Source organism: Hordeum vulgare, chromosome 4H (assembly GCF_904849725.1).
Source record: "Hordeum vulgare subsp. vulgare chromosome 4H, MorexV3_pseudomolecules_assembly, whole genome shotgun sequence".
In the NCBI taxonomy this organism is placed as follows: Eukaryota; Viridiplantae; Streptophyta; class Magnoliopsida; order Poales; family Poaceae; genus Hordeum; species Hordeum vulgare.
In genome coordinates, this window is record NC_058521.1 from 309348302 (window position 1) to 309420390 (window position 72089).

Below are 72089 nucleotides of genomic sequence, written 5' to 3' on the forward strand. Positions count from 1 at the left end.
TAGCACGGTGGCCAGCCCGTGAGCCAGAGCTTGCTCTCTTAGATTTCTCGATCCTACGAGGACAAGTCCTGACACAGACATCGTGTCTAACCCCCATCATGAAACCATCATAGGGTGGTTACGGGTGCACGCCAACCTCCGGCAGCGGTGAAATACCAGAGCTTAATATTTAGACAAACGACACCCTCCCAAGTGAAGCTTAATCAAGGTCATTACATATCCAGAAAATACATGCTCAGGGTGATGCAAAATAAAAGGAATAGCTTGATTCGAACAACCCAAAAAGTCACTTGACGGTCATGCTGCCGTGGGAGCGTCAGGCCACTTGAGGACACGTGCCGCTGAGGCCTACACTTCTAGGGGGCGGCACCTGAGGCTTCAAGGCCCTATGGGATCCCGTACCCTCGTGAGGCAGGCATGGCCTGCACTTCTTGCAACTTGCGGATCTCCCGAGCGGCGAACTCATGTGCCCGTCAGGTTTGGCGCCACACTCCCGGCCCGTGGGGGCACGCGTTGGGCATGCCTCCACATGTTCCTCGAGTGCCCCTCATCACACCGACCAAGCCAGGAGGCTTCCAGACTAGAGCCCCAAGCCCGGCCTAACGTGGGCACCAGGCGCGGCCTCCTATGTCTGAGGGAGGCGGGCGCCGGCTGTGGGCGCAAGGCTGGTGATACCGGTGTATACTGTGATACCCTTCACCCCGGGGGGCCGTGGTCATGGTGGCAGGGCAGCAACACCCTAGCGTGTGCTCCGCATGCCCACGCGTGTCATGCATCTTCTTGAGGCAGATCATTTCCACTGTCGCCGCAGGGTTGGTCGCACCGACCCTAGTGAGGGTTGTCAACGAGGTCGTCCCTTCCACCGTTGTTGTTGTAACCTTCACACCCGGCAGTGCGGACGGAGTCTTAGAGTCGGATGGCGCACTCATTGCAAGAATACCCGAGTGCCCGGCAATACTCCGTGTTGTTAATGCATGCGTTGTGGTGAGCGCAGAACATGTCGCCGACGCCTTCGGGCATGTCGGTGCAGGGGCCCGACGGCGGCCCAAAGCCGGTTACCGGGACCCGGTGGACCAGGAGTACGGTGCGAGGTGGACCCTTCTTGGACACCTCGGGCTGGGGGGGGGGTGAGCGAGGAACCACGCAGTGGTGGAGGTGGCTCGCTGGCCGAGCCACCTACTTCCAGCATCGAGGGACGAAGCGGGACGTAGGGCGCCAGGTTCTTCCTGGCGACAACGAACAGCTAGGCGATGTGGTCCGCCCAGGCGTCGTAACCTCCCTCCGTCAGGAGGTGGCGAAGCTGTTAGCTCACCATGAACAATGCATCGTGTGTGTTTAGGTCTCCCTTGTGAACACAAGCTGAGGAAAATGCCGCGGGAGACACAACGATGCGGCCGCCTTGCCACATTGGGGGCTATGGGGATCCCTGTTGCTCGTGGGCGGCACGAGCGACGTCGGTGGTGGCCGCGACACTGGTGGGTCGGTGACAGCCGTCCGGCACTGAGCGCTCGGGGAGCACGTGGCGAGCGTCTGCCCTGGGGTGTGTGAAGCTGGAGGCAAAACTGGAGTGGAGGACGGCTGTGCATCCCTACCTAGCACGCCAAATGTCGGAATCTATGATCAATAGACCCAGTAAGGTTCAAACACTAGGGTGCGCTTGATCTCCCACCTTGTTCTGCCTCTCAACCTCACTGCAACTCTGCGGTGGCTCAAGCTAAGGAATATGAACAAGAAGAGTCGCGTAGTTTACCCAGGTTTAGGCCACCTTGTGGTGTAAACCCTCCTCGTGTTTGTCTAGATTGCTTGTGAGAGACAAAGAGTGAGTACAAGGCGAGTTCTTGCCCTAAAGGAGTCGATGGCTCCCCTTACTACAGAGGCCGGACCTCCCTATTATATAGGTCTTGGTCCTCTTCCCCCCAAAAATATAGACTTGGCGGGAGGGTTGCCACAATAGCCATTTTGAAAAGGGGACAAGACTGCAAGATACCCTGACAAAGATGGTCTACGCCTGCTAAAGCTCTTTGTCATGACACACTGGTGGGCTCGGGGGTGACTTTTGTCTTGCCAAGCCCCCAGCCTTGGTCCTCATGCACCAAGTAGGAAACCTTGAAGGGTTGCTTTTGGAGCCCGCAAGATGTTTCTGCTCCCTTAGCATGAATGTCAAAAGCCTCTCTTCCCGTGCCCGCTAGTACCGCTCCTGTGTCGCCTGCGTCACCGACATGAAGATGCAGGTTCACGCGACCCTGCATGGTTTCCCTTGATAAGTTCTCCCCATGAGGCCCTCACGGGTGGCCTCGGAATGCGTCCTTGTAGAGAGAAGCCTGACGTGGTCCTTGACGATGATCCTCTAGCACTTGCCTCGCGAGGTGAGGTCCGTCATGAGTATTTTGCTTGGTGGGCCTACCGACGGGCTGAATCAGGCCTGCATAGCATGTTATGGCTGGGGCTATAGGCCGACGGACCTGTGCACCCCCGGTTCCAGGGGACTGACAGCAATGTAGTGTTGTTCAAATTTGATTCTCGACGCAGAGGGTTTTAGGAAAATTTGGTGGACCAAATCAACCTAGATTGAGATAAAACATGGCAAGATCATCACATATATCATGTGGGACTTTCTACAACTTTCGTGGAATTAATTGAGAATATTTCTTATGGAAATATTTCAAAAGCTTGAAATAGGTAGAAAGGGGTTTGAGGGGTTTTGTCCAATATTGTGAACATGACCAAAGTGTATGTCCACTGAGTTTTCCTAAATTGTCTCAAATATTTTTGAATGAAGAAAATAGTTTTCCTCTATCAAAGACCATTTCTGGCCTCAAAAAAATTTATTTCATTAAAACAGAAAAATAACTTTAAAATAATATATTTTTTTGTTTTCGGAAGTCCTTTTGATAATAGGATTCAATTTAAATCTTTGTTGCAATCCATCTTCCCTAATTCTAGGACTTGTAGTACAAACTTCAATTGAGGGGTTTTTCGAAACTTATTTGAAATAAAAGATTTTTGAACAAAATAATATTTAATAAAAATAGTTTTAGATCTTATACACATGGTATGGTCATTGTGCAAGGATTTTGAGTAAGAAGATAAGTTTTGAGAGAAGAGGAATTTTTGTGAATAAAAACCTAAACACGCAAACCAGCATATAGCAATCAATTCAATCATAACATGCACACAAAAAGTATTAAATGATTCCAAATTTTATGAGAACAGATTGTGTCAAAGTGGTACAAACAAAGGCTGTGACAGACCTACCCCCTTGGAAAAATCTATTCCCCGAGATTCCTAGGCTAAGCCCTAAAGAGATAAGGGAACTCAGATCTAAGGTAGTCTTCATGCCCCCAGGTTGCTTCTCCTTCCATGTGGTTGCTCCATTGGAACTTAAATTACTTGATCATGCGGCTTCGAGTGTAACGGTTGGCTTCATCCACGATGTGAATGGTTATCTCACGATAAGTGAGGTCTGGCTGAAGGTCGATGGCTTGATGCTTGATGTCCTTGTAGAGATAGAGCCAGTTGGGAGTTTGGAGGCACTTCTGGAGTTGTGACACCTGGAAAATGTGTGTACATCTGAAAGCTCGGAAGGTAGATCTAGCTGGCACTTGACTTCTCCTTGCCCATCGGTGATCTGGAAGGGGCCATTATATCTCGGCGCGACTTTCCCTTGATATAGAAGCGCTTGGTTCCTTTGCGAGGCGTGACTTGAAGATAGACGTAGTCTCCAACACGGAACCTCATGTCTCCGTGGTGTAACATGGGGTAGCTATGAAAAGTTTAACTTGCTCTTCTCCTTCACAGAGGATATCTGGCCCAAAGAGAAGTCATTCTCCTGTTCCTGACCACTTGAGCGGAGTGCGGCACTTGCTTCCATACATCACCTGAAATGGTGCCATCACAAGACTAGACTGGTAGTTGTTGTTATAGGAGAACTCAACAAAGCGTAAGCATTCTTCCCATTTGGTTCCATATGCCAAGACACAAGCACATAGCATATTTTTGAGTATCTGATTTACTCGCTCCATTTGTCCCCCTGTCTAACGGTGAAAAGCAGTGCTGAAGGACATCTTGGTTTCCAGGGCTTCGTGGAATCTGCTACAAAACCTCGAGGTAAACTGGCTACCTTGATCCGACATAATCTCCTTAGGAACTCCATGGAGGCTCATGATCTGGTTGATGTAAAGGTTGGCTAGTTGGTTCCCATTGTAGGTTGTCCTGACGGGGATGAAGTGGGCTACCTTGGTCATGTGATTGACGATGACGCAAATGGAATCATGTCCCTTGCTTGATCTAGGTAATCTGGTGATGAAGTCCCTCCCAACTTTGTCCCACTTCCATTCAGGCACTTTGAGAGGTTGTAGCAATCCAGCGGGCCAGTAATGCTCATCTGTGACTCACTAGCATATGTCGCACTTAGCAACATAAGTTGCTATTTCCCTCTTCCTGCCATGCCATCTAAGTCTTTACTTGAGGTCTTGGTACATCTTGGTTCCTCCATGATGGATGGAATATAAGGTGTCATGAGATTCTTGCAAGATCGAGTTCATGTTATCAATTTTGTTGGGTATGTAGATCCGATTCCTAAACCACATGACTCTTGTTCACCCACTGAGAATCATAGGGCATTGCCTTTCTTGATCTTCTTCTTGACGCCTTCGATGCTCTCGTGTCCCTTCTAAGCCTCCTTGATATCATCCATCAATGTAGGCCTTCCTTTGAGGTTGGCCAGGAATCCTGGTGCCACCAGTTCCAGTCTGAAGCTTTCAAGTTCTTCGTACAAGTCGGGTAGCCTTTCCTTAAGCATAGCTTTCAAGGAACAAGCCTTTCTGCTCAAGGCATCAGCTACCACATTGGCCTTTCCGGAGTGGTACTGAACACTGAGGTCGTAATCTTTGGTCAACTCAAATCATCTTCGCTACCTCATGTTCAATTCCTTTTGAGTAAAAATCTACTTCAAACTCTTGTGGTCTGTGTATATCTCACATCACTTTCCAAGAAGGTAATTTCTCCATGTCTTCAAGGCATGGACCACTTCTGCGAACTCTAGATCATGAGTGGCGTAGTTGTCTTTGTGGGGACATAGCTGTCTGGATAGATATGTTATGACCCTACCTTCTTGCATGAGAACATCACCAAGTCTGGTTCTTGACGCATCAAAATATATCACAAACTCGAAGTGAATATTGGGAGTGGTTAAAACTGGGCCATTGTCAATCTCTTTTTCAGCTCCTCGAAGCTTTCTTCGCACTTTGGTGTCCATTTGAACTTCTTGTCCTTCTTCAAGTGGCGAGTCATAGGTCGAGCAATGCTTGAGATTCCTTCAACGAACTTGCGGTAATACCCCGCGAGCCCGAGGAAGCTTCTAAGTTCCTTCATATTGGTTGGATATAGCCATTTAGTCACGGCTTCAATCTTGGGAGGATCCACTCACAATCGTTCTGTGGTCAACACATGACCCAAGAATCCAACTTCACGCAGCTAGAATTGACACTTCTCAATTTGGCATAAAGCTGGTCCTCTCTAAGCTTATCCAGGACCATCCTCAAGTGTTGCTCATGCTCTTATTTCCACTTTTAGAACACGAGTGTGTCGTTGATGAACACAATGAAAATTTGTCCATATATTCCATGAAGACTTTGTTCATGAGGTACATGAAGTAGGTCGGGGCATTGGTTAACAAAAATGACATGATCGTTTACTCATACAGGCCATACCTGGTCACAAGTTCCATTTTTGAAATATCTTGTGGTCTGATGTTCAACTGGTAGTATCCAGACCCAAGATCGATCTTGTAGAACACCTTTGCACCATTAGCTGATCGAACATGTCTTCAATCTTGGGGAGCGGGTACTTGTTCTTTATTGTGAACTCAATGAGAGAACGACGATCATCATAGAGCCCGATAGTTCCATCCCTCTTTGACACAAATAGAATGCGTGATCCCCAAGGAGAGGCACTAGGGGGAATAAACCATTTTCTGAACTGCTCAGCTAGTTCCTTCTTCAGTTCAGCCAACTCTCTAGATCACATTCTATAGGGGTTCTTATAGATGGGTCCTGCTCCGTGCATTAGCTCAATGATGAACTCAATGTCACGGTCAGGAGGCATTCCGTGCAGCTCATCAGGAAAGAGATTTGGGTATTCACATACCACTGGCACTTAATACAACTCAATTCCCAACACATAATTAACGTGAGGGGCTCGAGCGGAGGTAGGGTTGGGAACATACTTGACTTGAACTCCTTGGCTATTGATCATGGTAACATTCCTCTTGGCATAGTCTAGCAAGCCTTGATGCTTGGTCAACCAATCCATGCCAAGGATCACATCCAAGCCTTGTGACTTCAGGATGATAAGATCTCCTAGGAAGTCTACCCCGTTGATGTTAACCCCAACTCCTTTACATCGTATCTTGGTCCTTAATACTGCACCCCGGAGTTGTACCATCATATGACCACCCAAAGGTGTAGGCCTCATACCACTCTCTAGTGCAAACTTTTAGGTAACAAAGGAATGTGAATCGCCACAATCAAACAGAACTATTGCTCGGGTTGAGTTAACAAGGAACATACCTAGTATAACATCCGAGTCTTCCTAGGATTCATCAACGGTGACATGATTCACATGACCCTTGCCATTGTCCGGCTGGTTGTGCGGAGCTTGGTTCCTGGTGGCACTCCACGGCATTGTTCTTGGTTTGGTGCATTGGGGCACGGTGCATGTGGCTTCTTGTTGGGGCACTGCTTTGAGATGTGTCCAGGCTTAGCACACCAAACAAACATGACCTGCCCTAAATTGTTGGTCTTGACACCAGTGTTGTTATTGGGGTTGTTGTATGCTGGCTTGGGGTTGGCATACTGCTGAGGCTGGTAGCTCGGATAAAGGTGCAGGAGTCCTGGCCTGCTGAGGCTGATAGTTGGGCTTCGCTGGGGCTGGTTGCCACGAGCGAGCCTTCTAGTTGTTGGAACAACCCTGGCTAATCATCTTGCGCTTTCTAGTTTCTTCCATGGAATGATGCTTGTCTTCAAGCATGAGGGCCTTGTTTACCAGCTCGAAGAAAGTCCGACAGTCCCAGACAACAAGCTGATACTGCAGTGCTTGTTGGAGCCCTTGCATGAAGAGTTCTATCTTGGCTGCCTCAATGCTGGCGTCTTCACGTGCATACCTTGATAGGAGGTTGAACTTCTGCAGGTACTCCTTGACACAGCCACTTCCTTGCATTAGAGCTCGAAATTCCCACTTCTTGATAGCCATCATCCCAGAAGGAATCTGGGCAGTGCAAAATTCTTGTTTGAAATCAGCCCAGCTGGTGATGACATGGTCGCCTTGCACGACCTTGAATCCATCCCACCAAGTTCTAGAGGTACCTCCAAGGTAGTGAGAGGCACAAAGAACCTTCTCATGATCCTCATTGTAGTTGACCAATGCAAGGAGTTCCTCAATGGTGTCGATCCAGTCATCAGCATCCAGAATTTCAATATCCTTGGTGAAGGTTGGGGGAGAATTCATCATGAACTCCGACAGAGTGGAACGACCATTGCCGTTCTTGCCTTGCTGCTAATTATTCACAAGGACTTGAGCCATCTGCTGCATAGCAGCAGTTTTGTCTTGGCGTTCCTCCCAGAGAACTTGGAGAAACTGAGCTATGGTCATGTTCTCCAGTGGAGGTTGTGCTGGGGGAATGTTGCCTTGTGGCTTCTCCTGGTGATCTCCATCTTGAGAAGACCCAGAAGCCTCTCGGTGCTGGCTAGAGTTGCTGGTGCTGGGGTTGCCAAAAGTGTTGGTGTGGGTTGCAGTCAGCATCCTGTTCGGAGCAGCGAAGTCAACAACTAGAATAGGAAAGAGAGAAAAGCAACAAGAGGAAAACGCGCCTAAGGGGGGTGGTATAGTGCATGTGTGATACAAAAAAGGTCGAGAGACCCAACACATATCATTAAGAAAATATATGAGATATAGTCGCTTACATGTTGCCCAAAGGCAAAAGCACGACTTACATCAAAATACAAACAAAAATATAAACGACAAGCAGACATGGTTTAATATGAACCATTAAATGGATTGGACTTTGCATGAGGTATACATGACTTATCCTTTATTACGGGTTCTCAGACTCAAGTGCTGGAGTCCTCGGTCTCGTACTCATGCTCCTTAGGGTCTTTCTCCAGGTCATCATCCTTATGGGCATCATATCCAATTGAGGGGGTTGGAGGACGAGGAGATCTATCCCGACGATGCTTGGAAGGTGGGTCGGTGAAGAGCGCATGATACTCCTTCGCACTCATCCGGTGTTGGCGTGTGTGTGCATCTCTAGCTGGGGGTACTCCTCCTCTATAAGTGATAATTGGTCATCCTTCAGGGGCTACATCCTTCTTGATCTTGTCTAGCTTCGTCTTGGCTAGTCGAAGTAGCTCGCGGGTTTCGTGAAGTTCCTTGAGGAGCATCATGGACTCCTCAATCAGGTTGTGAGCTAGATTGTTGGCAGAGAGGCTCAAGTTTGTCGGGAACCTGAGTGGTGTTCCATCCTACTTGGATGGGAGCAACGCCCAACTCTCATCAATATTATCCTTCCTGAAAGGAAGGTGGCGAGTAGCTGTCTTGTCAGCCATCTCTAGGGTGATGTCTCGAACGTCGATGAGTGCCTTCCATGCAGCTGTCTTGATAGCTACCGCAGTGTCTCCATTTGTGGTCCTTTAAGGAATCAGCTTTTTGGGGAGTCATTTTCCTTCATGACCACGTCGATGTGGTACTCCTTCATGGTGGCATCGACCAAGTGCTCATGGTAGAGAAAAACGGGTGATTGGCGAAACTCACACTTGTCGAGGCTATCCTCAAGGAGTAGGGAGAAGCCAGGTGCTAGCAGGTCTTCGGGTACGACGAGCATCTACAAGATTTAAGGGGAGGGGTGTCAGTAATGTCTCAAAAATAGAGTGGAAGAGGTAAGAAGTGGAGAAACGCCTAAGCATAGATGGTAGGCATAGTATTTGAAAGGGGTTTTATCCTAACTAACGTCCATGCTAGCTAAGGCTTCCTACAGTCCAAATAACTCTGATACCAGCTCTGTGGGGACCCCAACTTATAAGTCGTGATCACTGAATGCACGTGTACAGTGATCCTAGAAACCAATGCTCACTAAACACATATAAGCTAAATAATAAGAGTCTTACATCCATACATACCCATGGTCATGCTCTTTGGCACGACCCCGCATTGAGAGTGACCACATCACTCCCGCTACTAGTAATGCAGGCTCTCAGGTCGTACCGACCATAGTAATCAACAAAGCCCTATCCCATAAGGGGTCGTGGTCGTAGATGTAAGGTTGGAGTAACGGTCACTACTCAAACCAATCCATTTTCGAAAACCACACACTCACTTGCTTCGGTACACCACTTCCTTCTCAAGTGGTTACCTAGCTCAACACCATCTCCCTCGAGCATTAGTGGCACCCGACGGTGTTTTCGAAATGTCACTGAAAACACCGTTGTTTCCAACACCATGCATAATCCCATCCCATTTGTGTAGCAACTACATAGCATCCTAACTACTTCCCACCTTCACAACCCTCATAGGGTGGTAGGGTCTTGCTGAGTGCATGTATCAATGAGGACATATCGGAGAAAACCCACCAAGGTGTTCACCGATTCAATCTGATTCAGACGCAACCAAATAAAGTGTTATATGGCATGAATAAAAATGGTTTCAAGTCATGGTCAAGGGGCTGTTTGCCTAGCTCAAACTCCCTCGTCAACAACGCAAACTATTGTCGCAATCATATGAGGCAAAATAAGACCATGGCAAAAAACAGGAAAAATATAACTCCCAAAAAAATGTCAACTCATTTTGTAAAATACTAGGGTGAATATTAGTATTAGTGAAAATTACTAGACTCTGGTTTTGAAGTGTTAAAAATAGCAAAAGGCTTTTAAACAAAACAATGCATTAAATTTTCTCCAAAAATTGCACAAGTGGCATCATTAAATAGGTTAGGTTTTTACAAGATTTTACAAATTGGAATTGTTAAATTTGGACAATTATGCATTTCTATAGATTTTTTTAGAAAACAGACAAAAAAGAAGAAGAAGAAATGGTCTTGTGCCGCTCGGCCCGAACAGCCAGCCCAAGCGAGCCAGCGCGTGTGCACCGTCAGGTTTCAAACCTGATGGGCGGGGCCCAACGATAGAGAGAAAGACGCGGGAGATAGGTGGGAGCCTGACAAGCCGGACCCACCTGGGTAGTCATCTACCTCTCGTCAAGGGAGGACATCGAGCTCACCGGCGAGGTTCTAGGGAACGAAGGGGGCAAGCAAGGAGAGGAACGACTTCACGAGGTCGTCGTAGTTCGAGGCGGAGTCGATGGAGGTGCTGAGGTGGGCCGAATCGCCGACGATGAAGGGGCCATGGCAGAGGGGTTTCGAGCGAGCTCCAAGCCCACGTTCCCTACAGTAATCCATGCAGGAGGGAGAGGGTAAAGTGTTAGGGAGACTAAAGGAGAGGAAATCGAAGTTGGACGAGCTCTCTACCTGGAGATCTCTGGTGAGCCGACGCGACGGACTCCAAGCTCGATCCCGAGCTCACGAGCTCCTAGAGAGGGGTCGCTATAGCAGGGGTCGATTGGGAGAGAGTAGTAGCCAGAGGAGGAGATAGAGGGCCTCAAGGTGGCTATTTATAGCCGGGGCACAAGATCACCATTGGCCCGTGAGCCGACGAGGTTGCAGTCAGGATTGGGGATCACAAGAGAGGGCCAGGCTGCTCATGGGGGTGGTCTATGACCAAAGGAAGGGAGAGGGGCGGCGGCGGCGCATGCTGTAGAGGGGTGAGAGAGAGAGGGATAAGTGGCTCCCGACACACTAGCATGTCGCGGATACCAAGGCGCCTCGACTCGCGCAAGGGAGGGGCTCAAGTCGGCCAGGCACATGGGTAAGGAGCAAAGTCAGTGCTCGGCCATCCTGTAGCGCGCTCCAGAGCGTGATTTTGGTCGGCATAATGATGCCTTTGACGTGCTCTGGCATGGCCACCAGTGCCCACTAGGCGCATGCGGATTAAAGAAAGGGGGAGGGAGCATGGTATGATCTGGAGTCTATTCAGAAGTGAGAGAGGGAGAAATGGGGTTGTATAGAGAGCTACAAGTGAGGTTTAACCCCCTCAAGCAAGGAGCTAGCCATTGGGGTGGCTACTGAATATGGCGTGGGTCTCAGAGAGGGTGTGGGAAAAGATTAGGGCAAGGGGAATAGCTTTGGAGGTCAAAGCAGTAGCTTTGAGATTTTGCTCGAAGGTGTTTGATGGAGTTTTGGGAAACATAACTTTCCCACTTACTGTGATATTTAACAGGATCAAATGTTGGGTAAAAATAAGGGGGATCACAGGGTTTTATCTCATTTGAGCAAAGTTTATAGAGTTAACTTTGAAAACCGTAGAAATCAACAGAATCAGGTTTTTGTATATCTAGCTAAGAAAATCTACTCTCACAAATCCACAACTTGGTGTAGCATCCTTATTTGGGGACTAGATCACTCCTGTAAAGTTTGAGATCAATTGGAGAAACTTGGCAATGTATAGTTGTGAAAATTTGTTTCTGGACAGAGAGGGTTTTAGAATATTTTGGTGGACCACATCAACTTGGATTGATATACAACTTGTCAAGTTCATCACATATATCATGTGAGACTTGCTAGTATTTTCATGGAATTAATTGAGAATTTTTCCTATGGAAATATTTCAAAAGCTTGTACTAGGCAGAAAGTGTTTTGAGGGGTTTTGTCCAATATTTTGAACAAGGCCATGTGTTTAAATTCTTATATATGGTAAATATATGTCCACTGAGTTTTCCTAAATTTTCTCAAATATTTTTGAATGAAGAAAACAATTTTCCTCTATAAAAGACCATTTCTGGCCTCATAAAAAGGTATTTCATTAAAATAGTAAAATAACTTCTAAAATAATAATTCTGTGGTTTTGGGAATTCTTTTTTATAATAGGATCCAAATAAAATCTTTGGGGAAATCCATCTCCCTAATTTGAGGACTTGTAGTACAAACCTCAATTCACGGGTTTTTGGAAACTTATTTGAAAGAAAAGCTTTTTGGTCAAAATAATATTTAATAAAATAAGTTTTAGGTCTTGTACACAAGTTATGGTCAGTGGGAAATGATTTGGAGTAAGAAGATGAGTTTTGAGAGAAGGGGAATTTTTGTGAATAAAAACCCAAATAGGCAAACACGCATATAGCAATAAATTCCATCATCACATGCACACAAAAAGTTTTAGATGATTCTACGTTTTATGAAAACATATTGTGGCAAAGTGGAACAAACACAGGGTGTGACAGGACACCTACGAATGTGTTCAAAGGCAGCCACCTTGTGGCAAGAAATACGATGGAGAAAAAGCTAACTCAAAGATTTTCCCGTTATGAGTTGGTTTCCTCTTGGAAACAATCCCACTTGTATGAGAAAAACCTGCACGCAAGGAACCCTTGTCAGATATATTTGCGCTCCTTGTTGTTTTGAGTCCGCTCAACAATCGAAGCAGCTCCAGCTAGAATGACAAGGCGGTCTGGTCGGTAACCGTGCCATCGACAAGCTGCTAAAGGACTCATTACTAAAAGCGCTCGCGGCAAGAATACGCGCGCCCACATGCACTTCCAGTAAGCGTAGGGATGAAAACATACAAGTGTGAATCCATACATAAGGGCGAATGGCCACCCAACAGATAAAATCTTTACCTAATAATAAAGAGGCTATCGCTTCCGTCGGAAAACCCACCGAGGTGATTTTACAAAAAATCCCTTACTGTTTATGACATTAAACTCGTAGTATATATTAAATGTTTTTTAAAATACTCATATCTTTTAAACCGTAACTCCAAATTTAACATATTATATATGGAATTTGATTAGAAAAATATGTAGAATATAAATATGATATTAGTTTATCTGTTAAACGTTTAATAAAAATATTATCTAGGGTGCAATCTTAATAAATAAGTCATTATTCGTCTTTCTTTCATACCGGTACTCATCCGGGTTGGGGATGAACACGTCAACAAAATCAGGATTAGAGATGAAACTGAAGGTCACTTGACTGATTCATTGTACGTATTAAATCTACATGCATGCCGTGTTAAAATAGAAGACCTGTGAAATTTTGAACTGCATTTTTGTAGGATAAGACGATCTTTATTTGTGTCGTAACTATAAATTCTCAGATTATAGACCATTTTTTGTAAATTAAGAGCGTGTGGTATTTCTTTCTCCCGTTGCAACGCATGGGCCCTTTTGCTAGTAATTCTTAAAAACTTAGCCGACGATACCTTACAATTTTCTTCGCATTTTTTGTAGGATTACATAGGGTATTTTTTAAATACAAAAGGAGATCTCTCACTATGGTGTGGCGATTGATGCAGCCACAAGGCCTTGCACATGGAACGCCAAGTCCAGACCTACCAAGCCAAGGCAGGACACCATCTTCCGAATCCCGCCATGATGCCATGGTGCATAGTCAGATTCGTCACCCTCCAACTTGGCATTGGGGGAATTGTCGCCGTTGTCGCTCTCGCTTGAGGTGTCCAGCTTGCTGCCGCTCAAGCTTTCCCCACACCACACCAGCTGGCTACCGAAACTCCCAAAGAACTTCACCGAGAGCGTGGCGTATCCATCAAACTTGAACATCAGAAGATGCCCCGGACCCAGACCACAGGAGCAGGCAAACGATTTCCACCCCCGCGTCAAAGACATGGCGCTTCCAAGGGAGTGGTCGAACGGCACTCACGCGGGTCCGTTGTAGAAACCATCCACCTAGAACAGTAGACCTGCTGGCTCGCTACCCTCCATGGCCCCTCGAAAGGGTCTGGGAGTCACAACCAACTACCAGGACGCCGGTGCAGTGCCACCACAAACTCGTGCACCGCGTCCCATACAAGGGGCTTTGCCCGGGCCGATGGGAAAGGAGCACCACCATGACCACCTCGACATGAAGCGCCTTGTCCTCCCTAGCCCACAGCCGTGTTGTTGCCATGGGAGTTAGCACCAGATCTTGCTGTTGTGACCACAGTGCACGTCTAAGGTGAGGTCCTCGAGCCGACCCCATATGCTCGGGCTCGACCACTACCTCTGCCTCTCGCCATTGCGATGGTGGCTCTCGATGGAAGGGAAGAATACGGAGAAGAAGGGCAATGGTGAATGATAAATGCTCCCTACATGCTCGCTTTTATAGGTAGGAGACGGGGAGGGGAAGGGGGGGTGGCTGCCTCTTCACTGCTCCGACGAGTAGTAACTGCTCATGGCCAAGCGCACAACCCCATCGGCCACCCAGCTCCGCCAATACCATGCCTCGGATGCAACGCGCGGAATAAAGGAAACAGTAAAGCACGAGAGGGCAAGAAAAGGAGGTTGGACTAGGATGAGCAACGCCCCTACGAAATCTCACCCTTATTTTTACAAGGGTGGAATACGCACAGGCAACTTCTGCTCGTTCACGTGCTCGCACTTCCGAACACGCACTCTACGGGTTCCATTTTGCTCCACCACTCGCATGACCCGCATTCAACGTGCGTCGTGTGAAAACAGTGAAAAACCATCATCACAACTGCAGTAAAAATCGGCCACGTATGTGTGAACTCCTTTTTTGTTCCTAGCCCAACAACGTCATAGATTTCATTCTGGCCCAGACCCGGACGCTACTGTCAGTGTACTAAAGAACACGTCCCTTAGTACCCTAACTTGTGCACAGACAACAACAGCCTCCCCACATGACAAAACCTGCCAGAATACAATACAGTCAACACTACCAATGCAACACCAAGCCTCAAGGCCAAGCCCCCGACAAGCTGCCCTATCGAGGAAGAAGACCCGATAGGCATTGCGCCCGCCAGGACTCCTCCACCTCTCCATCGCTCCACCTCATTAGGTTGATTGTCAACACCAGCAAGGTGTCGATCGGGCAGTAAATTAGGTGAGACTTGTTAGAGGCCTCTGGCAAGGTAAGGGACTTATAGAAGCTTTAGTGACACCCGTCCCACAACATGTCAAGAGAATAAGAGATTGCTGGGCAGGCGACATAGAAGGAGAGGAGATCCTTGCTAGAAGATGTCACTAGAGTGACACCTCATGGTGCATTTAATGTGCATGTCCTAATCCGTCAGGGTTAGGTCTTTACAACTGTAGCTCATGTCAATAGTTTTGGAACCCATAGAGTCCATTGTTCAACCCATGTAGAAGACCATTTTAGCAACTGTGGTAACCCCTTGTGCTATGAAACATTTCCACTTTTAGAAAGATCAACACTTCATCCATTTGCACGCGTAGCTGAATTCGTCGTGCATCCTTGCCGGGTTGTCATGCTCCTCTACTCGGACACAAAAAAAATCACAAACATAGGACGTAGGGTTTTACGCTTCCTAGCTGCGTGAACCTATCAAAACCCCCCTGAGACCGTATGTGGTTGATGATGCTCTTTGTACAGAGTGACCCCGCCTGAACCACAAGGGACATTGCTGGTCCCATGAATCATCGTAATATTCCCCGACAAAGACATGCTTGCAATAAGATCAAATCTCACATGAGCAATATTTCGATAACTCCTTGACTAGCACCTTGGTCAATCATGACCCACAAGTATAAGGGATCAATCATAGTTCTTTTTGATAAGCAAGATTGTCGAACCCAACGAGGACTAGAAGGAAATTACAAGTGGTTTTCAGCAAGGTAACTCGTACAAGTACTAAGAATAGTAGTAACAAATAGTTTTGTAGTGGTGTAATTCGTAACAAGTAAAAATTGTAACTAGGGTGCAACAAGGTGGCCCAATCCTTTTTATTGCAAAGGCTACACGATTACATAGATAGATATATTACAGAGCAAAACACACAAAACTAAAACTTTATTCTTCTAGATCATAGGATAACTGAGGATCAAACTGGAATAGGTAATGATGGTAAAATGATTCTGATACGATACTCGTGCACCTCCCCAATCTTGGAACAAACAAATGGTGGCACCCATACCCATGTACTCAAGTTTCCTTCTTGGATGATGGTGGTGATGAAGTGATTTTCTTGGCAATGATGCTAGTTAGGGTTCGTATCTCCGCCTTAAACTTATCGACCTCTTGCTTAAGGTCTATGTTCTCCTTGCGAAGCTTACTTGTAACAACCATTCCTCCATCCACCAAAGGGTGAATCTTACTGCTAGATGCAGTAGTAACATCCACCTGTGCACGGCGATAAGTGGCAAAACGAGTAATGTAAGGTGTAACCTTGTTTGGTAAGATCGACTTTTTGAACTCCACATCCATATCCCCAGGTTGGGGTAGATGTCCTTCTTCTTCTTCTTCTTCTTCTTCTTCACAAGGGGACTCCATCCTCTTGAGATCGGCCTCCTCCTCCTCATCCTTTGTCCACCCATTGGGGTCAATATCCCCATAGACTTTGGGATCTAGGGTGAGGTGCAAGAGATATCTCTCTCTGTCCGATTCTTGAGATGACATAGTGCTTCTACACCTGCCATAATATTAGCGCGAAACAATAACATAGGGAAAACTTACGATAGGGTGGTCAAACCAACAAGTAGTATATATGATGAATTATCCTAGGTAGGACAAGTCTATGAGAAGAAAATGGAGTCGAGAAAGTCCAAGAGGGGCCACAAGCTCGGTGGGCACCCCCTGTGGTGGGGGTAGGCGCGCACTAGGCTTGTGGCCTCCTCATGCACTTTCGTGGTTGTTTACTATTTTTGTAATTTTCAAATATTCCAAAATAGACAAAAAATGATTTATGGAATTTTTGGAGTCAGTTTTATTACTGTACCACATACCTACCCCTTTTAGGGTTTCGAACGTTCTAAAAGTTCTCTTTTATGTGATCTTTCGCTGTCATTGTTAGTATAATGTTGGTTTCCTTGTTAATTGGTGTACATGAAAAATATGTTTAATTCTTTGCCTAATAACCACCTGAGGATTGGTGCCTTCGGCGTTGTTGATCTTGATGGCTCCGGAGCGATAAACCTCCTCAAAAATATAAGATCCTTCGCATTTGGAGAGGAGTCTTCCGGAAAAAATCTGAAACAAAAATTGTTCAATAGAACTTGATCCCCGACATATAATTCTCGTTTTGTATTCTTTTAGCATGTCGTCTTGTAACTTTTTGGTTAAATAACTTATAATTTCGATCATCTTGCATTGTCCATTCATCTAGAGAACTCATGATAAATAACCACTTCTCACCAGCAAGTTTAAAATCATAATTAAATTATTTAATCGCCCAATAAGTTTTTTGCTCCAATTCTGGAGGTAAATGACAAGACTCTCCATAGACCATTTTATAGGGGGACATGCTCATAGGATTTTTATAATCAGTTCTCTAGGTCCACAATGCATGAAGTTTCTTAGACCATTTCTTCCTAGATCTATTAGCGGTCTTATGGAAAATTAATTATGTTTGCCTATTGCCAAGTTCAACTTGAACACTAGATTGGTGATGATATGGAGAGGCAATTATATGCTTAACATCATATTTAGCTAAGAGATTGTGAAATGCACCATGAATAAAAGGTGAATGACCATGTGTCTTTATATATCTAGGGACTCCAAACCTCAGAAAAATAACTTCCTTAAGTATTTTAACAGAAGTCTTATCATCCTCACTACTAGTTGGAATAACTTGTACCCACTTAGTATCATAATCAATAGCAACTAAAATAAGAGTGTAGCCATTAGAGCAAGGAAAATGTCTCATATAATCAAACAACAAATGGTTGAATAATAGTGAATAATTCCTAGGCATTTCCTAACGTCTACCAGTATTGCCAATTCTTTGACATTTATCACAAGATAGGAAAAACTTACGACATCCTTGAGGAGAGTAGGCCCCCTAAAAACCAGCATGTTTTCCTCCATAGGTATCAAAATTACACTTCCGAAGGATTTATTATTGTTCATGCTGAGGCACACATCATCTAATAATACCTTATACTCATTCTTTATATAAATGTGGGACATCCCAAAAGTAAATGTTTGAAGTCAAAGAAACACTTTTTCTTTTGTTGTTCTATGAAATTAGGTGGTATATATTTAGTAATAATATAATTAGAAAAATCTGCATACCAAGGACAATTGCAAGAAGTAGAAGGATTTATAACAACTAATTGCTCATCGGGAAAACTATCATCTATAGGAAGTGGGTCATCAAGAATATTTTCCATCCTAGAAACATTATCTGCTACAGGATGTTCAACTCCTTTTTATCCACATTAAGCAAATCAAACAATTGTAATAAAAGAACCCACGTTAGGAATCTAGGTATAGCATCTTTCTATTCCATAAGGTACTGATACGTCTTTGTCGTATCTATAAATTTTCAATGTTTCATGCTATTATTTTACAATTTCTATATAATTTTGGCAACAATTTATACAATTTTCTTGGACTAACATATTGATCGAGTGCCCTGTGACACTTCATGTTTGTTGCATGTATTTTTAGTAGAAAATTCATATCAAATGAAGTCCAAGTGCGATTAAAATTTATAGAGATTTTTTTTGGAATATATAGGATTCTTGAGAATAAAAATCAACGCAAAAATGTCCGAGGGGCCCGCAAGCTCGACGGGCGCCCCCTAGGGGTAGGGTGCGCCAACCAGGCTTGTGGCCACCATAGAGGTATATTGGGAGAATCCGTCAGCCGTAGGGAATCTAATATCTGGATGAAAATACCCTCAAAATTTCAGCCCAATCAGAGATATGGGGAATATAAGAAACGATGAACACGAGAAAACTCGAAAGCCAAAACGAAGAGACACATGGAGAGAGATCCAATAGAGATGGTGCTCCAGCCTCCGGGATCCATGCAAGCGATGGACTAGAGGGGAAACCCTCCTCCCGTATATGGGGTATCCCAAGCAAGAATAACAAGGAGGGGGGCTCACCCCCCCTCTCTCCTGGTGGCGCCGGAGCACCGCTTGTGGAATGATCATTGTGGCAATGTACACCAACAACTCCATTGTCTTCCTCAATACCACCATCACCTTCCCTCATCTATTTACATCGGCCCACTCTCCCGTAATCCGCTTCACCCCTACTTGAACATGGTGCTTTATTCTTCATATTATTATCCAATTATGTATAGCTATCCGACGATGTTTGAGTAGATTCCTTTCGTCCTATGGGGTTATGGATATTCTTGAATTGTTTGACTTGTGTGTTTTATTTCGGTTATGTCCTATGGTTCCTTCCATGCCGCACACACATGGATAATTCCCTCTGTAGGGTGTTGCAATACGTTCACGATTCGCTTATAGTAGGTAGCGAGAATGACAGAAGCTCATACCTGAGTAAGGGGTTATTGTATATGGGAGTAAAGCAGACTTGTTACTTAATGCTATGGTTGGGTTTTACCTTAATGATCTTTAGCAGTTGCACATGTTTGCTAGAGTTCCAATAATAAGTTTATATGATTCAAGCATGAAAAGTATGTTAGCTCATGCCTCTCTCTCATATAAAATTGCAATAATGATTACTGATGTTGTTATCATTTTCCTAGGACAATCTCACATATCCAACCATCACTTTCGCACACTCGCTAAAATTATTGTTTTATTAAAACAGAACTAACTTTCATTTTCCCATTCTTTATTATCTTACGAACCTATATTATTACGAATACAAAGTACTTCGAGTTTATTCTGCCAAAGAAGTTATTTCTTTTACTAGGTTAAGTGAACATTGTTGCGCGTAGAGTTGTATCGACGGGCCATATAACTTGAGAGAATATTAATTATATTTTTAGCCACTTGTTGGGTTCGACACTCTTAGTTATCAAAAAATACTAAAAATGATCCTCTATAATAGGGGGTTATCAAGACCTTTTTGTGATGCCGTTGTCGGGGAGCAATAGTGTGGGGTTGATATTGTCGTGTGTGCTTGTTTGCTTTATCTCTAAGTAATTTTATTTTCAGTTCTTGTATTTTATATATAATTATGGGTAGGAAACATAAAAAATTAAAATATAGTTGTACTTTCTAGCCCAAATGTTGAGGAACCACTAATGTTCCATACTATTGAAGCTATCTACTTGGATCATCTTCGATCCCTTTCTGGTCGTGCAGAAAACCCAATTATCTTAGTTGAGGAAAATCAATAGATGTACAAGGGAAATTCTTATGGAAACCTTATTTTGTGCGACACAACTTGCTGAAAAAGGGAAATTCTTATGGCATCAATTTAATCGTTTTAGTTGTTATGCTTGAAATTTATGTGAAATACATGATTTTACTATTTCTTCTAAAGACCCTAAAAACACCTTACCTACCAGTGCGAGTTTAATGATAATGAAATATTATCTTCTTATGCCAAATATATCTAAAATTATTACGATATTGAAAATAAAGAATTTATTGCTTTTAAGGGTGCATATGAATTTGCTTATGGTTCCCGAAGGGGCGAGAGCCCCTGCGAGATTGGATCGCTCTCTTTGTTTCTCTCCTGTTTTTGCTACTTTTTTCTCTCCAGATTCATTTTTCGTCGATATACAGAGCTGCGACAGAGGAACTTTTGATCTAGTGTTATTTCTGGTGGCTTCTATATTTATAGGATTTTTGGGCATTGGAATCACGCCAAGATGGGCCACAAAGTTCCCACTAGACATGAGCCGACTCCAGGGGGCTGGCATGGTATGGTGTCTAGTGAGCACTAGGGGGACCCCTCTGGTGGTTATTTGCTCCAGTATTTCTCTTTTCTTTCAAAAATATCCAATTCTGAGAAGTTTATTTCTGCACAAGAAAACACCACAGTAGTTCTGCTAAATACAGCGTCAGTCCGGGTTAGTTATAAATAAATCATATGAAGTGAAGCAAATCCATATAAAAGTATTGTAAACATAGGCAAAAATGGCATTAATACTTCATAATATATTGATACATTGGAGGCGTATCAGTTTCCTATACGATAAAAGTGCAAGAAACCGTTTATACTATGCATTGGCCTTTACTTTGTGTGCATGAATTCTTCTTTCATGACATGCCAATGCATAGGACAAGTGTTAGCATTTGTTATTACCTGATATATATTAATTTGTTCTCATGTCTTAATTGTCAATCATTTTAATTAAAATTGGCTTTGATATACCTTGGGATCCGGGTGGATCAATTACTTGAGAACTATATGCCTAGCTTAATGGCTTTAAAGAAAGCGCTTCCACGGAGACAACCCGGCAATTTTAGAGAGTCATTTATTTCTGCTTTGTGATTTTAAAAAGTTGTCAAAATTAAATATAAACTCAAAAACTTAATTTTTTTCAAAAAGATAAGCTATTGGAAAGTTATGCACTCGAGAAGTGAGGGTCGACCTTGATCACTTGTGTTCATGCTAATGGAAACAATGTAGATGTTTTCATGAAAGTTTTTCGCAAAAATAAATATACCCTTGTACAAACCCATCGTATTATGAAAATAATGTGCCAATAATTACCTTTAGGATGTGTAAATAGCTTGTTTGATATGTGATGTGCAAAAACCGAAACTTCGACTCTAGTATTTGATTTGTCCTATTTTACCAGAATGTGAAAATTTTCTAATTTTTTTACATAGTACTACTATAATTTATTTTATTATGTACTAATCTTTCAGAATTGGTTGATTTACATAATTATATGTTTCATTTTTATCTTTATAGTGTGTCCTATTTTTCACAGATTCTATTATAGTTTCTTTGTCTTCTTATATTTGAAATCTTGTTGAGCCCATTGACTCAGGAGCCACAGTATTGTGATAGCATACAGTAGCTAATGTTGTATTATAATTATACAATAATTTTATGGCAAGACATGATGGTATTTGATGTTGTATGTACTAAGCTTTCTAATAAATGTTGTGTTAAGTTTTGTGTGGATGAAGCGTTTGAAGATCGAGGAGGTATTAATATGAGAAGAATAAGGAGAAGCAATAGTTAAATCTTGGGTATGCCCAAGCCTACTATAGGATGGTCCAAATATGACACATCAACCAAAGACCCTTTAACGAAATTGTGTGCAATCCATCAATCGCAAACGATATAGTTCAAATTCCATCGCCAATGACACGAACTACGTGTGATGGTGAATCCATCAAATACAATTCTGAAAAGAGTTGCGTGTGCGATCTATGAAGGTCAGTTTACCCACGAAAATTGTTTGTGATGGACCAAAAAATGAAAATGGTTAACTTAATACAAGTGTGTGTGCGATGTACGACATACAATTCACCTGGATAAACTGTTTGCACTAATCAAGCAAAACAGAAATGATTGTCCAGATGATTATGTGTGTGATTGATAGCATACATGTGAGCCGGATGAATTGTTTGTGATGACATAAAATAAAATAAACGATCACCTAGATCAAGATTTGTGTGATAGGCAGAAAACACGTTGCCTGGATGAGCTATCTGCGATGAGCCAAAACAACATAAATGGTTGCTGAGATCAAGCTATGTGTGATATAGATCATACATGTCAACCAGATGAACTGTGTGGGATGATCCAAAATAACATAAACGATTCTACTTACCAAGATGTGTGTGATACCGGGAAAACAGGTAAGTTATCTAAATTGTGTGTGAACACCGATAATACGACACATGATTTATGCTAATAAGATGTGTGTGGTGTGGGCAAATGCTTGCTGGTGAACACTTATCCGTGATTGTTCAAATAATCACCGTCGTGTTTGTTGGTTTAATCATTCACAATGTGATTTTCTCTGTGTACAGAACAACAAGATAAATGCTTACAAATACAAGAAGTATAACCAAAACAATGGTACACAAGCTTTGCATACTTGAAAAAAATACAAGATGCATAACCAAATTTTGCATCTTCAAGGAGGAGAAGGAGTCGGTGGCTCCGTGGCCCATCATCACCGATCTCGACATGGCGTTCCTTGGGCGCGTAGTGGTTTTTTTGCAAGAGAATGAAAGGATGTGGATGTCTCCTAGAGGGGGGGTCAATAGGCGCTTTAATATAATTATGGTTTAGGCTTGAATAAATGAAGAATAAAACTAATGTTTAATTAGTCAACCACAAAACCTAAAACAACTAAACTCTCATATGTACACCAACAACTTATACTAAGCAAGATAAACAACTAAGTGATAGCAAAAATATTACAAGAAACAAAATGGCTATCACAAAGTAAAGTGCATAAGTAAAGGCTCACGTAAGAGAAAACCAAGGCATGCGGAGACAATGATGTATCCCGAAGTTCACACCCTTGCGGATGCTAATCTCTGTTTGGAGTGGTGCGGAGGCACAATGCTCCCTAAGAAGATACTAGGGCCACCGTATTCTCCTCATGCCCTTGCACAATGCAAAATATTGTGATGCCACTATGGGACCTTTGTGGGAGGTCACCGAACACGTACGAACAAGGTTGGGGCAATCACCACAACTTAATTGGAGGCTCCCAACAACACCACGAAGATTCACCATAATGGATAGTGGCACCAAGGTGACCTCGGTTTCTTGAGGCAATCTCCACAACCTAATTGGAGACCCCGACACTTGCCCGTATCTTTACACGACAATGACTGAGATCCAAGGCACCACCAACCATCCAGGGCGCCAAAGCACCGAAGAGGCACAAGGTCTAGGTTTCCCAAACACCCAGGAGTAATAAGCTTCTCAAACTTCAGTTCCACGTATCAGCATGGAGAACTCAAAGCGATGCAACTAATGCAATGACAAGAACACACAAAGTGGTCAAGTACATAACACTCAAATCCCACCACAACAACAAAAGCTATGGAGGAATATGAGAGGAAGAACAAGGAGCTCACAAAGAACTCCAAGATCAAGATCCAAGGGGTTCCCCAAACATAGGGAAGAAAGTGATTGGTGGAAACGTGGATCTAGATCTCCTCTCTATTTTAGCACAAGAACTAGGAAGAATAGTGAGAGTGATTGGAAGTTAGCAAGCTCGAAGAAGGTCAACAATGGGGGGGCAAACATGAGCTCAAAGGATGGGGACCATTAGGTAAGAAGGCCCCTTAAATAGCCCCCTCCCCTCGTGAACCCAACTGTTATGCCCACAAGTCGTCCTCCAGCGGTACTACAGCTTAGCAAGGTTAAAACAGCCCAACATTGGAGAAGAACACGAGTGGTAGTTCTGTCACACAGGTAGTACCGCTCGGGGGGGGGGAGAGGTACTACTGATTGAGAGGTACTACCGTTTGCACAAAGATAGCTGAAAATAAGCGGAAGTGTTGAGGTATAAGGGAGCGGAAGTACCGCCTAATAGGTACTACTGCTCGGGGGGAGATGTACTACCTCTTGAGGGTACTACCACTCTCTACTACCGCTTAAAGTAGTACTTCAGCCCAAGCAAAACTGAAACCAACATAACTTCCGCATATGGGGTCCAAAATGCGCAATCTCAAGCTTGTTGGATAGATGACGACAAGTACTATCAAGCAATGGAGAATAAATGCCAGCATGATAAGTAAGATTAGCTTCCCAATAATTATCCGGCAAAATCACCAACACCGAGAACACAAATATGATACATACGAAAAACTTTTTCGATGAGCTTGAGCTTATCACGCTGAAGACCTTTAGCTCCAAGACTCCTAGAGAGAAACACCAAACAAGAACCAAGAGAGATGATGAAAGGATGCAAATGTTTTGATCTGTCAAGGAACTATACGATCGAGCTACTCACTTGAGAGCCCCCATTGATAGTATAGCAATCTATCTATAACCCGGTATCCCAATTACCACCATTTCAGTGGTAAAATATAAAAGCTATCAAGGGCAAACCCATACCTAGCACATAGTCCACTTGAACTAGTTGATGATGATCTTGGCGTACTCGAGATGTACCACCTTTACTGATTGTGTTGGCTCGATGAAGATTAGTTGATTGCTCTCACATACTCTACTATGGGTGAGTTACTCTTTCAGACATCTTCATAAGTCCATTATCACCACAATGTACGGCAAGCTTCAAGCATGATCTCTTCATTATGCTCCACTTGAACTTGCACACCACAGTCTTGATGAGGATCACCACTTGATGTCATCACCCATGGGTTGTATGAGATCTTCCTCTTGACGCAAGCCCATGGAAACATACCTAACCCCACATCGAACTCTCAAGTAGACCATGGTTTAGTACACAAAGCATAATGGATAATTCCTACCATACCATGGGGTCACTTGATCCCTCTTGGTACATCTTGTATGCTTTGTGTGTTGATCAACTTGATTCACTCTTTGACTTAGTCTTGATAAACATTCTATCTTCTATTCTCTCTTCATAAAGATGATGTCATCAAGGTAAACATGAATGTTCACACAATCTTCTTCTTTAGGACATTCTTGCAAAAAAACTCAACTCTCACATGACCAATCTTTGGATAAAACCTTGAATATCACCTTGTAAACCACATAAACTCCTTGAAACCAACATATGGACTTCAAGAAATGCATATGGACAAATCCTTCAAATATAAGTCAAGGCAACCATTAGTCCATAGGGACTGTCATCAATTACCAAAACCACACATGGAGAAATATGCTCTCGCGATCTCCCCCATTTTGGTAATGGATGACAATCACTTTAAAAAGAGTTTATATAAGGAAATAAGCACAACCAAGCACATACATGCAAAGAAATAATGCATGGGTATGAGATGCAAATGTTTAAGCAACAAAAGCAAAACCCTCTTAACTTCTCCAAACTAAACTCCCTAAACTTCTCCCCGATTGTTTTGGATTGCCAAGATGGACGAAAAGTTTACAAAAGCAATATAATATGCGTTCCTCCAAAAAGTGTGTATTTCTCAAAATATAAGTGCAATGAAATACACATATCTAGTGATAAATAGTTGGGGGAAGACAAACTATATTGAGCTTCCAAAGATTGCAAAAAGGATGATATGTGACACAAACATACCAAAGAGTGAAGCAACAATGAAAAGATACCAATTGAAACAATCAATCATATGGTCCTATGAGCCACATGAATAAAAGATATTATGATGTGCGCAAAGGAGTGCTTTAACGAAACAATCAATCATATAGTGATTTGTGCACTATTATTAATATTTGTATTTGGATACAAGTGCACAAGATAGGATCATCACTCCCCCAAAATCAATAGCAACACATAACAAGTGCAAGAAAGTAGATAAGACAATAAGTGTATCATTTGCACCAAACATATGGTTGAGGAACATGTAGAAGAGGCAACTTAAGAGTGGGCTCAACAAAAATGATGTGTGTGAGTCATGGAAAAGCACTTGAGAAGACTAACATAAGGATGAGTATTAAGCATCAACATAGTCTTGATGAAATGAGACACAAATGGCAAGACCTATCCTTCCCACACACACACATACTGCCACAAAATGGGTCCACAAGCTTGCTACTAAAGAAATTACAAACCAAAGCTTGTGACAACCCATGGTGAAGATAGGAAATAATAGCCCTGTCATGAGGAGGGATACCAATCGAAAAGGCAAACCCTCGTCAAGAAAAGCATTACGAGAAATTATCTTCACCACAAATTAGTGAATCAAGATGTAAGGATATAAGATCCGCACTCAAGACAAATCCTTTTACGAAACCACCAAGGAAATAAAAAAGGAAATGCAACGGTGTACATGAAAGAAAAGAGGATATCAACTAGTGACGTAGCTTCTCTCAGGTCTACAAGGTTCTAGGTAGATAAAAATCATGATGACATCAGTCCACAAAGAAGGATGTACACACGAAATAGTTACAAGAAGGAACGAAGAAGATATCCAAAAGGAATTCATAGATATACTAATAAGATCCTTGCTTGAAAGTATAGCACATGGCCTAATATTTTCTTATTGTACATAAATGAACTCCCAACACATGAACAACAAAAGAGATCACAACAATCAATAAGACATCATCATTGGGATGCTTTGAGAAAGGAAACAAGTATCATAAGGACGAACGAAGAAATTCATCCCATGATGCAACCTACAAAAGGTTGAATGCAAGAAATGTATGCATCAAGTAGATACTTGTTATCGAGATAGCATTGGATTGATGTAGTAGATAATGGTTCATTGATCATCCTAGCTTGGCTCCAATAAGCACATGGTGTCAACACCTTCCTTGTAAGTGAGCCAAGTATTCAATGCATATCCAATTGTTCCTAGCACAACAACACAAACAAAATGCTAGCCAAACTCATTGAGACCAAAGAGTTAGATAACCAACAACACATAGGACAAACTCCAGATAAATATGCACATATAGGTATGAAATTGAATTTCCTGAACACTTTAGCCAATTTATGTCATGGTGGAGTTTCCCCTATATATCGCATCAAAGAAAGAGAGTGTGCTAAAGAAATATGCATGCTCAAGGCTTTCAAGAATCAAATCAACACATAGTTGATAATATACCAAAGGAGAAGGTATGAAGTGAGAAAAAGATACCCAACAAAAAATTATCACTTGAAGGATACCAACTAGAAGATAGATCAAGGAATGAGATATTCATTGACACATGCCAAATATATGGAAACAAGATACCAATTGAAGGAAAACAAACAAGAGGTATCAAGTCCCCAAAAGAGATTTAGGTTCCAAACAAACGAAACCCTCGTCAAATTTTCATCATGGCACAAAGCACCATAAAGAAAAGTCTTGCCTTCCGCCAACACACACTTGATAGGGATCAAGAGATTTCATGATAAACACATAATGAGAGTGTTCTAACTCAAATAGGACATCTCCGCCAAGAGATGTGAATTATATAGAATTTAAATTTGAATATAAGATACACAAGATGGGATCATTACTTTGCCTATATATATAGAAATACTAGACATTCTCAAAAAGGTCCATGATACGTCTCCAACCTATCTATAATTTTTGATTGTTCCATGCTGGTATATTATCATTCTAGTATGCTTTTGTAGTATTTATTTACCATTTTATATTATTTTTGAGAACTAACATATTGACCCAGTGCCAGTTGTTGTTTTCAGTGTGTTTTTCACTTTGCACGTTTTTCCAAAACCAACGAGGTCCAATTCCCCTGATACTTTTTGACGATTTTTTCTAGACCAATAGAAGACCAATGAGAATCGGAAGAAAGCTAGAGGCCTCACGAGGGGCCCACAAGCTATCTGGACATGGCCTGGGGGGATGATAGCTTGTGCCCCCTTGTGGCCCTCCTGACTCCATTCTTCGGCTTATAAATTTTCATCTACCCTAAAACAAATCTCTTTTTACGCCGCCACAAGTCACTGTTCCGATGGGAGTCCATCTGGAGCTCCGTTCCAACACCCTGGCGGAGGGGGACCGATCACACTTGGCCTCTTCATCAACCTTTCTACCCTCACGATAATGTGAGAGTACTTCACCATAGACCTACGGGTGCATAGTGAGTACATAGATGGCAATCTCTTTCTTTGGTCTTCAATACAATGATCATCACATCTTCACTTTGATCCATATGATGTAATTCCTTTTGTGCGATGTGTTTGTTGGGATCTCACGAATTGTGGGTTTATGTTTAGATTATTCATGATAAATATTTGAGTCACCTTTGAATACTCATATGATTCTGATGTGCATGATCATGATAGCTTCCTAATTCTCTCTGATCTATAGAAATAGTTGGGATAACTAGATCGGTATTTCTTAAGTGAGAGAGGTGCGGTGTGGTAGGTTCAAACTGGCGAGTTTATATATCCCAATGAAACAAGGGGACAATATGCGTCTTTATGTTGTTGACACAAAGGATAAAACAATGGGGTTTATTCGTATTGCTCGAGTTTACTTTGTCTACATCATGTCATGTTACTCCATGCATTACTTCGTTCGTCATGAACTTAATACGTAGAGAGGCAAGCATAGAAACATTCTTGACGTGAAGTAATAGTAATAGGTGCAGGCAGGAGTAGTCCTATTTGTTTGTGGATGTGATGCCTATATACACATGATCATTGCTATGAATATCGCATAACTATCAGTCGTTCTGTCAATTTATTAACAGTAATTTGTTTACCCACCGTATGCTATTTTTCCATTAGAGATGCGATTGGGGAAAGTTATGCCCCCTAGGTATATTCAAAATATATTAATAAAACCTTCATTACCTTGATATTATTTACTTGCTTTTATTTTGTCATACTATCTATAGTTATCTTCACACCTCACTTGCTTGCAAATAACATGACAAGAGGATTGACAACCCTCTTGCCCGTGTTGGGTGCAAGTTGTTTGTTCTGTTGTGTCCAGTCCCTGAAGACGGTTGTGGTTGATATTTCTATTGGTTTGATAAACCTTGGTTTCATAACTGAGGGAAATATTTTCACACTTTGTGTTGCGATAACATGTTCCTCTTCATGGAACACCCAACGCAGATCACGAGTATTAGGAACAATTTCTCGCGCCGTTGCCGGGGCATATCATCACCAACTACCAAGTAACTCCACACGAAATTTCATTCACTTGTTCCTATTTTTATTTTCTGGTACATTTAGTTTATCTCATAAAAATATAAAATATAAAAAATATTTATCTTTGCTTGTTTAGCTTGTCACTAGATTGCATCTTCACTCTCTAGTTTCCTTGTCTTGCTTTTTTACGTACTTGCTCAGTCACCATATCTCAATATACTTCTAAGTTGTGTGACTTCTCAAATAATAATAATACTGATTTTATTAGTACTCCTATACCACCACTAGTGTGGATGCCTTTGATACTAATGCTGCATTATTAGATCGTGTCATGAAAAAGAAATTTTCGGGAAGTCCTAATAATGATCCTGCTTCATACCTCAACACCTTTTTTGAACTTGTGATATGCAAAACAAAAAGGATATGGATAATGATATTGTGAAATTAAAATTGTTTACTTTTTCACTAAGTGAGAAAACTAAAGCTTGATCTTCATCTTTACTACGCAATAGTATTGTAACATGGGGTGAGAATAAAGATGCTTTTATTGCCAAGTATTTTTCCTCCTTCTAACATCATCTCCCTTAGAAATCAAATAATGAATTTTAAACAACAAGATCATGAAAATTTTGCACAATCTTGGGGGAGTATGAAATTGATGATAATAAATTGTCCAACTCATGCTTTAAACTTGTGGATGATTATCCAAAATTTCTATGTTGGACTAAGCTTTGTGTCTAAAAATCTTCTAGATTATGCCGCAACTGGTACCTGCATGGAGGTGACCATAGGAGAGGCCACCAAACTTCTAGACAACATCATGGCTAACTATTCTCAATGGCATATAGAGAGCTCCAACTCGTAAGAGGGTATATTCTGTTGAGAAAATCACTACTTTGAGTGAAAAAATGGATGCTCTTATGAACTTGGTTGCTAATAGAAATACTCATGTTAGTCCCAATGATATGCCCTTGTCTACCTTAATTGAACATAATAATGATTCTATTGATGTGAACTTTGTCTCACGAAATAATTCTAACAACAGTGCTTATAGGGGTAATTTCAATGCTTGGCCGTATCCCGGCAATAATCCTAATGATTATGGCAATTATTGTGGTAATTCTTATGGAAATTACTCTACAAACTATAATAGGATACCCTCTGACTTCATAACTCAATTAAGTAATACACTAATTCTCAAAAGGTTTTCAATACTATGGTAGAAGAAAAATTGCATGTTCTGGATACTTTGGCTAAAAACATGGATATTATTGTTCTTGATGTAGAAACCCTTAAAAAATATTTTCCTCATAAGCATGATTTTAATTATACTATTAAATATATCCAAGTTTCTATTAATTAAATTAAGGAGAGGACCGCTAAGTTGAAAGCTAAGCGGGAATTCCTCAAAAAAGCTCTTTCGCCAGGTTTTTACAGGAATCGTGATGAAGATGTTAAAATGATTGGTACATATCCTATTGAACCTTTTTTTACTTCTGTGAATATTAATGCTAAAGGGACTCGATATGAATCAACTCTAATAAAGGAGCATCCCATTTTTGGAGGGTGATGATTTTAATTCTAAAACTGAAAAAGTGGGTTTGGCGAGGTCAAAACTTTAACTAGCGGTGTGCCCATATTTTGGATTACAAGGACTTTAATTATGATAATTTCTCCATAGTAGAATGCATTTTCTTGCTGCAATCCATCATTATCTCACCTAATGCTTATGAACAAAATAAGGTTTTACTCAACATATAGTGGAAGTTATGGTCAAAGCTTATGATGAGAAACTTGAGCTTGAAGTTTCTATTCCTAGAAAATTAGATGATGAGTGGGAACCTAATATCAAAATTAATATAAAAACATGAATTAAATGCTCTGTGTGACCTTTTTCTAGTGTTTCAACCATACCTAAAAGTTTATGTGATGTGCTTGGTCTCACCAATATTGAAGAATGTTACCTAAACTTGTATCTTGCGGATTCTACCACTAACAAACCCTTGGGTAGAATAAATGATGTGCTGATAATTGCAAATAAAAATTATGTGTCTGTATATTTCATTGTGCTTGATATTAATTTTGACCCTACTTGTCCAATTATACTTGGAAGACTTTTCCTACGAACTATAGGTGGAATCGTTGATATGAAAGATGGAAATATAAGGTTCCAATTTCAATTAAAGAAAGGAATTGCACACTTACCTAGAAATAGACTTAGGCAACCATATGAATCCATCATGAAAGACACTTATTGTTTGATTATTAAGGATGACAACACTTGGAACTATTCAATATGCCTGGCTAGGGGCGTAAAACAATAGAGCTTGTTGGGAGGGAACACAATAGTTATCTTTAATTTTTTTCCATTTATTTCTATTACTGTGTGATAACATGATTATTGCCTCTGTAATTATTGTGTTATTATCTTTCAATTAGTGTTTGTGCCAAGTAAATCCTTTGGGATGATTTGCATGATGAGTAGAATTGGTACGATGCAAAAACAGAAACTTTGACGCCCAGTGTGGAATTTCTCTGATTTTACTGGGACGTATTTTTAAGCCGAATTGTTTACACAGTATTTCTGTACAAATTCCCCAGCTTCTCCTAATGTTTGAGGATGTTTTGCGTTACAGAAATATAGTTTCATTATAGATTACTACATACTATTCTGTTTCAGTTAGTTTCTGTTTTTTTTGCATGTAAAGTTTTCTTGTTTTGATGATGTTGTGGATTATATCGGGGGGTATAAGCCATGGAGGATTTAAGGTAGAGTAACCTATGATAAAATAAAATAATAATAAATATGTAATATAACTTGAAAGTATTTGTTATGTTTCTTATACTAACGGATCTCACGAAGTTTTGTTCAGTTTTATGTGATTGAAGTTTTCAAGTTTTGGGTAATGTCCTGATGGACAAAGGATTCAAGAGCAGGAAAATCCTAAACTTGGGGATGTGAAAGGAACCCCAAGTTAATATTCTTGGAATACTCAAGCGCCTAAACTTGTGGATGAACCGTAAGGCATCCCGTGTTTCCGTCTAAATCCATCGGTATGTTACTTGGAGCTATTTTTATTTGTCACATGATATGAGTTTTGCTTGGAGCGTCATTTGCTTTTTTTCTTTTAATTTCAGTATATCACAATCATTGTTTTCTGGAAACACCTATTTTAGAGAGAGATCAAATTATCACAATTTATTAGAATACTCTATGTGCTTGACTTATATCTTTTGAGCTCAGTAGTTGCTCTAGTACTTCACTTATATCCTTTTGAGCACGATGGTGTGTAGATTTTGTAGGAATTTTATGCTAGCGTTCTTCACTTATACTTGTTTGAGAGCTGGAAAAATAGTGATGGTAATTTGCATGGGTCATAAGACTAGATAAAAAATAATGAGTATACAATCAATGATGATAAAATCCACCATGTAGCACCTAGAGAAAAATTGTGTGTTAATGATATTGATGTGGTGATATGAAGAAGGTGTGAGTTCATTATTATTAATTCAGAAAAGTATTGATATTAAGAGATTTTAAACTTCTGGTTCATCTAAGAAATTAAAAAAGCACGGTGATGATGTCTGAGCATTTCTATTCCTCGTTGAAAATCGTGTGTTGTATTGAGTCGGAGTCCCGTGATGGTTAATTCCTACCAACCCTCTCCCTTGGTGCATGCAAGTAGTACTTTGATTTTTGATAAATCTAATAAAACTTTGCAATAAGTATATGAGTTCTTCATGACTAATGTGACGCCATGGACATAAACACTCTCACCTCCTCATATTTGCTAGGCCCTTTGGTATCGTGCATCGCCCGTTCACCTTGACGATCCGTGCAACTTCCGCCGGTGCATCCAAACCCTGTGACATGACACGCTCTATTGCAAATAGACCTTTTTATATCCTCCTCAAAACAGCCACCATACCTACCTATCATGGTATTACCATAGACATTCCAAGATATATTGCGACGCAAATGCCATTGTCACTTCACATGACTACTTCGTTCATCATCATAATGCTTTGCATGATCATATAGAGCTCACATAGTATTTTTGGCAAAGCCACCATTCATCATCTTTTGATACATGTCATGCTAGATCTTTGCACATTCTGCTACACTGCCAGAGGCATTCATTCAGAGTCATATTGTCGTATCAGTTTTCATGATGAGTTCTAAGTAAATAAAAGTGTGATGATCATCATTATTAGAGAAATATCCCAGTAAGGAAATACAAATGGTGAAGGCCAAATGAGCCCACCATAAAAAAGGAGAGAGAAAAATAGAGAAAGGACTTTGCTACTATCATTTACTACACTTGTGCCTCAAAGTGGCACCTCGTTCTTCATATAAAGAGTATCATGTTATATCATTCTTATGCTAGTGGGAAGCACTTTTTCATAAACTTGACTTATATATTCCAATGAAGCGTGTCCTAAAATTCCGAGGGTCTTCATGAGAAAGCAACTTGGATGCACACCCCACTTAGCTTCAGTGGAGCTTTCATACACTTCTAGCTCTTGTGCATCGTTTGCATGGCAATCCCTACTCCTTGCATCGATATGTACTGACGTGCATCTCCATAGCTCGTTGGTACACCTAGTAGATGTGAGACTATCTTCTTAGATTTCACCCCTTTGAAACCTACCAACATATTCTATTGTACCTTTATGATATGTCCAATGGATCACACTCATGTATTGCATGAAGAATAATAAGTTGATGCATATTGAAAAAGTATGATCCAATTGCCTGACTTGAATACCGTGGTGCATGACATTTGTATTAATGTGGTGAAGATGGAGCCATGCCTTTCTAATATAATAAAGATGGATGGGGGGTAAAACAATCTTGTAGGATCTTGTACTTTGAAAGATTAATGATTTGCTCCTTATACATATAAGTATTGCTCTGTTAATGTTTGTTAATTCATTGTTTCTCAATGAGCATACATGCATAAGGATACATCATGGATAGCATGTCACATCAAAAATTCTATTTTCATCATTTACCTACTTGAGGACGAGTAGGAATTAACCTATGGGATGCTTGATACGTCTCCAACGTATCTATAATTTTTGATTATTCCATGCTCATATATTATCATTCTAGTATGCTTTTCGAGTATTTATTTACATTTTATATTATTTTTTAGCACTAACATATTGACCCAGTGCCTAGTGCCAGTTGTCGTTTTTTGTGTGTTTTCACTTTGCACGTTTTCCATACCAGACAAGGTCCAATTGCCATGAAACTTTTTGATTATTTTTTCTGCACAAAAACAAGACCAATGAGCATCGGAAGAAAGCTAGAGGCCTCACGAGGGCCACATAAGCTATCAATGATTGGCCTAGGGGAGGGAGCGTGGCTTGATAGCTTGTGCACCCTCGTGGTCTTCCAGACTGTTCTTCAGCTTACAAATTGTCATCTACCCTAAAAACACCAGGGAGAGTCCCAAAACACTTTTTACACTGCTACAAGACTTTGTTTCGACGGGAGGCCATCTGGAGCTCCGTTTCGGTACCCCGCCGGAGGGGGATCGATCACGGAGGCCCTCTTCATCAACCTTGCTACCCTCACGATGATGTGTGAGTAGTTTATCATAGACCTACGACTACATAGTCAGTACCTATATGGAAATCTCGCTCTTTGATGTTCAATACAACTATCATCACATCTACGCTTTGTTCCATATGATGTGATTCCTTTCGTGTGGTGCATTTCTTGGGATCCGATGAATTGTGCGCTTATGTTTATATTATTCATGATAAATATTTGAGTCACCTCTGAATACTCATATGATTCTTATGTGGATGTTTATGATAGCTCATTAATTCTCCCTGATCTATTAAAATAGTTTGGCCAACTAGATCGGCATTTCTTTAGTGAGAGAGGTGCGTCATGGTAGGTTCAACCTGGCGAATTTCTATATACCAGTGATAGAAGGGGACAATATGTGTCTTCGTGTTGCTACTACTAAGGATAAAACGATGGGGTTTATTCATATTGCTTGAGTTTACTTTGTCTACATCATCTTATCTTACTCCATGCATGACTTTGTTCATCATGAACTTAATACGTAGAGAGGAAAGCATAGAAACGATGTGGATGTGAAGTAATAGTAATAGGTGCACACAGGAGTCCGCCTATTTCATTATGGAGGTGATGCCTATATACACATGATCATTAACGTGAATATCGCATAACTATCCGCTTTTCCGTCAATTGCTCAACAGTAATTTGTTTACCCACCGCATGCCATACGGGAAAGCTATGGCCCCGGGGTCTATTCACAACATATTAATAAAACCTTCATTACCTTGCTGTTATTTATTTGTTTTTATTTTATCTTACTATCTACAATTATCTACACACCTCAATTACTTGCAAATAACAAGACAAGAGGATTGCCAATCCTCTTGCCCGCGTTGGGTGCAAGTTGTTTGTTCTTTTGTATGCAACCATTGAAGACGGTTATGGTTGATATTTCTATTGGTTCGATAAACATTGGTTTCATAACTGGGGGAAATACTTACCCACTTTGTGTTGTGATAACCCGTTCCTCATAACGGAAAACCCAAAGGAGATCATAAGAGGCAACTAACGGTAGGAAGACTAACGGAGAAACAACGTCGAATGTAAAGATGATTAGCAATTTCTAAGACATAAAAGAATACCTATTGTCAAAGGAGAAGATATATTTTAGAAGTTATTCCCATTGGTATATTGTAAACATATCTAGCATCATCTTCACACCTAAATCATAAGAAAATGACACTATCTAATGGAGAACATGCCACCAAGGAATAAGATAATTCACAATATCTACAATACGTGGCAATATCTCAAATGTGCACATTTTATAGGCCTGATGCACATATCATATTACTCTGCCATAATGTGATAACCTAAAATAGTTAACAAGTGGAAAATGAAATCCAACAAGAGATAATTAATGGACCATTTAGAATTTGAATTTCTCATGAGAATACATACCACATAGAAGCTAGATAATGTTGTAATATAAATACGAAGTGGTATTCCTCATGTACACACATTTTTAGGATTGTGAAGTGTACAAAGCACATCACTCCCCAAAATGAGATAATCCATTAATCTCTCAAAAGAGCCAACTAAGATACAAACAGAATGCAAAAAAGGCTCAACACAAGACTCACACATAAATGATGTTTAACCCACCATACATACTTTATTACTCAAGATAAACAAATAAGAAGCACAACATATACAACCACATGCAAGGTACAAAACCACAACATGCAAAGGGGCCAGTAACTACCAAAGTGAACAATTTAGGTACAAGTTATCATAAGGAGGCACATTGGATATAATATAGAAACTTGATAATCCAAATGACTTTCCTTGAGATAATATGAATGATTAAGATCCCTTAATTATTTATGATGTAGCCAAGTCTCCGGTGTCCTCCAACAATACCTATTGATCAATTTTGTGATTGTTGTTCCCCAACTAAGTTGGGTCCTAAGTGGTTAGTCACAATAGGCTTGGCCTCCCAAATGGTTCTTTTCTTGACACCACTTTGAGTACCAAGCTTTTCCTTCCTAGGACAATATATATCATCACTAATGATTGGGTTTGTTAAGTTAACTTTCATGCAAGAAGAAGCAAAGTGACCCTTCTCATGATATAAGTAGCAACATCTACCCTTCATTTTCTTCTCAATTGATTTCTAAACTTGAGGAATGATCACTTGGGTATTCTTGGGAAGAGGCCTTTCTTGAACTTGTGGTTGAGCATGAGATTGTACTTGTGGCTGCCTCCCTTGTTGATTGTGACTATGGGGCTTCTTATTTAATGGGCAAGATCTAACATGGTGCCCTTCAATTTTGCACTTGAAGAAAATAATGTTGGCCAAATTCTTGACTTGTTCTTGGCCCTTCTTCTCGAAGCTTTTGGAATTCTTCTTCTTGTTGGAGTTGAATCCAAGTCCACCCTTGTCATTTGCAGATTTTTTCCCACAGAAGATATTGTTGAGTGTGGACATCCCTTCATGACTCTTTTCCTAGTCTTTTTTCAAGAAAGTGACTTGGGCCTTGAGCTCTTTGATTTACTCAACATGGTTAGTATCAACACAAGTACTAGAGAAGCATAAGCTTCATCATTAGATAAACAAGGCAAGGGAAGTAATTCCTCACAAGATGTAGCAACATTATGCCTAGCACATGGCAATATAGCATTTTGACTAGATGTAGTGCTAATGTCCACATGAGGATCACTAGATGTTACCTTAGTAGTACTAGACTCATGAGCTATCTGTAGCACATTATGGGATACTAGAAGATCATCATGAGAGCATGTTATCATTACATGACTTTCTTCCATTTTCCCATAATTACTAAATAGCAACTCAAGTTGAGCCCTTAACTCAACATTATACTTTAATATGGATGCTTCACAAGAAATATAGTTAGTAGCACAAGCAGTATCATTAACAACAAGAGGAGAAGGCGACTTGGAAAGATATTTTGCATCTGAAGCTTCAAGTTGAGCATGAGACTTGGTGAGTTCGATGAGAAAACTCTTAATGACCCTTGAGCCATTTTCGAGATGCTCAAAGTCCTCAAGGAGTTTCGCATGTCCAACTTCAAGATTATCATTTTTAATTCTAAAATCATTAGACACCTCGAGAGCTCCGTCATGGGATTCCTTTAATATAGATAATTCTAGAGACAAGGACTCATCAAGATATTCCTTGGTGGTTTGTTCATTTTCAAGAGATTGATATAACTCTGCAATCTCATTAGCATAATCATGCTCATGACCCTCCATTTTCTTAATGGCGGCTTAATGCTCCTCGAGATGAGCTTCCAATTCCTCGATATATTTCTTGCCCCAATGGCAATAGACATGATTTCCATGAAGTTGGACCGAGCAAGTTTATTCTTATGAAGACCTTTAAAAATCATTTCACCTTTAATCTTAAAGGAAGTAATATTACCACTCTCTTCATCATTATCACCATCCTCATTATCATCAACATCATCATCATGAGATATATTGGGATCCAAAGTGCGAGATACCTTTGAAGACTTAGCCACATCATGTTAGCATGGAGGATGATGATGTAGGATCCCTTGAAGCATCATTCAAGGCCACATCATGTTGCATGGAGTGATGGATTTCCTCTACATTGTTAGCACAAAAACTCGAGGAAATAGATACATTTTTATCAGCAATATGATATTGCAAGCATATCATCATGAGATTTAGTCAAACAATTCCTACATGTGATATGCATGACCTATCAACACAAGCATGTGAAACATTTAGGGTGCTCTAAGTGTTAAAACTCCAAAGAAGAAGCATTGCAATAAGATAGTGATGAAGTACCATCAACAATAAGCCCACTATCATCATTGCAATGGTCAACACTACTCACCATATAATAACCTTGTGTCAATCCAAATGTAGGTGAAGTAGAAGAAGTTGAGAATATAACATGGCCAGAGGTGGAGGGAGGACAATCATCCCTACAAATCATGGACACACCATATTTATCTTGAAGCTTTGTCCACAACTCATGAGCATCCCAAAAAACATGAGTTGAAATATAACTACATTGCTCAAACCATTGAAAAGCACGTTAGAAGCTTGAACATTGAGATAAGAGTTTTTCTCATTCTCTAAAGATAAGTTTTGGGAATCCTTTGGAGGAGAAAACACATATCTACAATTATCTCTAAAGTTGGGTCCATGAACCTAAATATATTAAGCATGCGAATTACCCAAACATCAAAATTTGTGCCATCAGAACTAAGAGTATAATAAGGATAGATCTAGCTCTAATACCATTGAAAGGACGTGGATGTCTCCTAGAGCGGGGGGGGGGAGGGTGACTAGGAAATTTAAATAACTACGGTTTAGGCTTGAAAAAATGCATAATAAAACTAACATTTAATTAGTCAAGCACAAAACCTAAAAAAACTGTGCTCACCTATGTGCACCAACAACTTATGCTAAACAAGATAAATAACTAAGTGATAGCAAGATACCTAAGAAGAAGCAATATTGCTATCACAAAGTGAAGTGCATAAGTAAATGGCTCGGTTCAGAGATAATCGAGGCATGCGAAGCCGATGATGTATCCCGAAGTTCACACCCTTGTAGATGATAATCTTTATTTGGAGCAGTATGGAGGCACAATACTCACCAAGAAGACACTAGGTCCACCGTAATCTCCTCACGCCCTCACACAATGCAAGATTTCGTGATTCCACTAAGGGACCCTTGTGGGCGGACATCGAAGCCATACAAACAAGGTTGGGGCAGTCTCCACAACTTAATTGGAGGCTCCCAACAACACCACAAAGCTTCACCATAATGGATTGTGGCACCGAGGTGACCTCAATTCATCGGGGAAATCTCCAAAACCTAATAGGAGACAATGATGCTTTCCCAGAGCTTTTCACTATAATGATTGAGCTCCGATGTACCACTAACCTTATAGGGCTACACACTAAAATCCCACCACAACAACAAAAGCTACGAAGGAATATGAGAGGAAGAACATGGAGCTCCCAAATAACTCCAAGATCTATATCCAAGGGGTTCCCCTCAAATAGAGAAGAAAGTGATTGGTGGAAATGTGGATCTGGATCTCCTCTCTCTTTTCCCTCAAGAACTAGCAACAATCATTGGAGGTCTGCAGAGTTAGCAAGATCTAAGAAGGTCCGCAATGGGAGGGGGGACACGATCTCAAAGGATGGGGACCATTTCGGAGAAGGCCCCTTAAATAGGCACACCCCGAATCCAAGTGTCATGCCCACAAGTCATGCTCAAGCAGTACCACCGCTCAGCGGAATGGTATTAACGCCTAGGGGAGAGGTACTACCACTTAGCTCGGTCAAAATAGCCCAATGAGACAGAAAAACATGAGTGGTAGTTCTGCTAGAGAGGTATTACCGCTCGAGGGAGAGGTAGTACCACTCGGGGGGAGAGGTAGTACTGCTTGAGAGGTACTACCTCTCTTTACTACCGCTTTACTACCGCTCGCAACATAGAGAGATAAAAATAAGTGGTAGTGTTGTGGTAGAAGGGAGCGGAAGTACTGCCTAAGAGGTACGAACGCTCGGGGGGGTGTACTACCACTTGAGGGCTACTACCACTCTCTACAACCTCTTAAGGCAGTACTTCAGCCCAAGCAAAAGCGAAACCGACATAACTTTGCATATGGAGTCCAAAATGAGCAAACTCAAGCTTGTTGGATAGATGACGACAAGTCATATCAAGCAATGGAGAATAAATTCCAATAGGATAAGGAAGATGACGTTCCCAAGAATTATCTCACAAAATCTCCAACACCAAAAACACAAATATGATACAGAGAAAAACCATTTTTCGATGAGCTTGAGCTTATCATGATGAAGGCCATAAGCTCCAAAACTCCCACCGAGAAACTACAAATAAGAACCAAGAAAGATGATGCAAGGATGCAAATGGTTTGAGCTCTCAATGAACTATACGATCAAGCTACTCACTTGAGAGCCCTCCTTGGTAGTATGGCAATCGATCCTATAACCCATATCATAACTACCACCATGAGACCGGTAAAATAGAAAACTTATAAAGGGTAAACCTATACCTTGCACATAGTACACTTGAGCTAGATGATGACGAACTTGACTTCCTCAAGATGGACCACATTTCTTGATTATGTTGGCTCAATGAAGACTAGTTGATTTCTCCCCCATACTGCACTATGTGTCAGCCACTCTTTGGCACATTTTCACAAGTCCATTGTGACCAAAATGGACTGCAAGCTTCAAGCATGATCTCATCGTGATGCTCCACTTGAACTTGCACACTACAATCTTGATGACGATCACTACATTATGTCATCCTCCATTGGTTGTGGGAGAATTTCATCTTGATGCAATCCCATGGAAACATACTAAACCCCACACAGAAGTCTCATCTTGACCATGGATGAGAACACAAAGCACAAAGGACAATGCTTACCATACCATGTGGTCACTTGACCCCTCTCGGTACATCTTGTATGCTTTGTGTCTTAATCAGCTTGAATCACTTTTTGACTTTGTCTTGATCAACATTGTATCTTATCTTATCTCTTCACAAAGATGATGTCATGAAGGTAAACATAAATGTACACACTATCTTCCTCTTTAGGACATGGTTGTAATAAGCTCAACTATCACATGGCCAATCTTTGGATAAAAATCTTGAATACCACCTTGGTCACCATATAAACTCGTTGAAACCAATAGATGGACTTCAAGAAGTGCCTATTGAAAATCCTTTGAATATAAGTCAAAAAACCACTAGTCCATAGGGAATGTAATCAATTACCAAAACAACACATGGAGCATTATGAAGAGTTGAAGTATGAAGAGTTGCTTGCCATCCACCGCATAGAAGATCTAGCGCTATTTGTCGGCAGGATCGAAGACCCACCCGAAGAGTCGTCGTAACTGGTTCCCTTCAATAGCCTGATGCCCCATCAAGAATGGGAAAAAGGCATATGCAATTCATTGATCAACAAGTATATGAGCAGCTTTGTCAAGATCACCGGCGGCCGTTTCATCACTGATCCCGACTATTATGCAGCGAGGCTCAAGCGCCTCGTCGGCGGAGACGACGACCCGGACGAAGTCGAGCATCACCATCGTGATATCTTGTGGGATAAGGTCGTCCATGGAATTTTCTACCAGTGGGAAGACAAAGAGATGGAGCGGTCACACAGGCGTGTCATGCGCACGATTGCGCGGTGTCAAAGTCTACTAGATGAGGCCCATGATGCCCAATAACCACCACAGCCTACCAGCAGCGCCAACAGCTGCACTGTCGGACACATGTACCGTGGCCATGGGTTCGGACACACGGAGTGAATGTCCACAAGGGTGGTGCTGTGTGCCGACCATGGAGTCCGAGTAGACCGTCATCAGAACGCCACCAAGGCTTCCCATTTTAGCATGTTTTATTATAACTATATGGAAATGTCACATATCGACCTTCTGGTAGGAATTAATTAATTAGGTTAATTAAATGTAAATCCATGCTATGCCGGTGCCCAAAGCACGCTCTCTCCCCCTTTCTTGTTGTGTCATGTCATTGTTTTTCTTATGTGGCATGCTTAGCACCTGTACACCATGGATCACTAGGAATGACACCACTTCTTGGCAACCGTCCTCTGGCAGCCGTGGGAGGCGGACCAACCCATCCATCGGGCATGATAAGGATGCTTGGACCTTGTGTGATTGTGGATAGACACATACACACATCCGAGAACATGAGCCCACGTACGCCATCCCACATGGTTTCTAAAAACCGTAAAGCATTTCGAGCTTGGGAACCAAAACTATCAATAAATTTTGAGCTTGTTTCCCGTCACATTCCAAAGAACCATGCTTTAATTTATGGCAAATCAATTCAAAGCTACCAAACCTAAAGGTGTTCCCACTTAGATGTTGTTTACTAGTAGGCTATAAAAACGCGTACTCAAAAATTACCGCACATTCCTCTCCCCATCACCAAGAAAACATGCCTTTCTTGTCAGTCGTTCCTTTGGAGTTCCGTATGCCATGGCTGGTAGGAGGGGGAGTCTATGTAAAGATATAACCGCGGAAGCAACCGAGAGGTCCGGTCACCACGCAGGGGAAGTGCTAGAGAGCTCCAGCCATGCCGCGTTTGCTGCAGCAGAGATGTCCGGCGGCATCGCGTACGCCATAGAGGATCTTTCATAGAGCGAGGGCTCTCAAAATCACAAGCGCGTTTGACTTTAAGGCCAACTGGTTGAGCTAGCAATTTTGTATTCCTAAGTCAGCGATGACATGCATGCTGAGCTCGATAAGAAGGAGGAGGAGATCGATGACTTGGTGAACCTGCAGTGGAAGAGCAATGCCTCAATTAACAAGGAGACCAACTTCATCGTGAAACTTACAGGGCAGAAGGCGAAGCTCCACAACGAGCATGACGAGCAGGAGGAGTGGACTTCTGTGTGCAAGAAGCTGCTTGAGGAGAAAAGTGCCTCAAAAGGGAGGCTGAAAAACCTCATTGAAGAACATTTGGGAGACTTGGCCAAGCTCCGCATTGAGCACGAGGGGCTGGTGAAGGAATCTGTGGTGCATGTCCAGAAACTTCATGCATCCGTGAAGGAGAGCATCGACGCTTCCCAGCAAAAATCATGCGCCATGGCAGCAATGCGAAAGACGGCATAGGAGAGGCATGAGGAGATGGAGGTCGTGGATGTGATGAAGAAGGAGATTGAGGAACTTTGTGCCCAGCAATCCATCAAGAATTAGATAGCAGCGACCCATATTGTTGTATGTGTCTTCCTTCTTCAGCCTCTTCCTTCTTCTTTTGCCTGCGTGTCTTTGGCGAGTTGACGCATGTGGCACTTTTTATTATCCTGGATATGTAAGAAAATGATTATCCTTTTCCGGTGTGAATTTGTCGTCGTATTATTTCATTCGTAGATATATGTGTACGAGTCAAAAACAGGCAAAAAGTCAAGTTTTTAGCAAGGCGTGAACAAACAATGCTTACGTTGAGCGAGACAATGCAATCACAAGTAAACTAGTCCCAGCGTCCAGGCGCATTAACCACACGATAATCAATAGACAATGGTTCTATTGCCATTAATTCAGAAGTTGGGAGCGAGGCGAGCGGAGGGTGGAGGTCATAGTATCGCTTCCCAATGATCATGTACAGTAGCCTGCTCTCATGCGTCCCATCGAGCCTCCATGGCGGGTAGCTCTCATGCTTCCCGTCGAGCCTGTGTGGCGGACATCTCTCACACGTCCTAGTGAGCATGCAGAACGGAAAGCTCGCATGCTTCCTGGCATCAAACAGGTGGATGCACGACACCACCATATGAAGTAAAAAAGTTGGACGCATGGCACCAAATGGTTATCGGAACACACACGATTTACGTAATGCACCCATGTGTGATAATAACGTGGCAACTATTTGTTTCAAAATGTTCACTTTGCGTGTTATTGTGTGAGCCTTGTCAAATTGGAAACCGTATGGTACCAAGACCTCTAAGTTTCATGAATTTCATATGAGTTTGGTACTTACAGGAATTTAAAAACCAAGATTCTCAATGATTGCAGCCAAGCTATCATGCATAAATGTGTCTAATTCATTGATATTCATTGCATGGGACCTAAGCAAGCACCCAAGGACACAAAAATGATTTTCCAACGAATTTTCGTCAACAAAATTAGTATGCAATATATGTGTCACGGCATCACATTAGATAAGTTTCATGAAATTCAAATGAGTGTTGGACTCTCAAGGACTTCAAAACCAATATTCTCAATGTTTGTGGCCAAGTCACGATGCTAAGATGTTTGCAATTCATTCACTATCAGTGCATGGGATTTAAACAAGGACCCGAGGATGGAAAAATGATTTTTAATCCATTTTGGTGTCGTAGAGCACGTGCTTGTATTGACTTATTCACCTTAAGAGCCTAGAAAACTCATGTCGTTGCAACCACAAAGGTGACATGTTCCCTATCGAAACCACGAGGTTTCTTGTTGGAAGCTCCGATATGTAAGATGTTTGTCCCAAAAATTGTCCCAAGTTGGTCAAAGAATTACCATGTCGTATAAGTCTTCTGTCATGACACCATGGTAAGATTCAAGAATTTCAGAGGATTTTTGGATTTATGGGGATTTAAAAGCCAAGTTTCTCAATGTTTACAGCCTAGTCACGGCGCTGAGATGTTTTTAATCCATTCACATGCATTGCATGTGTGTGTTGCATGGGACCTATATAGGGACCCAAGGACAAATAAATGATTTTCTAACCCTTTTTGATGCCATGGAGCATGTTCTTGTAGTTCAAATTTCAATTATGTACATTAAATAGCTAGGAAACTCAAATAATGTATAAAGGGCCAAACGAGCCCCAAACAATTCCACATTTGAGCAATGCACTTGTGTTAATCTATGTTGCATGTAGAAAAAAATTAAGGCAAGAAAAGGTATTGAATGTCGTTACACCCATAGAGGTGACATGTTCCCTATCGGAACCACGATGCTTCTTGAGAGAAGTTCAAGGGTGCAAGAGACTTGTCCTATATTGATCAAAAAAATTACCATGGCGTATAAGTGTCGTGTCATGACTCTGGGGTAAGTTTCAAGATTTTCAGATGAATTTTAGATTTATGGGGATCTAAAAGGCAAGTTTCTCAATGTTTGTGGCCTATTCAAGATGGTGATATGTTTGTAATCCATTCACGTTCATTGCATCTCACCTATACACAGACCCAAGGACACGTATATGAATCATTTTGGTGACATGGTGGCTATGCTTTTAGTTCAAATTTCAATTATGCACATTAAATGCCTAGAGAACTCAATTATTGTAGATTAAGAAAGGCCAAACGAAGCACGAATAATCTAAAGCACTTATATACATCCGCGTGAGTCCGTGTGTGTGTAAGCACATGTCGTGCTATCTTGGTCTTCCTTCTTTCATAAGTTATCCATTTTTATATTAAAATGGTGTTCTGTCCAAACGCACTTCTCCCACCACTCCCCCAATCGGTCCCCCACCACTCCCCCAATTGGTTTCCCGTTGAAGTGCCAGCCTCATCTTGAACCTCCGCGACAAGGAGGACGGGACTGACTAGGCGGCGCAAGAGCGGCATTGCGCGATTGATCATGAGTGAGGTATCATCATTAGTCCATGTAGCCGTCGACAGGCAACGCCATGCCTCCATCGCACATGGTTTCTAGTACTACTAGAAATGTTTGTGATATGTAGCTGGTCCCACGAGGTGCCCATCAGGGTACGCCTTATAAATTCTAGGAGGCAACCCTTATCAGCAAGTTACAGCTTCCGAGTCCCTAACCAATTCGAATGGAACTCATAAGTTAACCATGCTATGGGTGGAGTAGGTCAAGGATCGATGACCGTGTAATAGCCCGTAACTGACGCTCTAGAAGATTCCCCTTTTATTATATTGTCCCTATGTGATTTATTTGGTTGTTGCATTCATCGTTGCATCATTAGCATCATCCACTTTGCATCGACACTCTGTTGCCGTCATTTTTTAAAACTTGCATTAGTTATTAGTTGCCGGGTCTCTCCGTTCTTGTTGTTGACCATACCGAGACCAACCAGACACGCACACGCCCGCGGCATCATTAAATTTTAAAAGTGTGTATAAAACTTGCTCAAATTGGGTTGAATGTTGGCGTGTGGTCTTATTTTATCGTAGGTAGGCCGCCTGGCAAATTTCATCGCAATCGGAGGTAGTTTGATACCCCATCAGAAAACTATAGCGACACCGTCACTTGTTTAATTCCCGGACGTTCTCAGGTTTTAAAACTTTGTCACGGGCCGCACCATTTCCCTCTTTTTTGAGCCCAAGATCCTCCACACAGCCTACCCATCCCACCTAGCCTACTCCTCTGTCTCGGACCGCCCGATCAAGATCCGATGGTCCAAAAACGCGCAAAAACCAATAAACCTGTCCCTCCCTCCTATAAATAGCCAAGCCTCCATGCCTAATTTGGAATCCTAGCCCCTCATGCATCGTTTTACGTGCCGGATCAACATAATAATTTGGTGTAGTTTCACAATATCCAACTTTTAACCATGTTTAAAATGTTTAACTTGTTGTTTGTAATAATTTGCGGAAATGCCATGTGAAAAATGATTTATTTCATAGCTAATTATCCGTAGTTGTGATTAAAATGTTCCGCATATGTAATTTGACCAAAAAATGCATAGAACAACATGGTGACATTTAGTTTTGCTGTTTAACAACTCTAAACTTGTGTTATAGGCAGAACAGTACCGAAATCTTAATTTGCATATGGGTACTTTCCGGAATTGTTATTCATTCTTATGGCATCATTTAAACTTGCCTATAATTTCATGTAGTTCCATAATAACTTGTTGCATACATGTTTTAACATGCTTGTGGCTGTCATTTTCATACATTTTGCATTTGTGGCATATCATCTTGTGTTGCTCATATCTTTTAAACTTAACTCCCTTGGCGATGATCTATATATGTAAATCGACTAGAATGACATGTAGAATCACGTGGTCCAATTTATTTTACTGTTTAAAAAATACAAAATGTGTGTAGCCTAGATCTAGACGAATTTCGAAATTAACATATGGGGTCATTTCAGAAATACAATATGTTGTTTTCGACATCATTTAAAATACCTAGACAGTGTAGTTTATTTATGCCTCACCTCTTGCCATGTTTAACAACATATAAGATTGTCTTGTACCTAAACAAGAGTGAATTATTTAATTCAAATGTGGAGTTTCATCAATATGCAACTCGTTGCATATTGAACTTCACTTAATGTGTAGTATTTGATTGTTGTGATTGTCATGCTTTGCATAATTAAACCGGACATGCATCACATGTGTTTAGGCATCATGCCATGCATATGTTGGTGTGTTTATCGTGTGTTGAATGTTTATTTACAAATTGTTTATTCTCAATAGATTTATTAACCGCTTCGGAGTGTGATGATTCGTTCGACTACGTTGGTTCGACTATGTTTGTCTCATCTTTATCGCTACGTGTCGCCGCCTACCAGCTATTATGTTAATGTCAGCATCCCAAGAATGACATGAAAACCGTGTAACGCCTTCCACAACCTAGCAAACCTCTGTTTGGCAATGAGCTATATATGAAAAGCATTGCTTGTTGCAGGTGTCAGGTGCTTTCCATGTGGAAACATGGATTCCTTGTTATATCACCATATAGTTGCTACTTAATTTAATGCACCTATATACTTGGTAAAAGGTGGAAAGCTTGGCCTTCTAGCTCCATGTTTTGTTCAATCTGTGTCGCCATAGTTACTTATGTACCGGAGTTATGTTCCATAATTGAGCGCTCCCAACATGCTTGGGGTTTTTATGGGGACCCCCTTGATTTTCATTTTGGAATAAGACTCTTCTAGCAAGGCCCAAAGTCGGTACTATGTTTTCCCAATATAATGTTTGCCCAATATAATAATACTGAACACTCGGCGTCATGAACCCGAGTAACAATTCAATATAATATAGGAAGGGCTAGTGCTGATAGTGCTGGTGATAAATAGAGCACCGTGCGGGGCCAACTTGGGTGATTTCTATCAGGCCACTATAGACTAGATCACCCGGTTGTGCCCTGAGAACGAGATATGCGACACCCATCGGGATTTTTGGCATGTCGGACAACCTTGGAGGATTTGTTTTACCTTTCATGAATGTCTTGTGCATGGGATTCCTAGGATATTTTGGGCTATCTAGAGGTTGAGGATTTCCATCGGAATTTTCGAGGAGACTACAAGTTTTCCATGGTTGAGTCTATTCGACGTAGCTTGTGGTAGTTTGTGATGGACTAGTTCGAGCACCCCTGTAGGGTTAAATATTTTGGAAAGCCATGCCCGCGGTTATGTGGCAACTTGGAAACTTTGTTTAACACCCGATCATAGCAAACTTGAAGTAAACTTAATTCAAATATGCCAACTATGTACATAACCGTGATTGTCTCTTCTCGTGAATTCTGCATCCAAGAGAGGACATGGTGGGGTTATGTTTGACATAAGCATGTGTTCAGGTTCACTTCATCATCAAGATTATTTCACATCCAATATGCATAGATCACCCCTCTTATTCTTGTACTTGTAAGTTAGCCACTCAAATAAATTCTTAGTGCTTGCTGCATCCTCACCACTTAACCATACCTCACCCATTAAGTGTTTCTAGTCTTGATACCTTTGGGAATGAGATTGTTGAGTCCTTGTGGCTCATGAATTACTAAAACAACAGTTGTAGGTACACGTAAAGTGATACCTTGACGTGCGCATGATGATTGTTGTATTTGGAGTTTCTTCTTATTCTTCTTCATTGATCTACGATGGGTTCCAGGCCGGCAGCCGCGGATAGCAAGGATGGACGACATTCTTATGTCATTTGTTTTCTTCCGTAGCTGGACCCTGCTCTTCGACATGGTGATTGAATATATAGTTGGCAATTGAATATATTGTTGTATTGTGTTGTTTATGTTGTAGCTTGTGGCAAGTGTAAGCTAATTCCATATACTCATCTCTTCTGTACATGTACTTGTAACAATATCCATTCTTGCAAAAAGATGATATGCACTTCTATCCCCGTCAAGGCCCTCGAGCCAAAACAAGGATAGGATCGCATATTGGGCGTTACAGACCGGTTGGGATGTTGCTAGATCTCAATGTTCATTTCGGCGGCGTCATACGATCACTACAGGCATTTAGTAGTAAATGTGTGTAGTGATAAGTCAATCCACGTAAATAAATCTTAAGATCCTTGTGTTGAAAATATTTAGAGTGAATTTCTTTTGCTGTTTTGAAAATTTTGTGTGTGTGTCAATCGAAATTCTTGTAGTGATATTTCAATTCGGATAAATAAATCTTGAGATCCTTCTTTTGAAAATATTTAGAGTGATTTTCTTTTGTTGTTTTGAAAATTTGTATGTGTGTTTGTATGTCAATCAAAACGCCTGTAGTGATATGTCAATCTGGCTAAATAAATCATGATATCCTTGTTTTAAAAATATTTAGAGTGATTTTCTTTTGTTGTTTTGAAAATTTGTGTGTGTGTGTTAACCCTGTGCGGACCATACCTCTGTTGTGTTGTTTTTGATGACACACCTATCGGATAAAGCTAGAACGCCAAGTATGGGTGATGTGTGTGTGTGTGTTTGTGTGTCAACCCATGCCTGTGTGTTTGGACCATGCCTTTGTTGTGTGTGTGTGTGTGTGTGTGTTTGTGTGTGTGTTAACCCATGCATGTGTGTGGACCATGACTCCATTGTTCGGTTTTCAATGACACAACTACCTATGGGCCCCTAGGGTCTGTCATCCCTTTGAATGACTATAATGGAATGCCAAGGATCGATGGGTGGCACGTGTGTCTGTGTGTCTGTGTATGTGTATTTGTGTGTGGACCATACCTCCATTGTGCGGTTTTCAATGATATACCTATTGATGCTCCATCTGACTGACAACGCTGGAACGCCACCCTTGCTACATGTCGTGTATGTCGGGAGGGGGAGGGTACCATACACTCATAACCTAGGTAGTATACATATTTATAATCAGTCTTAAGGATGGTATGTCCAATTTTTCGAGACAGGTGCATGCCATGTAATAGTGTTGTGCATTGTGAAACACCGAACCACACCATTTTCCTATATACATTTGGCCACATGCAGGGCGATGGTGTTCTTCTAGCTCCTCTCAACCGATCTTCGATGATGTGCCAACTCATTGGACCGATGGTCTATATATCCCTCTCGAGTGACAACAATATGTGATGGTTTGACTAAATTAAGGTATAAGTTCTCTTGGTTGGCTTACAACAAGTAAAGCATGGATAAATACGAGACAAAGTTTAAGCCAGGTCATGTGTTCATAGGATCCCCTCCTCTGGCACATAGTGTAGGGGTCATTACTAGGAAAAACATTATAGGCAGGACCTCAGTAGTAGTGCTGGAAAAAAAGAAAACACTGCTGCTAATTAGGAGTAGCGCTGATCAAGTAAAGCGCTACTACTAACACCTTAGTAGTAGCGCAGCTTATTAAAAATGCGTTACTACTATGTGGGACCAAGCGATGCCACCGACGGTAGATGTAGTAGCATGATCGCCCAAAACCCAGCACTACTGCTAAGTGTTTAGCGGTAGCGCTTCGTTTTGCAGCACCACTGCTGCTAGTTGGCCCCACTTAGTAGTAGCGCTCGCTAGTACACAGCGCTACAACTAATAGCATAGCAGCAGCGCTCTCTGGTATCCAGTGCTACTACTAGTTGCGGCTGCCACCTTTTTACCCCCCTCCCCTCCCCCACTTTCACCAATCTCCCCCTCCTCTCCCCTCTCCACACTCTCCACACCATTGTTTCTCTTCTTCTCTCTTCCTCCTACCTCTCTTCTCTCCTCATTAGTGTCCCCCTCCACCATAACTCTCCTTCATAAATGACTTCTCTCACATCTCTCTTTGTCCTACCTCTCTTCCTCTCCCCATTATATTAATTACCTTCTCCACCATAACCCCCTCTCCATTAGTTAGATAGCTAGATTCACCTCTCCTCCCCAACAACTAGATCTAGCTAGCTATTTAGCCATCCACGCGTGCTCTTTCGATCGGTCTCTCTCATCATCTCACTCGATCGGTCTCTCTCGGGAGATATATAGGTGAGTAAAAAGTTGTTCACTTAAAGAATGGGAATATGTGTATGAATGAGAATATGTGTGTTTGGGATATATATATGGAGAGATTTGTGTGAGTGTGACATGCCCTCCAATCAAGTTGCTTACGTTTTGCCGAGAAGTCAATTTATTTCCGTTTCGGTGAATTTCGAGCAAACTCAATATGTCCTATTTTTTGGCAAGGTCATGCCAAAATTTTATATGACTTTCAAGCATGCATGCATTATTTATTTTATAACCATTTTGCTTGTTATACCATGCAGTCGGTCATGAAGGTGAGTGGATGGAACATGGAGCGGTACATGCAATCCACGGTGATGGACATGCATGCAAATAATCGGACTAAGATGAGATGTTCGTGTGCAAGATGCAAGGAAGGAGTCCTTTTGGACCCTTTTGATCGTGGCACTTTGAAGGCGCACCTGCTGATGAATGGTTTCATGGATGGCTATACTCGGTGGATAAGTGAAGAAGATGATGATGATGAGGACGTCCAAATGGCAGGGAATAACGTCATGGGGCTAGACGAAGAGATGACCGATCGACACGAAGACGATGGTGCCGGACATGGCGGCGGGGAAGAGTCCGGAAATGATGGCGGCGGAGAAGATTCCGGACACGGCGAAGAAGAGTCCGGACATGGCAGAGAAGAGGCGATGGTCACGCCGCAGTCTTCAACGCTACTAAGTGCAGTCGTGCAAGACCCTCATGTTCAAGACCTCCTTCGCAAGAGTACGACTAGCGAGAGAGCTGCTTCTAGAGAGGAGGCCAAGCTGGCTCAACTTGAAGTGGACTTGAAGACTCCATTGTATGATGATTTTGATCCCGAGGTGACCCACTTGAGTTTTATGCTCGAACATCTAAAGACGAAGGCCAAAAACAAATGGACAGACAAAAGCCTCGATGAGCATTTGAAGTATCTACATAATAAAGTTCTTCCTGCGGGGAACCTGTTTCCTAGTAGTGTTGAGGAGGCCAAGAAAATCGTTTGCCCTTTTGATTTGCCGCACATTAGGTACCACGCATGCATCAATGATTGCATCATTTATCGAGGGGAGCACGCGGAAAAAACCAACTGTCTAGTGTGCAATGCTTCTCGATAAAAGAAGGTAGGAAAGAAAGCTCCTCAAAAAGTTGTATGGTACTTTCCGATCACTCCCCGTCTGGAGCGATATTTCGTATATCCTAAGGAAGCAAAGCTCATGTGCTGGCACGCAGAGAGGAAGAAGCCCGACGATGGAGATGATGCGAGGCTGAGACACCTCGTAGATGGTAGCCAGTGGAGAGCATTCAACACCGTATATGGATTTTCTAAAGAAGATCCATGGAACATCATGCTTGGTGCGAGTACTGATGGCATGAATCCTTTTGGAAACCAGTACACCAACCACAGCACATGGCCCTTGTTTGTATAGCTGTGCAACCTCCCCCCATGGAAGTGCATGAAGACAAAGTACATACACATGTGCATGCTGATTCAAGGGCCAAAACAACCGGGAAATAGTTTTACCTGTATATGGGGCTTCTGCAAGAGGAGCTAGACACGTTATGGAAATCATCGACATGGACATGGGACGCTAGGAAAGGAGAGTATTTCCATATGAGAGTCGTGATGATGACGACGTTGCACGACTATCTCAGTTATGGGTACACCTCAGGCCAGGTGTGCCACGGATACTACGGATGCACGAGGTGCATGGATGATACAACGTCTCAGCAGCTTACGTCAATGAAAGATGGCAGTCTAGGAAAATCGTGTACATGGGGCATCGTAGATGGCTCGAGAAGGATGACCCGTGGAGAAAGCGTGGAGATCTATTCAATGGGTTGGCTGAGCTTCAAGGACCTCCACGTAAGAGGAGCGGCGCCGAAATCGACGAGTTGTTGAGAAACTGGGAACAATGCCCCGCGTTGGGAAAGATCAAAAAGGCGCCAGAGCAGCTACTGAAGGTATGGAAAACGAGGTCTCTTTTCTGGGACTTGGAGTACTGGCCCAATCACGGCCTCATTGCCTAGATCAAATGCATATCATGAAGAATGTCCTCGAGAGCTTGCTTGGCACACTAATGAACATGCCGGAGAAGACCACGGATGGGCCGAAGTCAAGGAAAGACTTGGAAGATTTGAAGATCAGGGAAGACATCCACCGTAAAAAGTTGATGGAGGAGACGGAGACCTAGATAGAGGAGGGGGAAGGGGCAGAAAAGTCAACAAGAAGGAGGGGAATTATTGCTCCCCTTCTTACTTCACCTTAAGCCTGAAGGAGATCGATCAATTCATCAAGTGCCTTATGGGAGTCAAAGTCCGTTCCGATTACTGTTGGAAGATAAGCAGATTTCAAGACCCCAAGAAGAAAAGGTTCAGCGGGATGAAATCTCATGATTGTCACGTGATGATGACGTAGATACTCCCTGTTGCCATTAGAGGGATAATGGACAAGCACGGCCGTGACACGCTTATTGGTCTCTGCAACTTCTTCAATGTTATCTCTCGAAAGTCCATAAGTGTGAAGCAGCTCCGAAGGCTACAGGAAGAGATCGTTGTCATACTATGTGAGCTTGAGATGTACTTCCTGCCCGCGTTCTTTGATGTCATGGTGCATCTGTGTGTCCACATCGTGGATGACATCATCGACCTCGGGCCGACATTCCTTCACAGCATGATGTCATTCGAGAGGATGAACGGGGTCATCAAAGGATTCGTTCGTGACAAGTCCCGTCCCGAAGGGAGGATCGTCCAGGGGTATCCGACGCATGAGTGCGTCTCCTTTTGCGAGAATTATATAAGTGTGGGAGACCGTGTTATTGGTTTGCCCATCAAGAAGCACGATGGGAAGCTCGAAGGAGATGGTCACAACAACGGCCGGAGGGAATTGCACGTGGACTACTCGGATCGATGGAACGACTTTGACAGCGCTAACTTAGTAGTGCTACAACACCTAGATGTGGTAGATGATTATGTGGCACGACACAAAGAAAGCATCGCGAAGAAGTACCCTGATAAGGGGATGCGCAAGACGGACGACGAAGTTACTATAGAGAACAACGCTACTTTCTTGTGTTGGTTCAAAGAGCAAGTTCTTGAAAATCCCCCGGAATAGGGCAGTTCGGACGGATTGCTCATACACACCTTAGCACATGGCCCTCCGCCCAAGCTCTCGACCTATCGGTCCTACGATATCAATGGGTACGCGTTCTACACGGAGGCCAAAGACATGGACAGTGATTACCAGAACTCTGTGGTGACAATTCAATGCATGACCGACGTCAACGGCACAACTGAAAGATTCTACGGAAGGGTCGAAGAGATCTAGGTGCTTGACTATGCTGGAATGCATGATGCGACGATGTTTAGTGTCAGATGGGCCAAGGACGTCGTAAGAGAAAACAAGTATTTCACCACCATGTCTATACCCGACGCGAAGAGCACTCATGTGAACGTTAACATCATTGCCAAAAATGAGCCATGGGTACACGCTAAGCACGTGACACAATGCTTCTTCATAACCAACCCCCATTCCCAGCCGTGTTGTCGTGAGTAGATCCAAAAGGAGCATCATCGGAATGGATGTAGTCGCCAACGAGGAAGACTACGACCAATACGGCAACCTGATGAGGGAAGATGATGATGACGATGAAGCATGCGTGAAAAGAAGAATCAAGACTACATGGCGGCGGAAAGATCGTACTCCATGGCTCCAGAAAAGTCACAAAGAGGGGCTCAATAACTCGGTAAGGAACAAGAAACGGAAGAACCTCAATGTGAAACGTAGTCGACACAGCTGATCAGAAACCTACATTTATATATTTGTATCTATTTTGTGTATGCACTTAAGTAACCGTTATCGGTCAACTGATATGTTACCACATGCATGGTTTTGATGATATTTGTGAATTGGAGTAGAGGGAGACGTCGTCGTCGATCGGGAGAAAAACAAATAATAAAAATAAAAGTAAAGTAAACAGAAAAGGAAAGAAAAATGATAAAAAGGAAAGAAAAGTAATAAAAAGAAAATAATAAAGAAACATCATAAAAAGAAAGTAATCAATAAAATCAAGTAAAGAAACATAATAAAAAGAAAGTTAGCAGTAGAGTTGGGTCGGTACAAGCGGTACTGCTATAGAAGTTAGCAGTAATGCTGGTACTAAACCGGCGCTACTACTATAGCAGTTAACAGTAGCACTGGTACTAAACCAGCGCTAGTACTATATCAGTTAACCCGGCTCAAAATTTTCCTAACTCCCCCTCTCCCTCCACTCCCCCTCGACTCCCTCTCCCTCCACTCTCCCTGCAACGCTCCTGTTTTGCTGCCGCCGCCCGCCGAATACCTCCAGGCGCCGTCGCACGCCTCCAGGCGCTTCCTCGACCTCACATCACCCCCTCCAGGCACCGCATCCCCCCTCCAGGCACCTCCGCACCCCTTCACAAGGTGTGATTGGTTTCCCCCTCCGATGATACCCCAGTCCTTGTCCGCCTCCTAGTGTCCTCCAGGCACCTCCGCACCCCTTCACAAGGTGTGATTGGTTTCCCTAGGTTCATTCATGGATTAGATCGGGATTGTGATTTAGAAATGGACAAAAAGTTTAGGATTGCCTACGATAATACTACTACTACTTAATGCCATTTATACTACAATTGGTAGAAACTGTAGTTTGATACACTAATTTTGAACTAGTGGGCAGAAAGTTTGATGTTTTGAACTAGTGGGCAGAATTGTTTTGTTTGATACACAAATTTTGAACTAGTGTAGATAGTGCTTGATGGAAAAAAATTCGTTTCGTCAAAAAAATCAAAATCTGGTCCAAACTCCACTCAAACAAAATTTGAAATATTTGAACTAGTGGGCAGAAAGTTTTTGGGTAGCTAGGTTCTGGGTACTAAGGAGTAGCTGGGGGTAATTTATTTGATGTCAAAATCCTAAGGCACCTATGAGCTCCTTTGAAAATAGAAATATGAAATGGTTAGATGTTTTGGGTAGCTAGTGAAAACAAAAAATGTGGCAAGAAAATATTTTTCCCTAGTGAAGAGAATTATTACGTACAATTTTTGCCTTTCCCAGATTCGGCGTAGGTCATTGCATCCCTTTGCTAGTACTTATTATATACTCAAGGTGTCCATAGTACTTATTGTTTTATGTTTATATTTGTATAATTAATCTTGTGGTGGTGTCAAGAGAATTCCATTTATTATCCTCATGGTATCCCTTCTTGTCATTGATGTTTTGCCGGAATATCCGAGTGGCCTATATTTTTCCGGAATGTTGATTCATTTCCGTTCTAGCAAATTTCAGGCGCTCCATATGTCCAGTTTTTAGCAAAGGTCATGCCGAAATTTTCGGCATGACTTGTGCTAGAAACTAGGACATATGGAGTACCCGGGATTTGCCGGAAGGTGAATCAATCAACATTCCGACCAAATATAGGCCCCTTTTTACTCTTCATTATATCTTTTATTTACAATTATTGCATAGGAAACATGTCTACCAACGCCGAAGTCGTGGGTGGTTCTGCTCGCTCCGTAGACCCCATGGAGGCAGCAAATCACTATTTCGATTACCTGGACGAACACCAGATGGGGTTGCATTGTGGCGGTAGTGGTCCCAACCCCGACCCCGGCGCCGACACCGGCAGCAGCACTGGCTCGGGCACCGACACCGCCCCCGAGACCGGCAATGATGATGTGGTAGATGGTAATGCACCGAAGAAGAAGAGTACACAAAAACCAAACGAGCTTGGCATTGGACAAATTGTGGTCACGGAGATTCACCCCTTGAAGTTAGAGCTAACGGCGCCAGAGGAAGCACACAAGTGCTGGGCAATCAACTTGGATGAATCCTCAGGGAAACTGCCAACATCAACAACGAGAGGTTGAAGCAGATACCACATATGGAGCAGATGCTCCTAAATAAGTTGCACAATAGGTTCATGTTCCCCGGCCGGAATGAAAAGGAATATAAAGAGCCGTGGGGCGACCCCGCCATGACAAAGATAAACGAGAAGGCGATGGTGACGTTCACCAACGACTTGTCCTCCTGGAAAGTTGGGTGAAAAAAGTGATTGGGAAGAATGAATTGTGGTCCAAGATTCATGCTGATAATCCGACAATAACGGAAGAGGACTATGCAAAATTCCTGGAGAATTGCGATAAAGAAGAAGTCAAGACAAAGTCGGAGAAAATGAAGGCGCTCCAGGCCAGGAGCATGCCTCACCACCGCCTCAAAAGCCGTGGTTACAAGGGGACGAGGCACATATGGGCCAAGGAGGACGCCGAACGTGAAAGTATCGGGATCCCAGACCCCTTGGCGGAGTTCACCGACCCGCTGGAGTATGACTGTATCAGGTCCCAGTACAAGTTGGACAAAGTCAAAAATATCTTTTACACGGACCCGAGCAGGAGGGAGTTCATAAGACTTTTGGTAATTGTTATATTACCACATTATCATATTATCTTCCAATCAATTTGACTGCAAGTTTTGTCACATTAGTAAACCAGCCACATTCCTTTTGCAGAAAGAGCAGCACCAAAAGGCTGCCGAAAACGACGAGTCCTCAGAATCGACGATAAGGCCCAAGTGCGACACCCCATTCAACCGGGCCTTGAACATACTGAAAAAGGTCCCGGTGGACAAGTCGTCGTCCTATGGAAGTGTGCACGGCGTCGGAGATGGCGCTTCATGGAAGACGTGCTACCCCGAGGGGCCACAGGATAGAAGGAAGAGACTGTTGGTCGTCACTCAGGAGAGCATCCACGAGAAGGTATTGATAAATTGGTTATTATTATATTTCCTTGTTCATGATTATCGTTTATTATCCATGCTAGAATTGTATTGATTGTAAACTCAAATACATGTGAGGATACATAAACAACACACTGTCCCTAGTGAGTCTCTAGTTGACTAGCTGGTTCATCAAAGATGGTCAAGGTTTCCTGGCCATAGGCAAGTGTTGTAACTTGATAATGGGATCACAACATTAGCAGAATGATGTGATGTACAAGACCCAAACTATAAACATAGCATATGATCGTGTCAGTTTATTGCTACTGTTTTCTGTATGTCAATGTATGTTATCCTATGACCATGATATCATGCAACTCCCGGACACCGTAGGAATACCTTGTGTGTATCAAACGTTGCAACGTCACTGGGTGATTATAAAGGTGCTCTACAGGTATCTCCAAAGGTGTCTGTTGGCGTGGCATGGATCAGGACTCGGATTTGTCACTCCGTGTGACGGAGAGGTATCTCGGGGCCCACTCGGTAAGACAACATCACAACAAGCCTTGCAAGCAATGTGACTAAGGAGTTAGTTACGGGATCTTGTATAACGGAATGAGTAAAGAGACTTGCCAGTAACGAGATTGAACTAGGTATGGAGATACCAACGATCGAATCTCGGGCAAGTAACATACCGAAGGACAAAGGGAACAACATACGGGATTACCTGAATCCTTGACATAGAGGTTCAACCGATTGAGATCTTCGTACAATATGTAGGAGCCAATATGGACATCCAGGTCCCACTATTGGTTATTGTCCGGGGAGTGTCTCAGGCCATGTCTGCATAGTTCTCGAACCTGTAGGGTCTACACACTTAAGGTTAGGTGATGTTTCGGTATTCATGAGTTATGTGTGGTTGGTAACCGAAAGTGTTCAGAGTCCTGGATGAGATCCTGGACATCACGAGGAGCTCCGGAGTGGTCTGCAGGTAAAGAATGATATATAGGAAAGTGGGTTTTGAACACCAGAAAAGTTTTGGCTATTTCCAGCAGTGTACGAGGATTGACGAATGGGTTCCGGGGGTCCACCAGGTGGGCTCACACACCCCAAATGGTCTCATGGGTTGTGGGCGGATGTGGACTAGTCCTTAGTGGTCTAGACGAAGCTTCCACTAAAGCTCAAGGAGGATTGGAGGTTGAAGGAATGTACCCAAAGGTGGAAAAGGTGGAAAGGGTTTCCAAGTGGAGAGGAGAAATCCTACTTCTAGTAGAATTGGACTAGGACTCCTCCACCTCCAATTTCGGCCAATCTTTGAGGGTTTAAGGCTGCCTCCTCACCTCCATCCCTCCTATATATACTAGAGGTTTTACAGGTGAGGGCTTGTTGGGGAACATGGCATGGGAAACAAAAAAATTCCTACGCACACGCAATACCTATCCATGGTGATGACCATCTACAAGAGGGGAGAGTGAATCTGCATACCCTTGTAGATCGCTCAGCCCAAGCATATATAACGCGGTTGATGTAGTAGAACATCTTCATGACCCAAATCGCAGCCCGTCCCGCGATCTCATCATGTTCCGTCCCGAGATCCCATCACGATCCATCCCGATCTAGTGCCCAACGGATGACACCTCCCCGTTCAGCACACGTAAAGCTCGATGACGATCTTCGCCTTCTTGATCCAGCAAGAGGGGCGGATAGCTAGATGAGTTCTCCAGCACGGCGACGTGGTGGTGGTGGTGGTGAACTAGTCCAGCAGGGCTTTGCCTAAGCACCGCCGAACTAGACTAGAGGAGAAACATATCTAGAGAGAAGTAGAGGGAGCACATGGAAATTAGGGTTAGCCCTCACCTCTAAAACATCTAGTATATATAGGATGGAGGGATGGGAGGTGGCAGCCTCAAACCCTTAAGGTTTGGCCGAAATTGGAGATGGGAGAGTCCTACTCCAATCCTACTAGGAGTAGGATTCCTCCTCTCCACTTGGAAACCCTTTCCACCTTTTCCACCTTTGGGTTTCTTTCCTTCCCACCTCCAATCCGCCTTGGCCTTTAGTCTAGGATTCGGCCAGCCCACTAAGGGTCGGTCCACGTCCTCCCACAGCCCATGAGACCCTTTGGGATGGGTGGTCCCACCTGGTGGACCCCCAGAACCCATTCGACACTACCGGTACACTACCGGAAATGTCTGAAACTTATCCGGAGTTCAGAAACCACTTTCCTATATATCAATCTTTACCTCCGAACCATCCCGAAGATCCTTATGATGTCCACGATCTCATCCCGGACTCCGAACAACCTTTAGTTACCAACACCTATAAATCAACTATACCGAAACGTCACCAAACCTTAAGTGTGCAGACCCTTCGGGTTCAAGAACTATGCAGACATGACCAGAGATACTCCCCGGTCAATAACATATTTGTCGGACCTGGATGTCCATATTGGCTCCTACACATTCTCCGAAGATCTCTATAGGTTGAACCTCTATGTCAAGGATTCAGTTAATCCCGTATGTTGTTCCCTTTTTCCTTCGGTATGTTACTTGCCCGAGATTCGATCGTTGGTATCTCCATTCCTACTTCAATCTCGTTACCGTCAAATCTCTTTACTTGTTCTGTAATACAACATACCATGACTAACTCCTTAGTCACATTGCTTGCAAGGCTTTTTTTGATGTTGTATTACCGAGTGGGCCCCAAGATACCTCTTTGTCACACGGAGTGACAAATCCCAGTCTTGATCCATGCCAACGCAACAGACACCTTTGGAGATACATGTAGACCACCTTTATAGTCACCCAGTAATGTTACGACGTTTGATACACACAAGGTATTCCTTCGGTGTCCGGGAGTTGCATGATCTCATGGTCATAGGAACAGATGCATTGACATGCTGAAAACAGTGGAAATAAACTGACACGATCATATGCTACGTTATCAAGTGACAACACTTGTCTATGGCCAAGAAACCTTGACCATCTTTGATAAACGACCTAGTCAACTAGAGGCTCACTAGGGATAGTGTGTTGTCTATGTATCCACATACGTATTTGAGTTTCCAATCAATACAATTCTATCATGGATAATAAACGATTAACATGAACAAGGAAATATAATAATAACCAATTTATTATTGCCTCTAGGGCATGTTTCCTACAGTCTCCCACTTGCACTAGAGTCAATAATATAGTTCATATCACTATGTGATTGCAATGAATCTAACACCCATACAGTTCTGGGGTTTGATCATGTCTTGCTTGTGAGAGAGGATTTTAGTCAACGGATCTGAACCTTTCAAATCCGTGTGTGCTTTACAAATCTCTATGTCATCCTATAGATGCTGCTACTACGTGCCATTTGGAACTATTCCAAATGACTGCTCCACTATACGAATCTGGTTTACTATTCAGAGTTATCCGGATTAGTGTCAAAGCTTGCATCGACATAACCGCTTACGACGAACTCTTTGATCACCTCCATAATCGAGAAAAATAATCCTTAGTCAACTAGTTACTAAGGATAACTTTGACTACTGTTCAGTGATTCAATCCCGGATCACTCCTTGTACCCCTTGACAGACTCATGGCAAGGCACACATCAGGTGCGGTAGACAACATGGCATACTTTAGAGCCTACGGCTAAGGCATAGGGGGCGATTTTCGTCCTTTCTCTTTCTTCTAACGTGGTCGGGTTCTGAGTCTTATTCAAATTCACACCTTACAACACAGTCAAGAAGTCCTTCTTGGCCGATCTATTTTGAACTCCTTCAAAAACTTGTCAAAGCATGCATTTCATTGAAAGTTCTATTAAGCGCTTTAATCTATCTCCTTAGATCTTGATCCTCAATGTTCAAGTAGCTTAATCCAGATTTTCCTTTGAAAAACTCCTTTCAAACAACCCTTTATGCTTTCCAGAAATTCTATATTATTTCCGATCAACAATATGTCAACCACATATACTCATCAGAATTTCTATAGTGCTCCCACTCACTTCTTTGGAAATACAAGTTTCTCATAAACTTTTTATAGAACCAAAAACTTTGATCATCCCATCAAATCGTATATTCCAACTCGAAGATGCTTGTTCCAGTCCATAGAAGGATCACTGGAACTTGCATACTTGTTAGTATCCTTAGGATCGACAAAACCTTCTAGTTGTATCACATACAACTTTCCTCAAGGAAACCGTCAAGGAAACAATGTTTTGACATCCTATCTGCAAGATTTCATAAATAATGCAACAACTTCTAACATAATTCCAACAGACTTTTAGGACCGCTATGAGTGAGGAAGTCTCATCATAATCAACTCTTTGAACTTGTCGGAAACATCTTTGAGACAAGTCAAGCTTTCTTAATGGTGGCTTTTCACCATCATCATTTGTCTTCCTTTTAAAGATCCATATGTACTTAATAGTATTACGACCATAAAGTAGTTCTTCCAAAGTCTACACTTTGTTTTCATAGATGGATCCTCTCTAGGATTTCATGGGCTCCAGCCATTTGCCGGAATTCGGGCCCACCATCGCTTCTCCATATCTCGTAGGTTCATTATTGTCCAACAACATGACCTCCAATAAAGGGTTACCGTACCACTCTATAGTAGTACGTGACCTTGTGGACATACGAGGTTTGTGGTAATTTGATCCGAAGCTTCATGATCACTATCATCAGATTCCACTTCAATTGGTGTAGGGGCCACAGGAACAACTTCATGCGCCCTTCTACACACTGGTTGAAGTGACGGTTCAATAACCTCATCAAGTTTCCACCATCCTCCCACTCAATTCCTTCGAGAAAAACTGTTCCTCGAGAAAGGACCCGTTTCTAGAAACAAACATTTTGCTTCTAGATCTGAGATAGGAGGAATACCCAACTATTTTGGGTGTCCTATGAAGATGCATTTATCCGCTTTGTGTTCGAGCTTGTTAGGCTGAAACTTTTTCACATAAGCGTCGCAGCCCCAAACTTTTAAGAAACGACAACTTAGGTTTCTCCAAACCATAGTTCATACGGTGTCATCTCAACGAAATTATGTGGTGCCCTATTTAAAGTGAATGTGGTTATCTCTAATGCCTAACCCAAAAACGATAGTGATAACTAGATAAGAGAAATCATAGTATGCACCATATCCAAAAGGGCACGGCTATGATGTTCGGACACACCATCCCACCATGGTGTTCCACGTGGCATTAGTTGTGAAACAATTTCCACATTGTCTTAACTGTGTACCAAACTCGCAACTCAGATATTCATCTCTATGATGATATCATAGACATTTTATCCTCTTGTCACGATGATCTTCACCCTGAAATAGCTTGAACTTTTCAATCTTTCATACTTGTGATTCATCAAGCAAATACTCCTGTATCTACTCAATTCATGAGTGAAGTAAGAACATAACGATATCCACTGCATGCCTCAGCGCTCATTGGACTGCACACATCAAAATGTATTACTTCCAACAAGTTACTTTCTTGTTCCATCTCACAGGAAAAACGAGGCATTTAGTCATCTTGCCCATGTGGTATGATTTGCATGCCTCAAGTGATTCTAAATCAAGTGAGTCCAAACGATCCATCTGCATGGAGTTTCTTCATGCGTTTATACCAATAGGCATGGTTTGCATGTCTCAAATGTTTCAAAAATGAGTGAGTACAAAGATCCATGAGCTTGGAGTTCCTTCATGCATTTTGTACCAATATAACTCAAGCGGCAGTGCCACAAGTAAGTGGTACTATCATTACTACTTTGTATCTTTTGGCATCAATATTGTGAACAAGTGTATCACTACGATCGAGATTCAATAAACCATTGAAGGTATTTATTCAAGCAAATAGAATAACCATTATTCTCTTTAAATGAATAATCATATTGCAATAAACACGATCTAATCATGTTCATGCTCAACGCAAACACCAAATAACAATTATTTAGGTTTAACACTAATCCCGATGGTAGAGGGAGCGTGCGATGTTTGATCACATCAACCTTGGAAACACTTCCAACACATATCATCACCTCGCGTTTAGCTAGTCTCCGTTTATTGCGTTGCTTTTATTTCGAGTTACTAACACTTAGCAACGGAACCGGTATCTAATACCCTCGTGCTACTACGAGTACTTGTAAAGTACACATCATTATCATGTATATCCAATATACTTCTGTCGACTTAGTCAGCCTTCTCATCTACCAAGTATCTAGGGTAGTTGCTCTTCAGTGACAGTTCCAGTCATTACAGAAGCACTTAATCTCGGGTTTGGGTTCAACCTTGGGTCTCTTCACTAGAGCAGCAAATGGTTTGCCATTTCATGACGTATCCCTTCTTGCCCTTGCCCTTCTTGAAACTAGTGGTTTTACTAACCATCAACAATTGTTGCTCCTTTTTGATTTCTACTTTCGCGGTGTCAAACATCACGAATAGCTCAAGGATCATCATATCTATCCCTGATACGTTATAGTTCATCAGGAAGCTCTAGTAGCTTGGTGGTAGTGACTTTGGAGAACCATCACTATCTCATCTAGAAGATTAATTACCACTCGATTCAAGCGATTGTAGCACTCAGACAATCTGAGCACATGCCCAACAATTGAGCTTTCCTCCCTTACTTTATACACAAAGAATCTTGTTGGAGGTCTCATACCTCTTAACAAGGGCACGAGCATGAAATCCCAATTTCATCTCTTGGAACATCTCATATGTTCCGTGACGTTCAAAATGTCTTTGGCACCTCAATTCTAAGCCGTTAAGCATTACACACTGAACTATCACGTAATCATCAAAGACATGTATGTCAGATATTCACAACATCCACACACGATGCTCGAGGTTCAGCACACCGAGTGGTGCATTAAGGACATAGGCCTTCTGCGCATCAGTGAGGACAAGCTCGGTTTACGGACCCAATCCGCATAATTGCTACTGTCATCTTTCAACTAAATTTTCTCTAGGAACATATCAAAAACAGTAGAGCTACAGTGCAAGCTACAACATAATTTGCAAAGACCTTTTGACTATGTTCATGATAATTGAGTTTAGCTGATCATATTACTAATAACTACCACTTAAATAGACATCCCTCTACTCATTCGAGTGGCGCATGATCCAAATCCACGAACTCAAGTCCGATCATCACGTGAGTTGAGTATAGTTTCAGTGGTGAACATCTCCATGTTGATCATATCAACTATATGATTCATGCTCGGCCTTTCGGTGTCTTCTGTTCCGAGGCCACATTTGTACATGCTAGGCTCGTCAAGTTTAACCCGAGTGTTCTGCGTGTGCAACTGTTTTGCACAAGTTGTATGTGAACGTTGAGTCTATCACACCCGATCGTCACGTAGTGTCTCGGAACGACGAACTTTCGCAATGGTGCACAGTCGGGGAGAACACAATTTTATCTTGAAATTTTAGTGAGGTATCACCTTATAATGCTACCGTCGTTCCAAGCAAAATAAGGTGCATAAAAGGATTAACATCACATGCAAATCGTAAGTGACATGATATGGCCATGAACTTGTGCTTCTTGATCTCCATCACCAAAGCACCGACATGACCTCCATCGTCACCGGTGCCTCACCATGATCTCCATCATCGTGCCGCCATCGAGGTTGTCGCGCTATCTATGCTCTTACTACTAAAGCTACCACCTAGCGATATAGTAAAAGCATCTGCAAACACGAACGTTAGGTTAAATACAACCCTATGGCTCCTGCCGGTTGTCGTAGCATCGACGTGCAAGTCGATATTTAACTATTACAACATGATCATCTCGTACATCCATTATATCATATCATGTCTTTGGCCATATCACATCACATGCATAGCATGCAAAAACAAGTTAGACGTCCTCTAATTTGCTGTATCTAGTATGATCGCATCTTACTTACACAAAGCCACAACGGTGATATGCAAATTGATATTTAACCTTCTCCAAGGACCGCCTCGGTCAAATCCAATTCAACGAAAGTTGAAGAAATAGACACCCGCCAGTCATCTTTATGCAACAAATTGCATGTCAGTTGATGAAATCAGTCTCTCGTAAGCGTACGAGTAAAGTTGGTTTGGGCCGCTTCAATCCAACAATATCACCGAATAAAGAAAATACTAAGGCGGGCAGCAAATTGAACATCGACGCCCACAACTCTTTTGCGTTCTACTCGAGATATCATCTACGAATGAACCTAGCTCATGATGCCACTGTTGGGGAACGTTGCATGGGAAATAAAAAATTTCCTATGCACACGCAATACCTATCCATGGTGATGATAATCTACGAGAGGGGAGTGTGAATCTTCATACGCTTGTAGATCGCTAAGCGAAAACACATATAACACAGTTGATGTAGTGGAACATCTTCACGATCCTAATCGCAGCCCGTCCTGCGATCTCATCACCTTCCGTCCCGCGATCCCATCACAATCCATCTGATCAAGTGCTTAACGGATGGCACCTCCGCGTTCAGGACACTTACAGCTCGATGACGATCCCCGCCTTCTTGATCCAGCAAGAGGGGCGGAGAGGTAGATGAGTTCTCTAGCACGGCGGCGTGGTGGTGGTGGTGGTGAACTAATCCAGTAGGGCTTCGCCTAAGCACCGTCGAACTACACTAGAGGACAAACAGATCTAGAGAGAAGTAGAGGGAGCACGTGGCAATTAGGGTTAGCCCTCACCTCTAAAACCTCTAGTATATATAAGAGGGGTGGAGGGGAAGAGGCAGCCTCAAACCCTCAAGGTTTGGCCGAAATTGGAGGTGGAGGAGTCCTACTCCAATCCTACTAGGAGTAGGATTCCTCCTCTCCACTTGGAAACCCTTTCCACCTTTTCCACCTTTGGGTTTCTTTCCTTCCCACCTCCAATCCGCCTTGGGATTTTGTGGAAGCTTCGGACAGCCCACTAAGGGCTCGTCCACATCCTCCCACAGCCAATAAGACCCATTGGGGTGGGTGGGCCCACCTGGTGGACCCCCGGAACCCATTCGTCACTCCCGGTACACTACCGGAAATGTCCGAAACTTTTCCGGAGTTCAAAAACAACTTTCCTATATATCAATATTTACCGCCGAACCATTCCGGAGCTCCTTGTGATGTCCAGGATTTCATTCGGCACTCCAAACAACCTTTAGTTACCAACACCTATAACTCAACTATACCCAAACGTCACCGAACCTTAAGTGTGTAGACCCTGCGAGTTCGAGAACAATGCACACATGACCTAAGACACTCCCCGATCAATAACCAATAGCGGTACCTGGATGCCATATTGTCTCCTAATTGTTCTACGAAGATCTCTATAGGTTGAACCTCTATGTCAAGGATTCAGTTAATCCCGTATACTATTCCCTTTGTCCTTCGGTATGTTACTTCCCTGAGATTCGATCGTCGGTATCTCCATACGTGGTTCAATATCGGTACCGGCAAGTCTCTTTACTCGTTCCGTAATACAAGATCCCGTAACTAACTCCGTAGTCACATTGCTTGTCAGGCTTGTTGTGATGTTGTATTACCGAGTGGGCCCCAAGATACCTCTTCATCACACGGAGTGATAAATCCCAGTCTTGATCCATGCCAACCCAACAGACACCTTTAGAGATACCTGTAGAGCACCTTTATAGTCACCCAGTAACGTTGCGACGTTTGATATACACAAGGTATTCCTCCGGTGTCTGGTAGTAGCATGATCTCATGGTCATAGGAATAGATACATTGCATGCAGAAAACAGTAGCAATAAACTGACACGATCATATGATACTTTTATAGTTTGGGTCTTGTCCATCACATCATTCTCCTAATGATGTGATCCCGTTATCAAGTGACAACACTTGTCTATGTCTAGGAAACCTTGACCATCTTTGATCAATGAGCTAGTCAATTAGAGGCTCACTACGGACAATATATTGTCTATGTATCCACACATGTATTTGAGTTTCCAATCAATACAATTCTAGCATTGATAATAAACGATTACCAAGAGCAAGGAAATATGATAATAACCAATTTATTATTGCCTCTAGGGCATATTTACAAGAGGGCTAACCGTAATTTCCACGTGCTCCCTCTACTTCTCTCAAGATCTGTTTCTCCGCTAGTCTATCTCGGGGGTGCTTAGGCGAAGCCCTGCTAGATTAGTTCACCACCACCACCACCGCGCCGCCGTGTTGGAGAACTCATCTAGATCTCTGCTCCTCTAGATGGATCAAGAAGGCGGGGATCGTCATCGAGCTTTACGTGTGCTGAGCGAGGAGGTGCCATCCGTTCTGCACTAGATCGGGATGGATCGTGATGGGATCGCAGGACGGACCGTGATGAGATCGCGGGACGAGCTACGATTTCGATCGCAAAGATGTTCCACTACATCAACCGCATTATATACGCTTCCGCTTAGTGATCTACAAGGGTATTTGTCGGATTTCAGGCTCCGCAAAACCATAAAGATTCGAACTCAGGGGCGTGTACGAAGATCTCGCACTAGCTCACCTCACCTAGTTTGCTACTCACTCAGAATGGCTAGGAACTCACTCGATGGTGAGGAAGACACAAAACACGACAGTTTACCCCTGTTTGGGCCGCTGAGAAGCGTAATACCCAACTCCTTCTTTGGTGGATTGCCTCTCGTGGAGGTTGGTGGACGAACTAGTACAGTGCTCAAGCGCATCCGGAGGCTGGCTGACTTTGTGTGGTGCTAGTGGGTGAATGAATCGATCTCCTCCTCTACAAAGTATCCTATCCTCTATATAGAGGGGCATCCCAGGTCCTCTTCCCTTATCGTTTTGGCAGGTAGGGATCCCACAATGGCCAATTTTGAAGGGGGACGGGGGAACATGCTCCCCCTGCCCAAAGGTGGTCTTCGCCTACAAGGTGACTGTCAGCGCAATAGGGTCGGGTCCAGGGATGACGCCCGTCCTGCTGGCGGGCGGCGACGGATTTGTTACACAAGAAGGGAAACCTTTGGAAGATTCCTTGGGAACCCCGGTACATCCTTTCCCTCTTTGCACTAAAGGGAAACTGCTCTGCCCTGTTGCCCGCTGCATGGTTGTCCTTCCTATACGTCATCCTTGACTCCTGAGGCCGGGCCTTGCCTCGGTATCTCCGCCGCTCCAGAGGGGTCCTTAAGAGGCCCCCTTTGGGTCTTGAATCTGCTCCTCCTTGCGAGGCATGGCCCTTCGCGACGGTCTTTCCTTGAGGGGCATCGGGCTCGTTGGTTTGGTCGATGAAGCCGGCTAGCCCTGGCCCACATGCATGCAGGTTTGGATACCCCCATTCCCAGAATGTCGACAGTAGCACCCGGGCCTACAGCGCGCTCGGGTTGGCTTCTGGGCAAAGTCTCGAGGGGTGGCCTGAGGCGCCGCGGGCCCCAAATGCTTGTGGGCCAGGCCGACGCGTCACACGGCTAATGTTGGGTCTTCCTTGTCTTCTGTCTTCGCCCTTGTCATTAGGATCCTGGTTTGTTTCGTCGGTCCATTATTGCTTTCCCTTTCCCCACACTCGCTCTTCCTCCTTGGTCTCCAACTCCAACCGGCGTCTGCCAGATCCAGTGTTGCGCCGCTCCCTTGACAGTTCAGCGATGGCGCCCGCCGGCAAGCAGAAGCCAGAGGCGCAAGGTCCTGCCCCGGCTCCTCCGCTGTTGGAGTGCGCCCTTTCCAAGGACGTGGATCTCGCCCATGTGCTTCCAGGGACTACAACCGAGTCCAATGAGCACGGGCAGACCTCGATCTGGCCTGGCGCCATAGAGAAGCGCCCCGCGTCGCAGGCAGCGTACCCGTTCTTCCTCCACAACGCCTATGTCGGGTTGGTGCCGCCTTTCTCCCGGTTCTTCACCACCATCTTGAACCATTATGGGATCCAGGCTCTTCACCTCTAGCCTAACTCTGTCTTCCTCCTGTCCGTCTTCACCTTCTACTGTGAGGCCTTCGCACGCGTGCGGCCTTCAATAGCCCTCTTCTGCCATTTCTTCAGCCTGTGCCTCCATGACAGCGTCCATTTGTCGGCATGTGTCTCCTTTGTGGCGGCCCAGAGTGGCAATCTGCTCCCGAAGTCCGGGAAGAAGGTAGAAAGCTTCAGGCGGCGTTGCGTTCTTTTGAGCCTCAAGGTCACCAACCCTGCTTGGAGGAGCTGAAGGGGTTGTTGGAGAAGACTTCCGCGTGGAGCTCAGTGAAGCTCTCTGACCCTCGGGCCGCGCCCGTCCTGGAGTGCTTCTCCCACGACATCAGCGCCAAGAGGCTGACCGGTGGGATGATAGTGAAGGAATTCTTGGCATAGCACCTCGCGCCCCTTCAGGCCCACTCTAGGCCCATGTAGGACTACTGTGTCGGTGAATACGAGCTCAGGCTCTCGTCCCAGGACCTTATCACTTGGAGCTGAGCAGGGTCGTGGCGATCTTGCTCGGCGGTGACCCTGGTGACCTGCCTGAGCTCTAGGCCCGTTGTACCGTCTAGACGACTGAGCCGACGTGATTGTCGGGCTGCTTGTCTTTGATGAGCGGGGGCTCCTCCTGGCCGAGGGCTCCGTTCCGGTAGAGGTGTCATCGGGTGACACCTCCGGTGAGGGGGGACAAGGAGAAGACCGTCGATGACTGCCGCGCGAACGCGCCTCCCCCGTCGCAGGCTATCCTTCTGCACGAGCTTGAAGATGATGATGCCACTGGCAAGGGCTCCGCGGTGACCCCCTCGCGTCCGACTAGGGAATCCAGGGGACCCGCCTCAGCCCCGCGCGCCACGCATTCCGCGTGCGTTCTCGCCCTCCAGAAGTGCGAGGCTGGGTCATCCTTGGCACATCCCGCCTGTGCTGGCAGAGGATCTGAGACGCCGGGCTCGCCCCCCTGTCGCCGAGGCAGAGGGGAGGAAGAGATGGCACGGTGTTGGAGAGTAAGTGATTTGTCTTGGCACGCTCCGCGTGCTCTTCGTCCGTGCATGGCTGATCCTCTTTTCGCCTGATGTCCAGGGACGTTGTTTCGTCGGGGACGAAGAAGAAGAAGGATGGCGTCAAACTGAAGGCGACTCCTGACGCACCGCTAGCTTCTCCCAACGCGTCCCAACGTAGCGATGTGGAAGGGGGGCTAGCGGGGCGACCTCTTTGGCCTCGGTCGCTGAGACCCCAAAGCATCCAGAGGCAGTCGCGGCGGCGCTGTTGCGTGAGGGGTAGACCCTTGAGGCCCCCAGGTCTACCAACGCGCCAATGCTCGCGATCTCCGAGCAGCCTCCGAAGCCCCCTTGCCTCCGCGACGATGTCTCCCTAACAGCACCGCCCTGCGGCAACACTAGAGGCTGCTCAGGAGGAGGTTTTGAAGACTTATATGTTCACCCAGGGCATCTTGAACAACTCCTTCACCGTCGTGAGTAAGGTCACGGTCGCGATGTCAAAGGGCGAGAAGGAGGCCAAGGCCACTCGCGGTGCACGTGAGGTAGCGTTGGAGGAGGTCGTGGCAACTGCCAAACGCTGCGAAGGGGCGGAGGCTCGCCAGAAGGCCTTCCAAGCGGAGCAAGTCAAGCTAACTGAGCAGCTTCTCCTGCAGGAGGAGGGGCTCGCGGCCCGCGAGGCCAAGCTCGCCGCCCGGGAAGAGAAGCTGTCCCGAGGGAAGATCACTTGGGCACAAATCAAGCGCGCTTGGACAAGCAGGAGAAGGAGGTCGCCTCGAGGAAGACCCTCCTTGATGCCAAGGGGGAAGCCCTCTTCGCAGCCGGGAGGAAGAAGGCCGCGGAGCTGGTCGGCTTCCCTGATGTTGAGCTCAGGCTTCGCGCGGTGCT